Source organism: Condylostylus longicornis, unplaced genomic scaffold (genome assembly GCF_029603195.1).
Source record: "Condylostylus longicornis isolate FDR11 unplaced genomic scaffold, ASM2960319v2 ptg000003l, whole genome shotgun sequence".
NCBI classification, from domain to species: domain Eukaryota; kingdom Metazoa; phylum Arthropoda; class Insecta; order Diptera; family Dolichopodidae; genus Condylostylus; species Condylostylus longicornis.
In genome coordinates this window covers 2275303-2346065 of record NW_026577972.1, presented here as the reverse complement: position 1 = coordinate 2346065, position 70763 = coordinate 2275303, and the positions used below count along the sequence as shown (strand labels likewise).

At 27.6% G+C, this 70763-nt stretch overlaps 2 protein-coding genes across 7 annotated transcripts; both read right to left on the bottom strand.

The window, feature by feature from the left end:
• Nucleotides 1–2390: 2390 nt before the first annotated feature.
• Nucleotides 2391–3250, bottom strand: LOC129606974 (dynein axonemal light chain 4). Its single transcript, XM_055517642.1, has one exon. The coding sequence runs from the start codon at nucleotides 2909–2911 to the stop codon at nucleotides 2591–2593; it is 321 nt and encodes a 106-aa protein (XP_055373617.1). The 5' UTR covers nucleotides 2912–3250; the 3' UTR covers nucleotides 2391–2590.
• An 8116-nt stretch (nucleotides 3251–11366) lies between these two features.
• On the bottom strand, nucleotides 11367–43937 carry LOC129607073 (neprilysin-3). Of its 6 annotated transcripts, none has more exons than XM_055517799.1 (12): nucleotides 43794–43837; nucleotides 27371–27697; nucleotides 27187–27297; nucleotides 26966–27110; nucleotides 25334–25433; nucleotides 24345–24448; nucleotides 23034–23241; nucleotides 22405–22667; nucleotides 21593–21821; nucleotides 19558–20387; nucleotides 14702–14844; nucleotides 11370–14369 (listed from the first exon to the last, which is right to left on the bottom strand). In XM_055517799.1, exons 2-12 carry the CDS (start codon nucleotides 27389–27391, stop codon nucleotides 14193–14195), a joined length of 2331 nt encoding a protein of 776 aa, XP_055373774.1. In that variant the 5' UTR covers nucleotides 27392–27697; nucleotides 43794–43837; the 3' UTR covers nucleotides 11370–14192. The 6 variants fall into 6 exon arrangements, with proteins under 6 accessions (XP_055373809.1, XP_055373774.1, XP_055373782.1 ...); XM_055517807.1 differs by having other exon boundaries at nucleotides 27371–27392; XM_055517790.1 differs by lacking the exon at nucleotides 43794–43837 and adding an exon at nucleotides 28781–29080.
• Nucleotides 43938–70763: the final 26826 nt, after the last annotated feature.

Below are 70763 nucleotides of genomic sequence, written 5' to 3'. Positions count from 1 at the left end.
TCTAGTAATAGAAAAAACGTACGTGTACAGATTTAGAAAGTTTTCCAAATCTACTTTCAGGGTTATTGGTTAATTTTCAAATAATTACAATTTTGTTTTTCTAAACCACAAACAAATTTAGTTAAAAAATAATATCAAAATCCCCTGTCATCCAAAATTCCTGTAATAATTAATACTAACAATAATTATCACTTGTCAGCTAAATTTTTCAGCAATTGGTTAAAAAAAAGTCGGCGATTACCGCAATTATAAGCTGAATTGTGTACTTATGTATAGGTACTACACTAAAAATTGCAGTGAAACGGTATTATTTAATATAAAATTCATCTTATGAAAAACAGAGTAAAAAAATTTTATTAAACACTTGTTAAGAATTGTCTTATTCAATTCATAGGCAGAATTGAATATTAATAATTGGGAATTAAGTAATAAAAATGGTATATTTTTGAGAAATATTAAACAATTTTGTATGATATGCAAGTATTCAAGAGTAAAGTAGAGAAAAAATATTGTTTTTTTATTGCTAGATAGGTAGTAGCCAGAATAGAGTTTTTTTTTTGTTTTTTGTTTAGTTTTTTCCTCAGCTGTTTCCTAACTTGTTTCCCCTTCTTTTCGTACAGTTTTTTTCTTATTTTTATTCTCCTTTTATTTTGACGTTTATTTATTTCGGAAATAAATCAGTGAAAAAAAAACAAAATTATTTGTTCCTTTAGTTTTTTATTTTTTCTGTCCATTATTTATTTTTGTTAATGCTGCGCGCAAAGTGCTTTGGAAGAATAAGTAAACGTTCATTAAAAGTAATTTAGAGTAAAAGAAATTCACAATTAAGCAATTTGCCTTGCAGAAAAGACGAACTCAAAAATATAAATTTCTGAACTCAGCTTCAGTATAAATTTCTGAATTAGATTTACAATTCATATTTCGAGGATATGTAGAAGGGAGCTCAAGAAATACCTGTTTCTAAAAATATTTTCTGAAAAGTTTTTTTCTTTTTAATCAGCTCAGCTTATGATTTGTAATTTCTGAATTGTATATTAGTATCGTATTAGCTACTGCTTTACTGCAATTTATTTGTTAAATAAATTTAAATATACTTACTAATCTGTACAAATATATTAATAATTATTTTTTGCCATAGTAACGCCATAAACTCAATAGAAAATTTGTACACAGTAAAAAGAGCAAAATTAATACGAGTAACAGATTGAATGAAAATAAAGTTTCTTATCAGTGTAACAATTGTAACTTACATTTTTACAATAAAAAACTTTCATTTTTTTTTTATTAATTCGTTTTTGAAAAATAGATTTCAGTGGTTTTTTATAGTATAGTCATAAAACTTATTTACTATTCCATAGTTAATTGGTATATACATATATGTATATATATAAATAGGTAAATATTTTAACTATATCAATATTTTGCCATTAATAATTGTAGATTGCAGATTTATAAATCTGTATAAAGATCTACATCCACCCTCTGGCGCCCCGGGAAACCACAACTCTGTTGCCGTGAGAACAAATGCCGCGCTACTATTAATTAAAATAATTCAATTTTAGAAATCATAGTACATCCCTAATCATTTAAACCTTTTACCTTGGAAATTCTTCAACTTTGCAGGAACGTTTAGTAAAGTTGTAATTCAAGGTGTTCATACCTTATTAAAATCTTAATTTTATAATTTGAAATAAGTTTTTGGCATTCAATTCAGCGTTAGGTTAAGAATAATTTTCTTAATTGCATAATTTCGTAATGGCTCATTATAATGATTCAATAAAATTAAGATTTTGGAATTCAGTTCAAATGCATAGTATCTCTGACTTATAAAATTCAGTAAAACGATATTAATACACAATTTAACAATTCAAACTTACGAGCTGAATTGTGTTTTAATACCGTATTACTGCATTTTGAAAGTCAAGGTATTTTGAATTTTTATAAAGCATAACATGCATACGTATACATTTTGTAACAGAAATTGATGCCAGAGTTTTACTGTTCAAATAATTTAAATTTTAAAATATTATTTAAACAATAAGGAATATCATAAATATTTGTATTATGTGTGTGTATGTGCGTGTATAGTTAATTAGACATAAATAGATGCAAGTGTGTCAAAATATTTGTGCAAGATATTATTAGAATTTAACGGGGAAATGAAAGATCGATGATATGGTACTTACAGGGGGGAGGAAGAAAGAAAATAAAAAAGACTGATAGTAAAAATTTATAAATATGAAAAATATAGGTTTATTTATTTGTGTTTTTTTTACTTCCGAATTTTAATATTACGTAGTTCATTTTTTTAGTATTATTTTGTAATTTTAAAATTAATTTACAAATTCAAATCAAAAATACTGATTGTGTAAATTTTTGATGTTGTAACTTTCACATAAAAAAAATATTATCCTAAATATTGTTGAATTAAATTAAATTATACCGTTACATTGTAATTGATTAGCAGAAATTTTTGATGCAAGTACTTTAAGATATTCTATATACAAATTTTATATACTATGTACCTATATAGCAGAAAAAATGCCGGGAAAAGATCTGGTAATTTACTTTGATTTAATTTTTTTTTTGTTTATGAGCACTTCCATGCAACAATAGCCAAATTTCCACCAAAAAATAAATATAAAATATTTTTGGTTTCATATGATACTTCGAAACCATAACCTTCACCGACAACAACATGCCAATGCGTACCAAAACGTTTGTCCATTGTTTCTTTAATTACTTTAGCGGCTTGTTCGTAGTTATTTGCAAATTTTTCACATGCTGTTATAGTTAATTCAATTGCCTCTGAACGCATTTCTTCATTCATATCGGAATGTTTAACTAATGGATACACATGAAGTATTTTTTTTTCAACTTCACCACCTTCAGCTTTACCATCATCAGCCATAATTATTTTGTCTTTTTTTATCCTTAAAAAGATTTGTTTTTAGAGCAGTTAGTAGCTTTTTTATTCGAATGTAAAATACACATATAGGAAAATTGAAAATTGGAGAAAATAAGAAAAAAATCTTAGATTTTGTAGAGTTAAGGATTATATGTGTTGGACAAATTTATGGAGTTTGGGGCACAGGACAGGATTACAGGAATAGTTATTTTATTATTTTTGAAGTTAATATTTTTATAAAAATATTAATTATTTTAATGGGATTCTTGGTATCGCTCGTTGTTTTCATTTACATCCAAAATATAAAATCACAATTTTGGTTGAACACTTCAAACTTTTTTGTTTTTTCCTTTTCGTTTTTATTTGATGTTATATTTTTGTCTTTAAATTGTATTGTTACAAGAAATTTACGTGAAATAATAAAATAAAAAATTTCATTCCAAATTAATAAAAATCGCTTATTATTTTATTTGTTTGTTGCTATGGAAAATTTTGCGCAAGCGCTATATGAAAATATTGTTCTTCTGGCATCAACATAGCATGAAAGTTTTTTAACAATTGCTCCCCTTAAAACAGCATAACACAATTTTTCTTTTAACCATGATTGTGTGGTTAAAACTGTTGTTAAAGAAAAAATTATCAAGCATATTATAATATGGTTGACTTCCATAATGCGCTTTACTGGTTTTCTTTGCTGAATTGTGCAGTATAGCATTTTGGGAATCACGATACGTCAGACAAAATTTAATTATAATTGCTTGTATGATTTATTTTTTGTAATGGTCGGTCGTGACACAAAAAAACAGTTTCGGATTTTATAATTTAGTAGTACTATGTATTGCTATAGAACAGAGGTTCCCAAACTTTCGCCCTCGCAGACCCTTTGTCGTGTTTTTCAGTTTTTGCTAGTTCCCTGCCACTTTCTTTGATAGATTTAAATTTCTAACAGTAGCAAGGAACAACTATAATATGAAAAAGTTAAATAAAAAACTTATTTAATTAAATTCATATTTTTTTATTAAATTTAATAAATTTAATTAATCTAGTAGTTAACAATTAAAAGTAATTGTTACATGAACGAAGCAAACCAAAAACTAAATTCAATCGTATAGATACCACTTGCTTTTTGTATTTTCATTTAATAAATCCTCAATTTTTTTTTAACCTCCGTTGACCCCTAGCAAGTCTTCATAGACTCCTGAGCACCTATATAGACCACTTTGGGAACCACTGATATAGAAATATTGCTGTTGTCTGGGTTTTTAGCAAGGGCATAGATGAACTTCCAACAGTGCTCGTTTTCACGGGGTACTTTCCAAAAAATATGCCAGCGGAAATTTAGTCGGGTGCGGTTATTGAACCAAAGGCGCCTTGGCTCAGGGGAGATGACTGGCAATAGTCCCATCCGGTTTTCACGAAGGATAGGTTAAGATGGGCTGTTTTCTCTTTCAGGCTTTTCAAACCTACAGGTGATGACGGGATATATGCTGTGTTCTTGCAGCATTGTGTAATCATCGATAGGGCGTTGTTGGAAATTTTTCATGCCAGCTTCTTTTACACCAGAATCTACTTATTGCGGAAAGGTGGTGTAGAAGCGTGTGGTTAAATGTAAATCCCAGCAAAAGCTCATTGGCGTAGAAACAAGGATAAATTACCGAGACTAATTCTGTTTGATGAACGTATTAGCTATTCTAGAGAAGTGAAATACCTTGGGGTAATCCTGGAACTAAATAAACAAAGTCACCTGGAGGGCTACAACAACCTTATGGATGTGTGGAGGTTTAGCAAGACCGTTCTAGAATAGTAAAGGGAACTGGACTTCTTAGCGGTTTTACTTTTTTGATCATTTTGAAGAAAATATTCAGCAGATTTACTTCAAGTTTCATATACAAGCTTCTTTCGACAGTACGCGGAACTTCCTAGCTTTGGGAAGAAATCAACTGAACGTTTATAGCTTTGCGTATTTTAATATCAATATATAGTTTTGCCAAATATATAGTTTTGCGTATATAAAGAAAAATGATCAACCGATTTCATAAAACAATGAATCTAAAATTTTTTGGAAAGATAAAGGCCTGAAAACTAATCTGCGGGCCGATTTTACACTTTTTACTTATTTACATTTAGACTTTTGGAAATTTAATATTTGAGCTCTGCTTGCTAGAGAAGTTACTGACGAACTTATCGTATAATTCGGACAGAACAAAATCAAACTCTACGGAGAGCCAAATTCACATTTTTCTAGGTATGTTAACTAAAAGCTTATTAGTGTTCTTAAAGTTGTAAAGAAGTGTTTGCTAGAGAAGTTACTGACGAACTTATCGTATAATTCGGACAGAACAAAATCAAACTCTACGGAGAGCCAAATTCACATTTTTCTAGGTATGTTAACTAAAAGCTTATTAGTGTCCTTAAAGTTGTAAAGAAGTGTTTAAAACGCATTTTCATAATTCTCTGGAATACTTTCAGTAATCTTGACGATATACAGTGCGGTCGATTATGTGCTGATCACATCAGATTTTTTTTATTCAATTCAAAACTTACAAGAGCTCCATAACGGCTCGCAAAAAGTGTTACCATCTAATTTATAATCAGTATAAGAAATTGATTCTAAGGAAAATATATATACATTCATAAATTTATACATTTATATAATATATATATATATATATATATACATATATATATACATTGAATAATATTTATTTCATATTAATAACATTTTCAATTTATATAACTATTTTAAATTAACTAACTATTTCAAATAATCAATTAAAAATTTTATGGTTGAAGTTGTTAATTAAATTAATTCATACAAAAAGTCTAGATTTGACTGGAAAAATATTCATTTATTTTAGGTTTAAATATATCTATTTTTTTATGTTTTTTATGCTATTCGGAAAATTGTTTTATTATTTTACTCCGATCTTATAAACAGAATCAAAAGTGTTGCGTCTCACTTATGAAGAACACATTCTAATGTTATTTGACGTCCTTGTATTCATATTCTAATGTTATTTGGATTTAAAACAGATATTAGTTTTCTGTAAGTCAAAATATGTAAACTGATATGTATATTATATTGTAATATATTTGAGTTAAGTATGTAAAATAAAATAAAATAAAATATCTGCTTGTTGTAAGTAATTATAGCATGAAACATACTGTAATAAAGTGTTCTTTTTGCGTTATGTGGTATTTTGTTACCTATTAATTTAAAGGTTCCCGTTATTTTTCTTGAAATCATCCATGTCTTGTTGAATCAAGCCTATTAAATTATTTAGCAAAGTATGTTCATATAGAACGACTATATCATCTGCATACATGTAGATGGATCCGCTTAGTTTTAGATCTAATACGCTACTTATGTACATTGTAAATGATGTTGGTCCCAACGAGCTGCCTGTTATTACACCAAAGCTACTTTTTGCGATATCACTCGAGTTCGGTTTTTTAAATAACTCTTAAACCATAAGTATTCCTTTGCTTTGACACTATGTTCTAGCAATATTTATACCAATACGAACGTATATTCGAAGGGTATACTAAATTTGCCTTACCGTTTGTAACGCTAAGAAATAACGGTGTTAGATATAGACTTAAGTGTATGTTTTTGATCAGCGTCAAATTCTGAGTTGATTTAGCTTTGTCTCTCCGTCCGTCCGTCCGTCCGTCCCAACGATAACTCTAAAACTAATTGAGCTAAGTTCACCAAATGTTCACAAATTTATTGTAGTTAATGATTTATTGTAGTAAGTGCCAGAACCCTAATTAAATTTGACATGATCGGAGTACCGGTTCGGGAAGCAGCCATACAACTTCAAAATTTATTGGGCTATATTTCAGAAACTATAAAAGCTGTAGTATTGAAATTTCACACAAGCAAATATATTAGTAGGGCCGATGTGCTTGATAAAATTTGTTAACATTTCTTGGCTCTTTCTGGTAACTGCCATACAACTTCAGTAGTAATTTGAAACACACAGTATTTTGAAAAACACATAGTACTGAAATTTTGCATAAATTAATATGGTAATACGGCAACTTAAAGTCATAGTCTGTCCCATAGTCAGTTATGGCATCTTTATTCGCACATACGAAGATATTGCCCAAAATTTTTAAGGCCTATAATACTGCTAGTATTTTAAGGTACTGGTACGGCTTTACATATTTTCAATATATCGGGTATACTTGTTTGTAATAATGAGCCATTGATTATTTTCATTAAGCCATCAGCTTGTTCCTCCTTACACTTTTTAAGGAATACTGTTGACATGTTATCAACTCTACTTGAACTGGAATTTGACGAATTTTTATTCCTTTAATTTTAGTTACCTTGTTAAACCAATACTAACTATTTTATTATATATATTTTTATTTTAATAGACGCTTGATTTGAAATATGTTTTTAATAACAAAAATTTCTACTAATATATTTTGCGCATTCGAGGTCAACCTCGAAGCTGAATATTTTTTCCACTAAATTTCTTATTTTTAAAGAGGGTAGCACTTTCAATTATTATATTGCATTTAGAAATTAAATCTATTGAAGAAATTAAATCTGAATTTATCATGATTTGATATCTTTTGGGGAGATGTCAGTTTTTTTTTGCTGTCAATTCCTTTTTAGTAATGTCATGGTTAATTTTTTAATAAAACAGCTGCTCATTTACTTGTTTATTTATAAAATGAAGATTAGGAAGCTCAACAAATATACCAAGGTGATCAAATAGATCATGATGCACTACAGAATATGGATTACCAATTAAAACAGGCATGATCCTGACTGAAGAAGGTCTCGTTATTTTTTCATGATAAATAGCGTAACTACTCGATTCTATTATTGTTTTGTAAACAGATGTTTTTCGATTAATTTAACATTTTAAATAGAAATTGAAGTCACCAATAATTAGATAAATTATTAGATCAATTATTAGATTTTAGGCTATCAAAATATAATTCAAACTTTCAAGACTATTTCCTGGTGGCCTATAGCATACGTAAACACCATATTGGCGATGTCTGGAAGTTAGATTGATGCTAAAAATGCTATTGAATGCATCACGAAATTCCACATTCTTTGTATGAGTTAGCTTCTCATACATAAACATTGCCACACTACCAGGGTCTTATTTGTGTCTCAGAAATTATTGGTGTTTCATAATTTTTTATTTTGAAGCAACAACCTTGTCAAATTAATATGTCAGTTATACTTTTAAATTTTTCTAAGATATACTCGTATTTGATATCACAGACTTTAGACTTCTTGCATTAAAGCTTCACAGTTTAAGTGAATTTTGCTTTTTTATTTTAACTTCAAAAATATGATGTAGATTGATTTTACATGGATATTTGAGGGCAAAGTAAATGGTATATTATTAAACATTTAGGTTTTTTTCATCAGTAACTAGTATAACTTTGCTTTTGGAACATTTTTTAATAAACAATCTGCCTCCTTTTATCTACGTTAACTCAATTATTTTGATTTTTTTAAATCACAAGCTTTTTTATAGAGTAGTTTTTAGTGAAGTAGTTAGTATTTCATTACAGAAAATGTAGTTTTCATTTGTATTTTCACCATGTTTTTGGAAATTCTGATTGTTAATGAAAATTTAAAATTTATTTTGGTTGAGTGTTAACACACTCAAAGCATTTGGTCTGAATTTAAGGTTATTAAACTCTACAACAATTTTTGGTGCCTCACCTGTCTTTTAAAACCTGTTTTTAAAACGTATGTATTATTTATTGCTCACTTACATTAATTCCAACACTTTCAAGGATTATTGTTACAAATTTTTTTGGATTCACATTTGCTTCAGAATGTTGACGGAAATTCTGTTGTTTCAGTTTTTCGATTTCATTTTTATTTTTTTAAAGTTCTAATTTCAGTTCTTTGTTTTCTTTTTGCATTAAAACACTATCTTCAATTAGAGTTTCTATATATTGTTTAATTTCATTAACGTCATTTTGGAATTTTTTGATTTTTTGATGAAATTTCAAACTGATTTTTAATATTTGCCCAAGTTTTCAGCTTCTGATTCTTTTTCTTGCCTGAGTATCGTTCATTTAATATCTAATGCAGAGCCATTGCTGCAGATCCGTTTTCTACACGGCTCATCGCAAAAAATTAATTTATTATTTCTTAAGTTATTACACTGATTGCAAATATTATTAACAGACATATTGACGTTGTCATTACATTATATAGTGTTAATATGAAGTCTTAAATTTTAAGTTGCATTCAACTATATTTTATAGGCAAATCTGCTCTTTAGAATTTGAGTACATTTAAACAATTTTTTTTCTATTTTTTTGTCAAAGTTTTACAATTTTACTGTTTTAATGTCAGAGCCACTAATGATTTTGAATTTGAAATAACGTATATAGTGTTTATATAATTCAGTTTGTTATTTTAAAAATTGTAGAATTGTTTAACATTTCATACATCTCTCAATATTCATTTTGAAGCAAATAAATGCAGTCATGGTGAACATAATAAAGGTGATAACTACCTTAAGTAAATCAATCTCTTTATATCCAAATTGTATAGTATAGTAGCATTGTATTACTGTAAAATGTAACTTATTAAATATTCAAATTGCTTAATTATTTGATAATTCAATATTGGTTTAACATCGAAAATATTGATCAATATTGGTATTTTAAAATCGAAAATACGCATATTAATTAAGCCTGGTCCCGCCCATAACAATATGTTTTATATTTATTTGGAAATAATATTTAAAATAATTGAAAATTCAGAATAATATTGTCTTGTAATATAGGCTAAGTTAGATTAGGGTGACTGTCTAAGGATATATTTAGACGAAATAGGCTCGTTGTGATACCGTTGGATCTCCACATTCCCACTTTCACTTAAACCAGCCCGAGTACTGGTTGGCATAAAACGGTTTAGATCTTTGTTATTTATATTCTATTTATAGGTTCGTAACTTACAAAAAGAAATGCGATTCAAGAACACTCCGACTTTCTCATCCCAAAGCGGGATATGAGTGTTGAAGATGACAAATGTCTCCTCCTCCCACCTCCTGCAGAGAACGTTAACATAAGGTATAAACGCTATCATAGCTCCGATATCTTCTCGAGATTTTGTAATAAATTGGAGTGAATTACTAAAATAGCTTTATTTGATCACTGATATTTTGTAATTTCAGCATATATCATTTGCTCAATTTTCCATCAAAAGCGCATTAATTTTGGATTTTCAATTTACCGAACATTATGGAAAAATATTTAAGCTAATTCAGACTTCAACGGAAATATAAATTATATATCTACGTTATTCAGCAGTTGCTGAATTATATTCAGCATATTATTAATTAGAATGAAGTTGGGTCAAACCAACTTTAAGGTTTGTAGCAACAAGAGAAAACACTGCTTTTAAAAACTATGTAGACCTATTACACTATTAAAATTATTTTTATTCATATATGAAACTGTTTCAAGGATTGCACACATTTAGGATGAACGATTTACGTAGTCTTTGAAATAAAGCTAAAAAAAAAATTAAAAAGGGGTTAACGTATTGCTCGATTTTAAGGGTTAATTGCATGAGTTAAGAAAAATAATTATATTTTTAAAGGCATTTATAGAAATTCGAAAAAGTTTGCTGTTTCGGAAATATAAGATACCAAAAATTCGAATTTTAAAAACTTCGAGGGGCTATAACTTAAGAGGTGGAGGTGAAAAAAATTTTCTTCTACGAAATGCAATACTAATATTTATTAGCATCTAAAATCTGTTAAAATTTCAAAATTTGCGATCTGTGTCATCAAACATTTTTGTAAATTTTATGGCCATTTTGATTTTTTAAAGTTCTTTTTGATTCTTTAAAGTAAACTGCTTTTCTGCTTTTGCAAAATTTGAAAAATGCCTATGCTTCCACTGCAATAAGTAGTTTAAAAGTGGCATTTTTAGGTTTTGGTAGATCTAACTTTTAAAGCGGGGGGGGGGGGGGGGGGGGGGAAAGAGAAAAATTGCCTTCTACAGAAATAAATTTCTAGTAAAAATCTATGTACATATGCAATTTCAGCTCTCTTTCTTCATGGTGTGTAGAAGTTTTGTAAACATGTCTACGGACGGGAGGATTATAAAAGTTGATTTTCAAATTAAATATATTATGTTGTATTCTTTTACGTATGCGCACATTTATTATGTACATAATTATGTATAAAACATATATATATATCTATTTATACAAGTATACATACATGTATACATACATATATATAATATATGTATATACATGTATACATACATATACATATATATATATATATACATATATATATATATTTATATATATATACATAAATGTATACTTGTGTACATTAAAATATAAATTAGAATTTTTTTTTTGTTTATTTTTTCAAATAAATTTACAAAAAGAAATAATTTAATAATTACATAATAATTTGTTTTGTATAAAAATTTACAATATAATTTCGAATTTAGTTGGGGAGTTTTCCTTATATATACATATATATATATATATAAAATATTTTTCTTTTGATATATACATATAGGGAAATATAAATATATATTTTGACTTCCTATCTCTTTTTATCTCTGTTTTTTTTTTTTTTTGAGTTTCTGTTTTTCTATACAATAACAATACACAAATACTAAAACATTTAATTATTATTTATAATGCTATATAATTAAAGTACATGTGAGAAAAGTTATAAAAATAAAAGTTATGAAAACATAATTTTATTTTTTGAAAAATTCGTTTCTAAATATTTCAATTTGATTTAATATTTATTTATTCTAGCATTTAAATTGCAATAATACTAAGTTAATCTACAATTCAGCAATTAAAGCTTACAGGCTAAATTTGGTAATTGGCAAAGTATTCATATAACTTTAAAATTCTAGTAATATTGTATTACTATACACAATTCGGCAATCACAGTTTATAAGCTGAAGTGATTGGTAACCGCAAAATGGTATTATGATTTTGAAGCTAGGTTAAAACTGCAATCCAGATCCATTATTTTGGGTTAATTGAAAAGTATTCATATAGAACTTTTTTCAATTTCAATAATATTGTGTTACTAGATAGAATTTAGCAATTACAATTTATAATTTGAATTAGATTAATAACCGCAAAATATTATTGTGATATTAAAGCTATCCTAAAACTGCAAACTAGATATAAAGTTATATTTTGATTTTCTTTAAATAAAAATATTTTAATGATAATTTTTTTTTTCAATTAATTATTAAATTTATCACTATAATTGTTTAAATAAACAGGAAAACTATAGTTGAAAACGGTTCTTTAAAATAATACAAAAATATGGTTTCGTACGAACGATTTTGTTAGATTTTCCCTGACATCTTTCTGATGGTAATGGCGCATCGTACGAAACCGTATTTCTGTAATATTTTTAATATTCAACGTAACATATCCTAAATTGTAGTGGTATAGCATTATTATACAATTCAGCTTACTTACTGTATATCGTATTATTTTATAATTGCAACCCAATAACTACAATATTAAAGTTAGCATATTAATTATATAGTAATTATTTATTAAATTTATGAAGTCATAAATTTAATAAATAATTACTATATAATTTATACCATCGAAATCACTTACAGTTAGTTTTTAATACCCATACTTGTATTATTTATTGTTTCTATGAATTTCAGGCTGTGTATATTTAAATAGAAAGCTGTGAGTATCTTTTAAGTGAAATTTCTGTGATAAAATAGTATTATTGCGATTTCTATTCTAAGGTATGTAATTTGATTTTTGTTTGATAAAATAGAAAATATGTTTCAGAGAGACCTATGATTCGAAGATAATTATCTGAATGTTTAAGGAAAATAAATTCTGATTTATAAATAAACAACTGATTTATTCTCTTGATTTTTCTGCACAAAAAATTCTGCACTACATTGAGCTTCTACTAAAATTTTTCATAACTTTTAAAAAATATTACGAAGTTTGTGTGCAAAACTTTCTACTTCATAGTATCAAAATTGTAGAATTCATCACGTTTCGCAGTGATTATAATAAAAATGTCAGGTATGGCCATATTATCCTATGATTTCTAAGTCAGGTATGACGTAGAAGTTTTTCAATGATGTACGGTATGGCTTTATATTTGGTGAATTTGTTTTTGAAACCCCTACACGAAATTTGTGCAGAAAGTACCAGAGCTCTGCTCAGTGGGTACTTTTGTTTATTTTCAATACCAATCTGCAACCTGTAAAACTCTTGCGTGCATTCCCAAATGAGTATTTCAGCAATATACGAATTTAACCGGACACACAGACGAGCGGACGGTTAGGCATGATCTAGTTAGACTTAGAATTTAATTCTGAACAAAAATACGTTATATATGCTATATGAGGTCGGAAATGTTTCCTTTAAGGAAATATCTTAATCTTGAGTTTATTCAAAAGTACAAAAGGCGTACCTGGGAACACACTAATAAAATAAAATGCCCTGAAGTTTCGTTAATTTTATGAAAGAAATCTCATGTAAATTAGAAATTTTGTTAACGACAATTCTTGTGTATATTTCTTTAATACAAAGATTCTGAATTTCATTGAAATTTTCAATTGAAATTTGAATTTTGGATACGAAAAAAAGACCTCCCTTAATAAATGCAATGCGGTACATAAAATATAAAAAAGGCATTTAAAATCTTTTTCCTTACCCACTTTTTGTAAATTTTTATGGTTTTGATTTGAAATACTCTTTCGCTATTTTATAAGAGATACTCTAATAAACAACCAAATTCAAACAACTTATTATGAAATATTTTATGTTTTGGCGATATTTCAGCTAAAATTTTGTAAGTTTTCATTGTAGGAAAAGTTTTATTGCTAAACTTAATCTATTTTTATTGTTTTTCGGCTTGGAATTTAAAAAATAGCAACGCGTCTACATAAAAATGCTTTCTGAAATCAATTTAACTTATTCAACAATATATAATTTTATCTGCTGAATAAACAAAATTCATGTTAGATCTGCATTTTAGAGTAATAGAAAAATTATTGCTTGTTGAAAAAATAATAATGACAATATTTTCATTTTAAATACTCTACTAAATTATTTTCATATATGTATGGTTGTGAATGTTTAGGTTTTATTTCTAAAATTTTTTCTTTTTTTTTTAATTATATTTCTAAAATTACGTACTTTACATGTATCTACATTAAATAAGTATATTTATATTTATGTTTATATAAACATATATATATATATATATATATGTATATATATTATATATATACATACATATTACCAGACCTCACATTTCTTTTGTGGATTCATATTCGTTCCAAGTTTACAATTGAATTCCCGCGAAAATTCATCAAAATTTGATAAAGTTCCTATAACACGATATTTTGGTGGTGTATGATTATCTTTTTCAACTTGTAATGTTGCAGCTTCACTTGTTAATGTTGTACACCAAACCTATTTTCGATATATAATATAAAAGGAAATAAATTACATATGTTAAAATAATTTTTTTTAATTAAATTCGAATCGATAATAACACAAGACAGCCTGAATAAAAAATTGTAATAATACTGCATACACAATTTACAAATTACAGCTCTGAAGCTGGATTTTGTGTTAAAAACATATTATTGTTATATCATTACAAGTAATTTATTCCTGCTTTAAGTCAGGAATGGACTACTTGTTGTATAGTCCGAACAACTGTGTACCTAACAACCAAAATTAATGCAGTGTCAGTTCAATAAAATCACGTTATTTTAGAAATGCAACGAAATCCAACTTACCTGAGCAAAAGCTATAAAAAATAATTGTTTATGTGTCATATTTAGACCAGGTAATGGTAAAATATCAGCTTCATTATCACTTTTTGAATTTAGAAAAGCATGATATGCCGCTTTCAAACCACCATTATCTGCTATATTTTCACCTGTTCAAAAGAAAGTTTAAGTAAATAAATTATTCAGGGTTATTTTATTATAGTTATATACATAAAAGAATTATAAAATAATTTATATTGGGGTTGTTCTTACTCAAATATTGTATAATTTCTATAATTAACTTCAAAAAAACTATACCATAAATACAACGATATTAAAAACTTATACAAATAACACAATTTCTCGTTATATTAATAGATAGCGCTTATAATTTTTAAGTATGTACCTTTGAAATCAAAGTTGAAAATTCACTCTTCAACAGTTTAAAATGCTGCTTTTAAAAACAATCATTTACATTTTTTAAATTATTTTCATTTTTATTTAGGACCAAACAAAAAAAATGGGAATAGACGATTAATGTCTGTTCGAAAGTTAAAATGGTGAATTCAAGGGTTAATTGCGTTAGTTAAGAAAAATAATTACATTTCCCGTTATCTTTATGCGTTTACAGAAATTTGGAAAGGAAATGAAATCCTCATAGAAACTCCTTGAGAAATTAACTTATATTTTAAGTTAATTATACCCGTACGAACGTATGTTCGAAGGGTATACTAAATTTGCCTTACCGTTTGTAACGCTAAGAAATAACGGTCTTAGATATAGACTCAAGTGTATGTTTTTGATCAGCGTCAAATTCTGAGTTGATTTAGCTTTGTCTGTCCGTCCGTCCGTCCGTCCGTCCGTCCGTCCGTCCGTCCGTCCGTCCGTCCCAACGATAACTCAAAAACTAATTGAGCTAAGTCCACCAAATTTTCACAAATGATTTATTGTAGTAAGTGCCAGAACCCTATTTAAATTGGACATGATCGGGGTACCGGTTCGGGTAGCTGCCATACAACTTCAAAATTTATTTGGCTATATCTCAGAAACTATAAAAGTTATGGTATTGAAATTTCACACAAACGAATATATTAGTAGGGCCAATATGCCCCATAAAAGTCGTTGAAATTACTTGGCTCCTTCTGGTACCTGCCATACAACTTCAAAAGTTATTTGGCTATATCTCAGAAACTATAAAAGCTGTGATATTGAGATTTCACACATGTGAATATATTAGTGGGGCCGATGTGTCTGGTAAAAGTAGTTGAAATTACTTGGCTCCTTCTGGTACCTGCCATACAACTTCAAAAGCTATTTGACTATATTTCAGAAACTATTAAAGCTATGGTATTGAAATTTCACACAAGCGAATATATTAGTAGGGCCAATGTGTCTTATAAAAGTCGTGGAAATTACTTGGCTCCTTCTGGTACCTGCCATACAACTTCAAAAGTTTTTTGACTATATCTCAGAAACTATAAAAGCTGTGATATTGAGATTTCACACAAGTGAGTATATTAGTAGGGCCGATGTGCTTGATAAAATTCGCTAAAATTCTTGGCTCTTTCTGGTAGCTGCCATACAACATCAATAGTAGTTTGGCACAACCAGTATTTTGAATAACACATAGTACTGAAATTTTGCATAAATTAATATGGTAATACGGCAACTTAAAGTCATAGTCTGCCCCATAGTTAGTTATGGCACATTAGTTATTCGCACATAGGATAACAAATTCGTACGGGTATCACAGAGTTGACAAGGTCAACTATATTTTTTTCTCGTTTTAACTTGATATTTTAAGGATTTTAAAATATCAGATTTCTACAACTTGTGATCTAGAAGAAAAACGCTATCAAATTTTAAAAAAGACGAGTTTCAGGCAACGGCAAATTTTAGTTCATTTTGTTTTTCAAAATTCAAATTTGCGTATTCAGCGAGAGAAGAAGCCAACTACTACTTTTCTGTGTTCGTAGAATTCAAAAAATGTGTGTGGTTGGGTTATAATAAACAGTTAAAGAGTGGCATTTTTAGGGTTTTAGGGGCTAAAACATTTAGACGGGGAGAAAGGTAAGAATTTTCTCCTACGGAAATAAATTTCTAGTAAGGATATACTAGATGTATATATGAAATTTCAGCTTTCTATCTTCAAGAGTGTAAAAGTGTTTTTGAAGGGTCCATGGACGTATAGACTAAGAAACTAATAACCATTTTTTTCAGAATTGTTTTGGAAAAGTGCTAAAAACTATTCAATTATTGATCATGAATTGAAATAATTAACAAAACCTTGAATTCAACTTTTATATACTACATAATTGCAAAATTGTTAAATTGCAGAAACTCAGCATTGCTGCAATTCAAGTGTCAAAGAAACTGTCATTTTGAAAAATATATTTTAAATTAACTATAAATACGATAGGTTCAATTACCTTATGGGATAACCGAATTATAGTAAAACTAGTTTCATGACTTCAAAAGGGCAGCAATATTGTATTGACATACAGTTCAGCAAAAGATTTAAGATCAAAAATAAAAAATTCTGATGTGGTCAGCACATAACTGACCGCATTGTGCATTGTCTAGTTAATTGAAAGTGTAACAGAATATTATAAAAACGCCTGTTGAATACTTCTTTCTAATTTTAAAGGCATTAGTAAGCTTATAGTTAACATAACTAGAAAAATATAAATTTGGCTCTTAGTAGAGTTTCGCTTTGTGCTACCCGAATTCCCTGAAATGCTCGTCAGTTAGTTTAAGTAACAACCAGAACTCAAATATCATATTTTAAGAAATTCCATCAATTCGTTCCGTAGATATGATAAAAAATGTTAAATAGGTCTCAGATCAGTTTCCGCGCCCTGGTCTTCCCAAAAATTTATATGTTCATTGCTTTAATACGAAGAACTTAAATATTAAATTTCAATGAAATCGGCTGATTTTTTCTCTCTGTATACGCAAAAATGTATATTTGGCCCGTAGTAGATATCCAGCTGATGACATCTGATTTCTTCTAAAAGTTTACAGGTTTCGCGGACGGTCGAATGAAGCTTATATATGAAATTTAAATCTGTTGAATATTTTTTTCATAGTGATAAAAAATGTAAAACAGGCTCGCTAAAAAAGGCAGTTCCCGAGGCCTGATATATCTCAAAAGTAAGATCAATATATCTGATCAATCTGTGGCATAGCCGAAATAAACTTATATATAAAAATTCATCAAAATCGGTTCACCCGAACTTGAGATACACGCGTGCACACACAGACCGACAGACCGACAAGTTGCTAAAAATAGTTTATTTACACTTCCCTATTATGGAAAAGTGCGTTACCACCAAAAACTCGATGTACAAAATTTGTCGCCAACACATAACCTACCTATTGTATACACAATGCGGTCGGTAAAAAGATAGAAGGAACCGTTTCTGAAAGGGCTAATAAAGGGCATTTTGTATTTTATGCACTTGCGGAATACCAATCACTCGAACTTTATAGAAAAAATCAAATTTTTTCTTTTTTTAGTACTTTTCCAAAAAGTTTTTGAAAAAAAGTGCTTATTAGTTTCACTCTGTCCGTCCGTGGACATGTTTATAAAACTTCTACACCCTTGAACTTAGAAAACTGAAATTTAACTATACAAAGATTTTTACTTGAAACCTATTTCCGTAGAACAAAATTTTTACCTATCTCCCCCCCTTTAGAAGTTATACCCTCTCAAGACCCTAACAATGCCATTTTTTAACTATTTGTTGCAGTCAACAGGCAATGGCTTGCTTCTCCTATCGCAGCATACTATAATTAAACTTTAAAAAAACAAAATGGCCGTTCAATTTCACCGTTATCTATAATCCGTTTTTTCCAATTTTTTTAATGTCGTTTTTCTTCTAGACCCCCGGTTGTAGGGGCCTAAACTTTTAGCAGCTGTTAGGCACTAATAAGCAGTTTATTTCGTTAGAAGAAAATTTTTTTCCATCTCCACCTCCTCTCGCGTTATCGCCTCTTGGAATTTGTAAAATTTGAATTTTTGACGTCTTATATTTTCGAAACGGCAAGCTTTTTTAAATTTCTATAAAGGCTAGAGGCTAACGGTAAATTCCATGACATTAAAAAATATAATTATTTTTCTTAACTCACGCAATTAATTCTTAAAATCGAGCATAATTTATATTAATTTTTGCTTTATTTCAAAGACTGCATCCTAAATATATGCAATCGTAGTAATTGTTTCGTTTTAATGAAAATAATTTTAATAGTGTGATAGGTATACATAGACTGTATTTAAAAGCAGTATTTTCACTTGTTGAAGGGAAAAGTGTTACAATACAAACCAGTGGTTTGACCCAACTTTATTTAATTTATCCCGACAAATTTGTATGACATTTTTAGAAATTTTGAAAAATTTTATATAAATTTTTGTCCAGTTTCTTAAGTTTTAAGTTTCTTAAACGTTAAAAAATCTTTTATAGTAAAGAGGATATAGCACAAAAACAACACTTTTAAGACCTTAATTAAATGTAGAAACTCAAGAAATTGTCAATATTTTTGATTTCTATTGATTTTAAGTTCTGTAATTAATTTTTGATTGCAAAAGCTACTTTAAAACGCAGTTGACATTTTTGAGAACCGTTTTTTTGATAAAAAATCTGAAGTTTAAGATTTTTTTTTATATATAAAAAGTGTTCGAGGAAATTTCTCATTGTTACCTCCGAAATCGTGGAGATTTGGCACCTAGTTTAGAACAAAAATTTTACTCATTTTTTATAACTTAAATGATTAATGGTATGTTAAGGTACTGATCACTGAGGCATCCTGTATATTATATAATTGAAGTCAATTGAATTAATATATAATTAAATAATTGGAATCAAAACTAATTGTATATTTACCTAATGTTCTTTTGCCATTTAATTTTTTTCCATTTATTTGATATTTTTCATATTGTTCTATAAAACATTTTGTTTTATTATTAAAATCATCTATACTTTTATTTTCCCACCATCTTTTTAGATTACCAAATTTATCATATTCTCTACCTTGATCATCTAATGAATGAGTTAATTCATGACCCATAACAACACCCATACCACCAAAATTTAAACTACGCGGATAATTTAAATCATAAAATGGTAATTGTAATATGCCAGCTGGAAATACAATTTGATTTTTTGTTGGTGCATAGTATGCATTTACTGTTGGTGGTGTCATACCCCATGTTGTTTTATTAACTGGTTCATTTAATTTTTCTAAATTTTTTTTTAAATTATATATATTTACTCTAATATTATTATCAAAATATTCTGTTTTATTTATTTTTAAATCAAAATATCTTTCATCCAATTTTGTTTTATTTAATATATAATCTGGAAAACCTATCATATCTGTTATAGCATTTGCTTTCTCTTCAGCTAGTTTTGATGTATTTTTATCCATCCAATCTAATGTTTTCAAATTTTTTATAAAGGCCTCACGTATTTGATTAATCATAAGTTCAGCAGCTGGTTTTGATTCACCGTGAAAAACACCACGTACAAACATTGCACCAATTGCAAAACCTAATACATTATGTGTATCTGAAACACAATAGCGCCATGGTTCTTCAGATCCTTCTGATCCAACTAATGCTTTACGTAAACCTTTATATGCTTCACGAAATGGTTTTGATAAACATGATGTTAATGATCTAACAGCTTGCCATACCAAGTAATTTGCTAATATCCTACAAAAGTTTTTAATTTATTTAAAATAATTTACATTTTCTCTAAAATCTTTATAATTTATGGTTCTTAAATTCCTTTACCTTAAATATTTTTGTTTGTTTTGTGTATACATTTTAGGTATATCCTGATATGTGTATTTACATTTTAAAATATCGTGCTTTTCTTAATCGTCAACAATTTAAAGTTCAAGTATTAATGCTTTTTGTCATTCGATTTTTGACTTTCTCTGCAGTCACAAGGACATAATTGCGTTGTGGCATAAATTTCTGTAAATTTATGCATTTGAAACAAATTTTGAAATCATGATTGATACGTTAAAATTATTATGAAAAGTTATTTTTGATGAACGTCAAATTGTTGACAAATATGAAAAATGCATGTTACTGTTATACAAAATTTAATTCAGCAATAAGTGTTCACAATTCAGCTATTTAACTCTTATTGCTAGATTTTAATATTCAAATATGAAAAATTCCATTTTGTATGCAATGATTTTTAATTGAATTAATAATTAAAACGAAAATAGGTAGAGTTGGCCATGTAAACTTTTTAATCTCTATAGTTTCCATAATGAAGGAATAAATAGCTTTCGAAACTGGCAGCTTCCCCCACGGGTAAGGAAATAACACGAAAAGGCCAAATAACTTTTAAAGTCATATGAAAGCTATCATAAGTATTCTTGACATCTCCACAGCTTTTACCAAAAATAGTGGCCTATATTTGTTTATACAAAATTTCAGTATTGTGCGATAAGTACTTTCTAAGATATGTACAAATAACTATTGAACTTATATGGCAGCTACTAGAAGGAGTCAAGGAATTTCAGCGATTTTTATCATACATATAACATCCTGCGTGAAATTTCGATATTATAGCTTCAATCATTTCAGAGATATAGCCAAATTATTTATTACAAATCATTTGTGAAAATTTGGTGAGCTACCTCTATTAGTTTTTGAGTTATCGTTGGGACGGGCAGACGTGGTTAAATCGACTCAGAATTCGATGCTGATCAAAAACATAGTCTTATGTCCATATCTGAGGCCATTATTTTCTAACGTTACAAATGAAAAGGAAAATTTCTAATACTCTTCGATTTTACGTTCGCGCGGGTATAATAAAATTAAATTTGTTTTCCTACAGAATATTTAAAATAAATTATCAAATGGAACACCAAAAGTTATACAATTGTTTTGTAACTTACGTCCTTTTTTCTGAAGTTTTTTTATACATTATTATTAAAGTTGACAAATTTTGAAAAAATTCTGGTGCATAAACAACAACAGGTTCATCATTTGTTATGGTACGATTGACTATACTGAATGCATCCGAAAAATGATCAACCCAATCAATGAATCCAGCTTTTATTTGTAATTCTCTTAATGTCATAGCATTATAAAGTTTTTCATCATTTCTACGTTCATCTAACGGAGCTTTAAATGAAAAAAAAGAGTATAAGTACAACATATTAATTTTTTTTTTAAATTTAATAGCTTGTTTTAAAATTAAGAGCATATTTTATTTATTTGAAATCAGCAAAAGTAAAGAACAATCCGAATAAATATGATATTAAAACTAAAACGTTATTTTTTCTACAATCAAGCAATGATTATTTTAAAAGAGGGCACAGTTAAAATATTTATTAAATGGTTAAATAAAGAGAAAAATAATAATTTTTACGTTAGGTAATAATTAACAATTCTATACTGTAATTTTGTAGTTCTTATTTATATTAAAGATAATTTTGATATACAAAAAAGAAGTCTTCAATTAACAATGATTTCAAAATTAAAGTATGTAATATCATTTTGATATGCAATTCGGATTATGGATTTAAATTTCTGATTTTTTCAAATATCAGTACTATACAGCTTTGAAATAGAAGTTATTATTTGAAACCTCCTAACTTGTTAAATATTAAATTATTGTAAGATTCCCATATCTAAAGTTGAACACAAACAAAAAGTGTTTGTTCAAGAATTTTATTTTCTTAAATTAAATATTTATTTTATTTACCTGTAATTTGTGCTATTTCTGTTTCAAAATCAATTATTTCTTGCATTTGACGCTTAGCTTCATTTTCATTAGCTCCTAATAATACAGCTACTTTTGTCATATAATCTAAATAGGCTTTTAAAACTTTTTCATGCCCGGTTTTATTAAGATAATGATCACGCGTAGGTAAATTTAAACCACCTTGATCAATACTTATTATATTTCTACTAGAATTTTTATCGTCTTCAGCCACACCCCATGTAAAAAATCCATTCATATTATATCTTGTTGAAATTAAAATAAAATAAAAAAAATTGTATGTTTAATATAAATATGATAGAGTTAAATTAATGAATATACAATATATATATATTATATTGTTATGAAGTTGAATTTAAATTTCTAGTCAGAAATTATTTCTAGTCAGAATTCGGAGTTTGTGATTACACACGCAAGTTTAAGAAATCTTTCAAAATTTTCAATACACCAGGGCCTTAAAAATTAGATAAGGATTTCTGAATAACTCAATTATTTTGTAGCACATCATGATTTTCAAACCAATAGTAATATTTCTAGCAATGTTAAAGCAAGGATTGCTAGAAATTTAATTTCTTTCTTATTGATTCAAAGAAAATTAATATTAATATTACCTATTTTGTATTTTTAAATGCTCTTCTAAAGTCCAACTTGATATATCATAATCACTATCTGTTATATTCCAACCTCCAAAATTTTTAATGAATTTTTTCATTGGTTCAGCACCCAATTTCTCAACAATACCATCTTCATCCATACATGATTCATAATAAAATTTTGCTTTTTTCTCAGCTTCTGATGTAAAATATTGATCTGGTTTCTCTAAAAAAAATATTTTTTTATTATGTTAAATGGAAAATTGCATGCTGTTATATAGAAATTGCAGTAATATTGCATTGCTACACAATTCAACTTATAAGTTCTTTTTGCTGGAGTATATAGTAATACTGTATTAACTACAATTCCAATATTAGGGTAATTTGAATACAAGCAATTCTTAATTTTCATAACAAAACATTATATTATGACTTTTAAGTTAAATTAAAATATTTGTCATTAGACCGAAATCAACAATTCATGAAACAGTACAGTAAAACTTGTCAGAGATGGACAATATCGTTAACCCGACGCTAAATAAGAACGATAACCTTATAAGTTTTTGTAATATGTAGTATATTACAAAAACAAATTTTCAGTGTCGTTGAATTAAATGAAATTTTAATTTAGTCGTTGTAGTTGGAAATTTGACATACGGAACATAGTGGAACTGGAACACATTTGTTTGTCAAGCTGTTTTTCAATTTATAAAAAATCAAAAACAGAGATGAGATGACGTTTTGAATAAATGCTTATTGTAAACAGTTCATTGAGTTTTACCTTTCCCATTGAGCGTTGTTTCATCGACATCAGATGATTACGTTGCAGTTGTCGTTCTCATTAAGCATATGGGTAACCAAAATTAGTTGTTTTTGACATTGTCCATAAAATTTGGTTTGCCAGAAAAATTATAATTCTGCTGTCCCTAACACAATTTTTATATGAAAAACGGAAATACTTGTCAAACGCCATATCTGGAGAAAATATTTGTAAATTTTGGAATTTTTTATAATATATTTTTAAACTGTCAGTTGCTGGAAATGTGAAATTTCTGTCACAAATGTCATTACTGATTGTTTCAATGTTATTTAAAAGGTGGCTACTAGATATTATATTTTGAACAAGTTAAGTAAAATCTTAATCATAGTTATATTTTTGATAGAATAAAGAAAAGGATTAGAAACTTAACTATTAAACAAAAATACATAATTATTTTTCAACTTGTACATCCCAGAAAAGTGTCTGAGCTGAAAAAAAAAATTCGGAAAAATTTTTCGAATTTCAGGAACTTGAATTTATTAAAAAAAAATTAGATTATACCTTCTTACCTAAATAATTTTTAATAACTATTTGATTTTGTTGCTCTAACTTTCCAAATGTACCCCAAATTGATTTTCCATCTGGTAAAGGATTTTTAGCTATCCATTGATTACTGTATATTACATAGGAATTATGTTACATTGATTATAGTATTTTACATTATAACATAGGAGAAAAATATAAAAATATGTAGTATTAATGTCTTTATATCTAACAAGTCCCAATACTCAATTTATTTTACGAAATATTACGAATTTTTGCCTTCGTTTCTGTTTTTTTCTTTAAATGCCACTGATTAATTTCTTTACATCTATATAAAGACATTAATCATACGAGTATGTTAGATATAAAGAAATTAGTAGTATATTTTATAAATGTTGTAAAAAATGAAAGCTTAATAATGAAAAATTAAAATTTATTGATCTCAATTTATTCAGCTCAAGAATTTATATAGTTTTTTAGGAAGAACTTAATTATTTGTATATATGTTTCTAGTTTAAGAATTTATATGTATATCATTCAGCAAAAAAAAATCAATTTGTAATGAAAAGTGAAGATCAGTATATGTAATGTAATTCAGCTAAAAAGAATATGTGATTTAGTATAATAATTCAGTTTTTAATGAAAAATAAATGTTTCAGCTCAAGATTTCAATGAATATATATATAAGTATGTATATGTGTAATTTAGTTCAAATATAATATATAATGGATATGTCATGGAGTAAAATCATAAATTTTCTAACATCCAAATTGCGGTAATACTGCATTACTTATACAATTCAACAATTAGTATTGTTGTAAGTTGAAGTATGTATAGAAATACAGCGTTCTTATGATTTGGATGTCAGTGATTCAGTGTTGTGCTTATATGTTGCATTTTATAACATATCAAATTATGCAAACTGAATTCTGAAACACAATAGCAGCATTATATTTTTTTGATTTCATCATGAAGTTTTTGAAAATTTTGAAAAATTTTTGAAAAATTCATTTACCAGGAAAAACTATAAAAATCATCACATGGATCTATGCTACGGTCTATTGAATTTAAAATAGAACTGGCAGCATGTATACAAGGTTCGGTTAAACATGGATCTTAAAAATATATAAAAAAAAAAAGAAAAAATTTTATTAATGATTTTTGTTTTTTAATTATTATTTAATAAATTCCAAATTGAAATTTTTCGTAAATTATTTAGTTTATGCATTAACTACTGATATAACTTATGATATAGCTTTAATATGGGAATTAAACTATCCTTGATAATTTAATATTAACGCATAAATCAGCAATTATTCATACTTACAGGCTGAATTATTTATTAATACCGTATTAATGCATTTTGGAAGGCAAGGTATATTACTAACTTAAAATAAATTCATCTTTTGAGTTCTTAATTTTAGTTAAAATAAAAAACATTTAACTTAATGCTAAATCACAGAATATTATGTTTCGTTCCATTTTTTTATGTAATTTGTTTGGTCAAATATAAGCCTGTTTTGAATTTGTGAATTTTCCCAGATTTTGAATGCCGAAAGAAGAATTCATTTAGTTCTAGCTAAACTGAAGACTTGGCAGCAAGGAAATTCGACAAGGTATAGTGAAATGAGTTCTAAAGAACTTTTTGCTTAGAACATTTCGAGAATCCCCTTAAGACTTTTTTGGTCGCAGGCGAAGTCTGCCTAAAATATGAAGTACCGTTGTAAAAATTTACTATGATTGCAATAGTTCAAAATTTAATAATACTTTTAGAAAGTTTAGCGTTAAAATAAGTTAACAAAAATCTAGCATTTTTTGGAATAATTTTTTGAAAATCAATCCCACTTGGCCGATTTTTTTTATTTTGGACACCAATCTTGCTAGGCCTCAGGCTTTGAAAAAGGTTTGAGAGAAATCATCGTCATTGCGGTATTGTTGATTTTTTATTTTTACTTTAATATTTGTCGATTCAACTTATTCATGGAATTGTTCAACAAGTATAATATTTTGAAAGTCTTCCAAATGGCTCCAACAATTTTAAAACTGTTTCAATGCTTCTAAAAACCTCAACGTTTTTTCAAATTTGTTTCATTTTAATTAGAAAATGTGTTCATTGTGTAAAATTAAAAATTTAACAAGAGCAACTCTGAATTGTTACATTAAAATGGAATATATTATATAGTTACGCAGTTACACCACTTTCTGTAAAATTCATATTATGAATATAAATTGCTTAATTGTGTTCCCATACTGAGTGAAATCAAAAATTCAATATTGCAATTACCTACATTGCGGAATTCATCATATATATTTGATATGTTGAATATAGAAACAATATTGTAGGGTTTCGTTTTTATACAATATTGAACTTTTGATTTCATTGATTAAGGGGTTAACGAAATTTTAAAGTACTTTTTTTTGACATAATTGTGACATAATTTCAACTTGGAATTAGAAAATGTACTTCAATATTCAAAATTGCAGTGGTCTGGTATTAATACAAAATTCAGCTTACGTGTTTTTTTTTCTGAATTGTGTATCAAAATAGTATTATTGCAATTTTGAAATGATCGTATATATATTAAACTAAAACAAAAAAAAAATTATTATTTTGCTAGCGCTACAAGAAAAGGAAGACCAAATTTACCTCTATTTTGGACGTTTAAAAATGTGCTATCAATATCTTTTGTTCTTGGTACAAAGATTACAAGTAATAGACAAAATGTTAATGTAAAACAAGTTGATAGCAATATTTTTTCCAATTTCGAAAGTGATTTCCATAATGAATTTCCCTATGTATTAAATAAGAGAATTAATTGTAAGATAAAGTAAAGAAGGAAGCAAAAGCATATTAAAATAGTTACTAACTCTTGTTTTATATCTAACTTGTATTCCAGATCCGGATGTTTCATTTAATTGTATGGTCCCAATCGAACTGGTATCTTCATCAACGAAATCAGCTTGCTTATAGCGAGTCATCTGCAAAACAAATTAATAAAAAATAAAAAATGAAATTTTGTCGAAATATCAAGTTTAAACGAAATTAAATTACCTTTACTGACATTATTTGCATTCTAAATTACAAAAAAAGGGAAAACAAAAACAGAAAACAAAATGAGAACAGAAACCAAAATTAAATTGTAAGTTTTGCAATTGCGTTTCTATTGTTAAAACCCCAAAATTTTTAGTTTAAAAATTTTTAATTTCTCTTTATAATAACCTTTCTTTTTTTTTTGAATTTTAATTAATCAGTCTACATTTTTAAGTCCATAGTTTTTTTGTGTTTTGTTTTCAGATATTTTAATTTGTTTATAACACTAATATTTGTTGTTTATTTAATTAAGTTATTTTTATGCTTTATGTATCATTTTGTACCATCCTAAAAGTGCAATTTAAATGGGTATACTACATATTCAACTTGAACGTTTTGAACTGATAAAAATGTAATAATAATACAAGCTTATCGTAACACGGTTTTAATATAAATTTTGTTAACGCTGTACGATTTTGCAGCTGAATTCTGTAATATAGTACAACATTAACGAAATATTATTAATATTATCATTATATTCAGAATAAAACTCCAATGTGAATATGTAAATTTGAAAGTAAGGGATGAAGAAATTTGCAATGAAGAGAGGAGAGGAGTGGAGAGGAGTGGAGAGGAGAGGAGTGGAGTGGAAAGGAGAGGAGAGGAGAGGAGAGGAGAAGAGAGGAGAAGATAGGCGAGGAAAGCAGAGAAAAGAAAAAGAATGTTATCTGAGAAAAACTGCCAAAATTGAAGATTTAGCTTTAACATGAAGGTTTGCTTGTCATATTTTTTGTGCAAACTTCAAAATAAGATTTTTAAAATTTTTACATTTTATACAAATATCCTCAAAATTAAGGTTTTTTAATGCTAGAGAAGTTTTTCAGAATTGGAATTTTTTACGCTGTTTTCCATGTTTTGCTAAGTTTACAAAAAACATTTTGACCAAAAACTCAATTTTAGGCATGATGACGCTTCCACGAAAGAAAATGTTTTATATTCTCCTTTACAATAAATTCTATATCAATCAACTTCGGGCATTACCTAAACGCGCATACGGCTTATGACATCATTGGTTTTTTTTTTGGTTTCTGATTTGGTTCGAATCGAAATCGTTATATTTTTTTTCAATTAAACTGCAATTAAATTTCTCGAAGGTTTCGTTAAGTTTTTTTTTATCAAATCTTCAAAATGAACCCATTTCTAATAAAATTTCAATTCAATTATCCATTTAATAATATATTTTATACTTTGTTCAATCTTTATCTCATATATAGTTAGATTTGTATAAAATTTTTTGTTTATGTTTATTGACAAAATATATTTATCGACATTTTTTGATTCAATTTTTGTTTTAACATTTTTTTTTTAATTTAAAACTCATTTACAGATTTTGTTTTTTATGAAAGAAATAAAAATCAGAGAATCAAATACCTATTTTTTTTGCAGTAAATTAAAAAGTTTAGGTTATCTTTCAAAAGATGGCTTATGCTTAGCTAAGAAACGGTATATACACACACGCACACACACAAAATCTCCTTACACATTATGTATTTCTTTTTTTAATTTTCAATTAAAAATATTTCTTATTAATTCAACTAAAGAACTTAAACGAAAAAAAAATAAAAAAAACAAATAGAAAAGAAACAATTTTTTTATTATTTTTTTCTCATAAAAACATCATGTGTGGGTCCTGCCACACAAATATCACAAAAAAGAAACATTTTTTGTATATTTCGCACTATTTATATTTTTTATTTATTTTTGTATAGATTAAAACAAATATTTGGTTTTTTTTTTTTTAATTTTATACTTTGATAAATTTGATTTTTTTTCCGGTTTATTTAACCAGCAGTATCTAATTTATTCTTTCAAATAGACTCTTTAAAAAAACTAATAAATGTACACAATTTTAAGCTTTTGCATATTTTTGTTATTGTTAAAGGATATGCTTTTTTTTTATCTTTTATTTTTGTTCTTATTTTTTAGGGTATATGAAAACGTGGCAAAATTTAATTTCAATATGTATAAATCATACATATGTATATACGCAGACACACTCATACAACCGATAGAGTTGACCATGGACTATTTTACAAGGGAAAATAAAGATATTATTTTTAAGTGTAGAGAAAATTAGAATGCGCTGCATATATACTAAAAAACTTGAAATGATAAGAAATTACTACCTTGCAAATAATATGAAGGGAAATATTTTTCATTTTGAAAGCATAAGTTGCTTTTATTTTTGACAATTGCCTTCTGTTTTTTGCTAACAGAAATTATTGCAATAAAATATCTTTTTGACATATTCTCACAATAAATATAAATTAGATTCCAGTTCCAACGCATTGAAGAGGATTTCAAAATAAATTGAATAAGATTTCAGTATAAATTGAATAACTTAAAAAAAGATAAAGCTAATTTTTTTCCTATTACGTATATTTCCTTTTCTCAAAAACATAAATGGTTAAGTGAAAGCTTAAGTAACTAAATAAAATTAATAACAAGTTTATAAGTTATTGTCATATGGATAATTGTCGAAATAGTGAGTACAAATCTAAACTCAAATCTATTTTGCTCCATATATTTATTAAACAGATGAACTGTTTTGTCCTAAATTTAAGTTAACGTTAGCCTTACATTTAGGTAAACGCTCAATATTTGAAGGTAAAAAAAATTTTTGTAATATATTAAAATGTATAACATAATCATTATGCATACAAGCTTTTTGTTGATACACATATATGTATATTTATACAAATTTGGTTATTTTAAAACTTTCAACTATAAAACGAAAAAAAATCAAAGTTTGTACTTTTAATTGATCAAAAGTGAATTTAACCGCCCTATTATGTACAATCGAACCCGCCTAAATTCAAACCCCGGTTAAAAGTGTAAAAAATTTTATGTTTTCACACTTTTAAGATTTTTTTAAATAGTTTCAGATGCACAGCTGAAAATCCCATATTGCAAATTATATTTTAGTATAAAATATAAAAAAATCATAAAAATACAACCGGTTAAATTGCAAAAAAAATTTAAAAATTTGTGATTTTCTAAACACGTTTATAACGATATAATTCACATTCAAAACAATTGATAAAAATAGAAGATTTTTATATTATAAAGCACAAAACTACAAATTATTACAGTTCAATTAAATTGCACTGTAATTTAATTGTAATAAGTTAAGAACATAAAATTAAAATCCGCACCTGTTAAATACAATTTTATTGCAAATCTATGATCAGGAGATCTTCTTAATTGAAAAAAAAATTTATCCAGTTACTGCGAAAAACGCTTAGCTGCAAGAATTTTTCTTGGTTTTTAGTTTAGAAATTAACCAGGTCTGACTGTATACATAATATGTAAGTACAATGTATGTACATAGTAAGCAAAGCTTCAATATGTTTCTCAAAATATTATGAAAAAAATCTGATGTGGTCAGCACATAACCGACCGCAATGTCTATTGTCTTGTTAAGTGAAAGTGTCACAGAATATTATAAAAATGCCTGTTGAATACTTCTTTCCAATTTTTAGGGCATTAGTAAGTTTATAGTTAATATACCCAGAAAAATCAAGAATTTTATTTAACTATTGAGTTATACAATATGGAATATCAAACGTTGTTAAATGAATGTCAATATATTAAAAAGAATATTTTAAATATGGAATGTGCCGGCATGCCCACCTGCCTGCTCGCCCGCCAGTCATTGAAATGTATATGCTCTACATACCTGCTTACTAAAGTTTTTATGTTTTGTGATCGTGCTTTTTATTTTTTTTGTTTTTTTTTTAACTTTCAAAATTATTGACATTTGTTTAACTCGGTTGGGTGTTTGATAGAATATTTGTATATTTTTCTTTCTTTTTTTTATCTACTTAAAATATTGTGTATATTTATTTTTCTATATCTACTTAAAATTTTTTGTTTGTATTAAAATCATTAAATCAATATTATTCTCTAAAAAAAATTATTTATTACAAAATCAAAATTTTTCATATATGAAAAGCATAAAAACTATGTGTCGAATTTTTATGGGCTATTTATTCGAAATTTAAAGTAAGCCAACATAAAAATAGTTGGGTAGAAGTGAAATTTATACGAATAATCCGATGAGAAAATAAATATACTGAATTTAATCCAAATCGTAATTCAGATAACCGAATATTTTGTTACCCCTCAAACTCAAGCGGTGAATCATTTCATTTTTATTAAAAATAGATTTATGTTTCTTTCATAATAAACCATAATTTTATGTGAATTTTAACTGAAATGAACTAGGCACTTTTACATAATTGTAAATTCAACGAGTTAACTTAAGTTATTCGGTTTAATTTCAAATGCTAAATAACTTAAGTTTGCAGGTTAATTAGATTTTACTTATATTATCGTTTATTTGTTAATTGCTAAAATAATATAAATAACTATATTATTAATAAATTAGGTACATATTTAAATTACAATAAAACTGCAAAAAAATTAAACTGTGTACAGTCAGATTTGTCTATTGTTTGAATGTCAGGGAAAGTGTTCTTATATCCTGCCGCAAAAATTGCGTTCCCAAATAGAAACGCAGAAAAATATTATGTTTACTAGTTTCTGGAGTATACATATTAAAACATAATCAATTAAAAATCGGCTAGTAATTAAAGTTCGGCTTCATTGTTTTAACAACCAGAGTTGCCCGATATTGAAAAGTAAAAGAGAACTAGTTAATTATTTCTTTATAATGTGTGTAAATTTTGCTCTTAGTAGAGTTTCGACTTGTGCTATGCGAATTCTTTGAAGTTAGTTTCGCCAGTTAGTTTCGGTAACAACCAGAACTCTGATATCAAATTTCAAGAAAATCCATCAATTCGCTTCATAGATATGGTAAAAAATGTAAAATCGGCCCTCAGATCGGTTTCCGAGCTCTGATCTGTCCAAAAAATTTATATGTTTATTGTTTTAATACGAATAATTTGAATTTCAAGGAAATCGATTGATTATAGTTCTTTATATTTCTTTATATACGCAAAAATGTATATTTGGCCCGTAGTAAACATCCAGTTGCTGACATCTGATTCCATCCAAAAGTTAGAAGGCTTCGCGAACGGCCGAATGAAGCTTATATATGAAATTTCAAGTAAATCAGTTGAATCAAAGTGCAGTTCTCGAGGCCTAATATATCCCAAAAGTCGATCAATCCGTGCCGCGCCATACTCGAAATAAACATATAAAATTTCATCAAAATCGGTTCACCCGAACTTGAGATACACGCGTGCACACACAGACCGACAGGTTGCTAAAAATAGTTTATTTACACTTCCCTACCATGGAAAAGTGCGTTTCCACCGAAAACTCGATATGCAAAATTTGTTGCCATCACATAACCTACCTATTGTATACACAATTCAGTCGGTAAAAATGAGAGCGAAAAAAATATAATGTAAATGTCTAGTTCAGACCTTGATTTTTATTACAGTGATAAGATTTTAATTCTAATCTATGTATATTATTTTATACAATTTCTTGTTGTACATATGTATATACGCTTATATACGTATTATATATATATATATATATATATATATATATATATATATATATCTATATATATATATATATATAAATTATATAGCTTTTTATATAATTTAGGTGAATTATATAAAAAGCTATATGATTTTAAGTATGGCACTTTTAGGAAATGTATTTTCATACTTATGTACATATATATATTTTACAAAGATGGGAAGACACATAGAAATGCAAACAAAATATACTAATAGTAGATTATGAGCGCAAAATGGTTCAAAAAGTGTGCAATACTTTCAGGAAAGCTTAAAAAAGGTAAACTGCGTAAACTTAAAAAAGTACTAAAAGAGCGCCAGTTTAAATTTTACGTTGTTTTTGCTAAGTCAGTTCAAATTGTAAAACTATATTGACAACAATGATAAAATTGGCAGATTTTGAGAGTTCACTTAGAACAGATTTAGTTAAAACTTTTACTACACATGAAAGACAAACTGTCAAGTCAATGAATGATAAGGCTTGTGAGTTTCTATACAGAGAAATTTATTAGAAATATATTTTCGATTAATAAATTAAAAAAATATTTAAAAATCAAAAAATAATATTAAAAGCGAAATAACACTTTAAAATTTTAGATCGTCACAAAAAACAGAAAAGCACCAATTTGATAGACAACTAAAGTGGCGCCGCCAGTTTTAGTAATAACGATTACAAAAACTTAAAGGATTTTAAGTTTTCGTTGTATAAGGATTTTATTGCGTATGTACTTATGCATGTACGAGTACTTAAAGTATATATGTATACGTATAAAATATACAAACATTTCAAATTATATTCGAAATTTCTCCGAAAATAATTTCGATTTCTCTCGGACAGACCTAAACATATACAAATGTTCTAGAAAGCGTACAAGTTATATGTGTATATATTGTATATGCATATGCAATAATATATATGTTTATTTATTGTCTATGTATATACATTGTTATAGGAATAAATTTTATAAATTTATCAACTCTATAAAGAATTTTCTTTAACTAGTTATTATCACAGAAATAAAACTTTACAAAAAGAATGAATAAAAAAAATCAGAAGCTTTTATTTGAAAGTACCCATTCGTTTTAATTTTTTTATTATACTTATACAATTTCATACACGAATATATAACTAACTACATATACATATATTATGTGTATTACACACTAATATGCATAAATAATTTGATTTAATTCAAAAGTTTACCATTTGTTACTTTTTCTTGTATAAATATTTACGTACTCAGTAACGTATAGATAAGAATTCCAATATAAATATGATTATGAGAAGAATTTATTTCCTTATACAAATATGCATACATACAGGGTGTCTCGTATCAAAGTGTATTGCTTTATACCATTGTATATTGCAGTACAATTTGCTATATATCATCGTATAGATGAACCATATACCAAATTGTAGAGCATTAGACAAGGTTGCCAGCTGTACTGAACTGGGAGAAAGCCCCATGTTACGTCACCTAGAAAATTAACTTTTTTTTAAAAATGAAGAGTTGAAAATTAAAATTTTTTGAACTTTAAACTCATGTGATTCCGAAATCTGAAATGATTATAACTAACGTAGGTGTTCTTAAGAAAGCTCTTATTCTGACGTTTCCAAATCATATTTAATAATGTGCAGTCGAAATTGATTTTAAGCCACTGTAATTCGGAATATGTTGAGCTGTGACCATGGTCTCTATACAAAAGTATTCTCTACTCATTAGAGCCTATAAAACGGAATATAGCAGTGTACTTTGAAACGAAGCGCTCTGTATAAATATTTATATAAAAGTTATAAATACGTACGTAATAAAGTAATATATAAGGTTAATTCCACGATCATTCTAAAATTATAAGTATCTTATTCATTAATATTAATTCAATTATATCTTAGTATAAAAATAAAAGTAAACTTCGAAATCGTTATTTCTAATATCCAAACTGCAGTGAGGTCATTTTGAACAAAACTGGTCAAACTATAATTTGATTTTCATTTTGTATTTTAAAAATTCTTGCCTCAATAGCACCATGCTCCTATTTTGGCCGTTTATGTGTCTAATTTGTAGCTTTATTTTAATTTACTTTATACAATTAGGCCTTCTTGTTATGAAAATTTCAGGAAGAATTATTGTTTAATTATTTTATTATTATGATTTAGTTTATAAATCTTAATAGATTAGTTATTTATTATTATTACAATTTGGATATTAGTACCCGTTTATTGTATATTATTTCACTATATATAAGTATATCACACCTTATTTGCAGTCTACGATTTCTAAAGTTAGAATTTTTTTCTTTTTTGATTGAATATATCATTTTCCCAATAAGGGCTCCCATTTTTTCAACTGAATTTTCGCACTTTTATCTTAAAATACCAACTAAACTTATTCCTCATTCAAAAATAAAGTGAATGAATGTGGACTAAATTTTATATAATATGTTTTCGAAAAAACGAGATACACAATATATGGAAAAATTTTTCTCATTCGAATTTTATATTATACGAACATATGACACTCACACATTTTCCTTTTACTCGGCGAGGGAAAAAATGAGATACATGATTACGTCCCTCAATATTACCTTGACAAGTATAACATCGTCCATTCTAATATCAAAGTTTAGTAAATCTTTTATAATTTTCGTTGAACATGGTATATGAAACAACGATTTAAACAAGCAATATGAAAAATATATATAGGTACGTAATATGCACAGAACAAACGCAGATTGAAATTTTAAGTGAAGTATTCGATCTGCCATATAAACGAAGTAAATGTCGGAGGTATAGATAGATTTTCTTACAGAGAGTCCGATTCCATCGAATTTTATTATACTTATCATTTTATTATACTTTAATTTTTTTAATATGTTTTAAGTGTATTTAATTACTTAATTCACACGTATTTTATAAGTCTACAAAAATGTGTATATGTATATGTATATGTATATGATTTATATGCTTTATACAGGGTAATTCAGTTATCAGTGACATAACATATACCATCATTTAGGGCATTGAAAATGAGTAAAATTTTATTTCATAACTAGGTATCAAATTGCAACGGTTTCCGAGGTACAGAGGTTTTAAAGAATTTTCACTAAATTTCTACTTGCTCGAGTTTTTTACTTATAACTTCCATTTTTAAAAAAGGTAGTATAATAACTTCCTTTTTAAAAAATATATTGTTTTCAATTCCTGTACTAGCCCTTTCAAAAACTGTTCACTCGAGAATTCTACCTTTTTTAGAAGGGAAGTTATACGTAAAAAACTTGGGTAAGTAGAATTTCGTGAAAACTATTTAAAAAAATCCCTGTATCCCGAAACCGTTGATATTTGACAACTAGTTCTTAACAAAAATTTTATCCATTTTTGATGCCCTATACAATGATATATAATATTGTATTCTTAACTGAACCACTTTGTATACATAAGAATATACAGTTATCGAATTGTTTAATTAACTCATTTGACACAGTATTCTAATAAAGCTTTACATTATATGCATGCAATTTATTAGAAATATTTAAATGTTAATATACGATACCATATTGAATATGTGTGTATATTTATATATAACTAGCGTATACATCATTTATACAAAAATATCTAACGTATATATCTGTGGCGATATGAAATAATTGCTTAAATATGTTTTTATGATTTCACACATTAAGGCATAGCATTAACGCATGTAATATACACTTAGTACAGTTAGTAATATAGTATTACTACTATATTTACCATTAGATTATATTTATCATTATATTACTAACATACTTTTAGTAATATAATGAATTTATAAAATTGTATATTTTTTTTCAAGCCGTTATAACTTCACATTTTCCTGTACTTGCCTGAAAACTTAAATCAATTCATATTTTATTTAACTCATTCATAGTTCATCAATTCATAGTTCATTAAACTTCATGAATATATATGGGACCTGTTATTGGACACATTTGGTAGTTTAATGAATCTAATTTCATTATTTTTTCGATTATTTAAAACTTGTTTTTGGACTTGCATACCAGCTACCCAAACCTGTCAAACCATTCCATCAAACCTGAAATTGGACCCACGAATTGGGCACACGAATGCCAAGTTTATTAATTTTCCAAATATTTAGAATTTGCTTTTGGAGTTTAATGGCAACTACCTCTAAAACATCTTTGAATTGTATGGCAGCTACCCGAGTCCATTGCGGAAATTGGTCCAATTACAATAGCAGCTGTCCTTGGCAGAAAAGAAAAAACATGTGAACGTTTGATGTCGATTGCATTATTCGTTTTTGAGTTATCGTGCGATGGGACGGACATGTCTAAAAAAACGCAGAATTTTACGCTGAGCAAGAATTAATATACATACATGTCCATATTGGAGACGATTCCTTCAAACTCCATACTAAAGAGAATATACTCTTCAAGAAGGTGCGGGGTATAATAAGCAATTAAAGGATTTCTTACATAACCTAAGTTACAATAAAGTTTTTAAATGGAAAAAAAATTTTTTTTTTCCATTTTAGCTCCTAAGCCTTTTGCGAGAGAGGCCAATACTGTATGAAACATCCTGTATAAGCTGTGTCCATATGCAAAGAAAATTTAATATCTTATAAGTCTTGTTAGTGTTATTGACAGAGCGATTTCGTAATAAAAAGATTCTGCACAAAACAAAAAACGAAAATTAATTGCTTTTGACTAACAAATTATTCGACATTGCCGTTAAATGGAATGTTCGCTTGAGATTTCAATGTTTATATACAAAATTGATTACGCAATGAAATGTTATGACAATGCGAAATAATTTTAATTTTTATTTTGGGCATAATATATCGAATTTACTTTGTTCTATTGTTTACAGAAACATATTTAGAAAATATTACAGAGTATATAAAATGTTTAGAAAAAAAAAAGAATTTACAAATTTTAAGTATATTGTTAAGTTCAAATATATATAATAAAAAAATCTGATGTGGTCAGCACATAACCGACCACATTGTGTATTTTCTATCTGAGTGAAAGTGTTACAGAATATTAAAAAAATTTCTGTTAAATACTTCTTTCCAATTTTAAGGACATTTGTAAGCTTATAGTTAACATATCTAGAAAAATGTAAATTTGTCTTTTAGTACAGTTTCGTTTTGTGCTATCCGAATTCCCTGAAATGCCCACCAGTTAGTTTTGGTAATGTCCAGAACTCAAATATCAAATTTCATGAAATCCCATCAATTCGTTTCGTAGATAGGGTGAAAAATGTAAAATCGGCCCGCAAATCAGTCTTCGAGCCCTGATCTTTCCAAAAATTTATATGCTCATTGTTTTGATACGAGGAATTCATATATTAAATTTCAATGAAATCGGTTGGTTATTTCTCTTTATATTCTCAAAAATGTATATTTGGCCCGTAGTAAACGTCCAGTTTCCGATGCCTGATTTCTTCCAAAACATAGGAATTTTCGCAGACGATCGAAGCTTATATATGAAATTTCAAGAAAATCGGTTGAATATTTTCTTCAAAACGTTGAAAAATGTAAAACAGGCCCGCTAAAAAGTGCAGTTCCCGAGGCCTGATATATCCCAAAAGGTGATCAATCCGTGCCATGGTGGAAATAAACTTACATATAAAATTTCATCAAAATCGGTTCAGCAGAACTTGAGATACACGCGTGCACACACAGACCGACAGACCGACAGACCGACGGACCGACAGTTTGCTAAAAATAGTTTACTCACACCTCCCTACTATGGAGAAGTGCATTCCCACCGAAAAATCGATATGCAAAATTTGTTGCCACCACATAACCTACCTATTGTTTATACAATACGGTCGGTAATAAGTGGTAAGTGCAAAAGGATGAACAAAGGAGATTTAATGTGTCAGATCTGATGACAAAAGCAGATTTTAAACAAGTAAAAACGTTTCAGTCGGTAGAAACCGATTGAATTATACTATAGAAACTTTACGGATATGTCTGACCTATAATTGAACATGCGACTGCCAAGTTTCATTAATTTCACTTTATTATTTTTCCAAATATTTAAAATTAGCTTTTGGAATTGTATGGCAGGTACCCGAACATGCCAAGCAATTCCACTAAAATTTCAGAAATATTTCTGACCTAAAATTGGACACACGACTGCCAAGTTTTATGAGTGTGACTTTATTATTTTTCCGAATATAGAAAATTTATCCATCCGAACCGGTGCCGGCATCCTATTAAAATTTTTATAGGATATGCATAATGTAATTAGTTTTTGAAATATTTAAAATAAACTCTTTGGCTTTGCGTTGTATGGCAGCTTCCTGAATCTGTTGTCTGAATTAGTCCAATGGCAATAGAGCTCGTCCTTGGCAGAACAACTTGTGAAAGTTTGATGTCAATTGCATTATTGGTTTTTGAGTTATCGTGCGATCGGACGGACGGACGGAATATACCGCAGATATGTATGTTCATACCGTAGATGATCCTTAAGTAATTACAAACTCCATACCAAAGTTAATACACCCTTCATGAAGTGCAGAGTATAAAAACCCAGGAGAAGAGAAAGGCAAATTTGATAAGAAAATAGAATAAGTACAACGGATAGAAAAACTACGGCAGGCTCGCCAGGTGTCTATAGTTAAGCCAATGAATGACGGATTACAGTATCTATCATATCATGCACCTAGGAGTGAAGTAGAAAAAATAACAAAATCCAATTCGTGGTAGTGCAGAAATTCATGATGAGTAAGGAGTAGATGCCTTCACAACAAATTAACAGTAAGTTAATAGGTACACTTAAAAGGCCAATTTTAAATGTATGTACCACTGTCATACTTACTTCTACTTAGTTATTAACTAAGTATGCATGCATAAGCATTTTTTGTTTATTAAGATCTGTTTTAATTCAATTATAAAATCACTTAAAATTTAAATGTGATCGATTGTGTACATTACTTCATATTAAATTATCTGACCTTTACCTGACAAACTGTAGGTGTTACATAAAAATTATGTCTGAAGAAGTTGTAGAGGATCATTTCAAGTTAATTAACTTTTTAAAAAAACAAAAATAAATTTTCTAACCCAAAATTTCGTGTTTGTGCAATTATTACTAGAAAATTGTGAGTTTCACATCAAACAATGATAAACCGTTATGTAGATTTATTAACCCCGAAAAAATGTTGCGAACAATACAATGATCTAGCTTCAACAGTTTCGAAGCTGTTACGGTTATTTGGAAAATAATACTTATTAGTTTACTACATCCATCCGTCCGCCTATCCGTCCACCCGTTCGGCCGTGCATCCGTCTGTCTGCCCGTTCGTCCGTGGACGAACCCATTTACAAAATTTCTATACCCTTGAAGATAGAAAGCTGAAATTTCATATGTACATAAATCTTTACTAGAAACTTATTACCGTGGAAGAAAATTTTTACACATATCCTTTCCTCTATAAGTTATAGCCCCACAAAATCTTAAAAGTGCCATTTTGCAAATGTAGAAACGTAGTGGCTGGCTTTCTCTATCCTGGCATACCATATTTGAATATTAGAAAAAGAAAATCGCCGTTAAAGTTTACCGTTACCTAAAATCCGTTCTTTCCATATTTTTTTATCGTTTTTCTTCTAGACTTCAGGTTTTAGGAATCTGAAATTTTAACAGCTTTTAGACACTAATAAATGAACTCTTTAGTGTAGTTCTAAAGTGTTAGAACTACACTAAATAGTTCATTTCGCGAAAAGAAAATTTTTTTCCGTCTTCAGTTATAGCATCTCAAAATTTGTAAAATTTGAATATTTGACCCTAACAGCTTTACTACCAGACTAGACCACCTCGTATACATAATAAATAAAATTTTTAAGAGAAGATATATATAAACTTTGATATATATATATAAAACGTTTTTGACTATATTGAAAAATTTAAATCAATTTAAATGATTATTCATTTTCACTACGGATTTTTTAATGTTTTTAACAGAAAATTTTTAAATCATCTTCTTACAGAGATAAAATCATTGCAATTATATATACGAGTAAAATTATTTGAAATTCAAATATACAAATATTAAAACTTGAATATCTATTTACATATATATATATATATATGTACAATGTATAAAATTTACAAAAAAAAAATTAATAAATTTCCTGCATTGTTTTTCTTTAAATGTTTTTATTTGCAAAAAAAATAGGAAATTTTATTATAATAATTTAAAAAAATAAATAAATAAGCAAACTATTCAAAACTAAATTAATTCGGTATGGATTTACGTGTATGCTTATTTACACAACTTGTACATTTACTTATATATATAAATGTTAAGGAACGTATATATGTATATATGTATGTCTAATAAATTTAAATCGATTTTCCAAAAAATCGCAACTTTCGCTAATTGCGTCATTTTAAATAAAGATTCATTTCTGTGAGAAGATAAAGGGTACCTTTAAGGTTGAAGTTCATTGCATTTGATTTCTATATTTATTCCAACCTACAATCTAGCGAAATCTATAATTTAGTTCGGACTTAAAAAAAATTGAGGAAAATGTTGTTACAAAACCACAAAAAATTTAATCAACAATATTTAATTTAATTTTTTAGAAGACCAAAATTATTCTTGCCTAATGAAAAATTTTTATTTTTATTTTTTTACAAAAATTTTTTTCCGAATAGCGAAGATGAAATTGAGCTCTTTTAAGATGCAAAAGAATTAAGATGCAGAATGTGTAATTTGTGTACCAATCGACCAATCTCAAATCACTCATGTTTGAATGTCACAATCGTTTTTATTTCATTCGATTTTGAAAATTATTACGATTATTTCAAAAATTGCAAACAAGGTTAAGAATGAAAATTATCGTCTCAAATTCTACCAACATCATTTTACTCAAACTCATTTTCCTCAATGTTTTTTTTTATGAATACCTCATAAAAATTTGATTTATTCAAAGTTATTCATTTTGATAGTGATAATGTTAAGGAAATTATTGAAAAATGAAACAAAAAAAAATTGCAACAAGTCAGCGGTTGCAACATGGGTCAGCAAATCTCCTTATGCCTTTTTTTTTCTGTCCTTGTACCTTTACTTTCCCATCATTCGCTGCTACGATATTTTATCTTTTTTAACCAGCCATAATCTTTTTCCAACTCAGACTATAACAAGTATGAATCTTTTACATTATAAATTATAATGTCGTCGAAAAGCTAATAAAATATGAAATAAAATCTACATACCTTTTTTGCTGTATTGAACAGTTTAAGAAAAATTATTCATACGGAATTTTTGTGCTGGTTTGTGTGTATGTGTACATGAAAGCTGTCAAAAATCTCAAGCTTTTTTTTAACATAATTATAGGAACCTTGAACTTTTTTTTTTCATTATAAGTGGAATATTTTAAGCGCCAGGAATAATTTTAATAATAAAAAAAAACTTTATCATATGAATGTACATATGTATGTATATACAATGAAAAGTAAGATTCTATTATAATCAATAATATATATATAAGTTTTAATGAAGTTAGAGTTTTGTTTATTGTCCAACGTTCATATGTGCTTATACTTTTCCAGTTTCTTTTACTGGCCTGGTCGTCCATCTCGCTATTCTACTCGGAAAGTGAGAAGAAGGTGAGTAACTATCATATACTTGTATAATGTAATTTTCGAGTGAGAAGAATTATTCCGATTGCATATCTCGTTTTTTCTTAAATTGTATACAAAAGTTTTTCACCTTGTTTTTGAAAGTGAAACATTCAGACGATAATTTGAGAAAAAATGCAAAAATACAATTAAAAAAATGAGTAATCTTATTGGAAAAGTAAAACATCCATTAGAAAAACGGAGAATTTTAAGTTGAAATTGAATAAAAAGTGAGTAAAAAGGTGAGATAAACGATCAGGCTGTAAATATACGGGAAGTGATTTTATTTTTTTATTTTTTCTTATAGATTTCGGAGATTTTCTGATATTGTATTAAATATACTGTTATTATAGTCGTTTTGTTTTGATTTCAGTTTTTAAATCGATTTCTTAGTTTGAGAAGCCCACATAATTTTTGTTTTTATTTTGTTATTTAAATTTTGTATACTATTTAAATAATAATATTATTGTGCTTATTAAATTTCAAAGTAAAATTAAGTTTTTGTCACATTAGTAAAATTGAATTTTTGTCACATTGAAACTGAAAAGAGGAGTAGTCCGAAAGGGCTAAAGTTAAGTGGAATTTAAGAGTGCTAAACGAAAACTTTTTCTTTTTGAAGATGTTATTAATATTTACAATTTAAATTATAAATTAATCATATATGTATGTATGTAGAAAAATATATATGTATGTACATGCGGTAACCTTGATTTTATTTTTTAATGTTTAAATTTTATTGACTGAAAAGAAAATTTTACTTTTACTAAATAAATTTCAGAAATTTTTCTATTCTGCGTTTTTTTTTCTAATTTCTTATATATTTTTGAAAATATGTGCTTATTACTAACGTATTATTAAATCCCACAAGAAATTGAGAACAAAATCTATTCAACTCTGAATGGAAATTTTTAAATAACAGTAAAATTGTTTTTTTCTGTATGCCTTTCAATTCGTTACACAAAAATATTCAATTTTGTATTTCCTAATCTAGACATTAAAAATAATGGATTAATTAAAATCAATTCCTAAAGTTTCAAAATAATTTTAATTTTTAAATTTTTAATTTTTCACTGCTTTCATATTATACAGAAAAACAAAATTATTAAAATGTAAACTGGTGTTTTCAACATTTAAATTTAAAGCAAAAAAGGATCAAATAGTAATTAATTACGACAAATAAACAAAACCAAAATCAAAAAAACAAAAAAAATTTAAATACAAAGTGCACAAATATCCTTAAGAATAAAAAAAATAACCACCCCGTCGCTTCAAAATTGAAATTTACAGCGAAACAGTAGTTAACATATCGCGTTTAGTTTGTCTACACACACAAAACAAAATAAAAAGACTAATAATTTACAACAATTCACAAAAAAAATGGACTAGATATACGATTTTTGACGACGTAATAACGCAAGTCAACAACATAAAAATGAACAAATAAATATAAAAAAGAGAAAAATGTAAATGAGCAAGTAAAAATCAAAGTATATCTGTCTAAGAAGTAGTTCGACTCGTTCCATTCCATTTTTATTAAGATATAAATTGTAATAAGAGTTATGTAGGTAAGAAGAAAACAAAACATTGTTAACAAACGAGTGTATCAAAAACATCGTACTTTAATAAAATTATATTAAGTTAGGTAAAAATTTTGTTATTTTTGATAACAAAATTTATTATTCATTACATATTTTATTTTTCATTTCATACAAGTTAAGTAAAAACATTCGAATGTATGAAAGCAATAGATATAAGTTTAAAATTTCATATTTTGTTATATGGTACATACAGTAATCACCACAATTATTTACACTCTACATATTTTATGTGAAACATAAAAATTAAATTATTATAACTTTTGAAAAAATTAATTTATTGAATCCAAATTTTGTGTACTTGTATTTCAAATATTTCTTCAATATTTTACAAAAAAAGTATGACAAAAAAAACAAAAACGCCAAAAATATTTGCACGGTAGAATTAGGTGTCACAATTGTTTTCACTCTTGTAAGATCAACCTTTGACCTACAACAATCGAACGAATGACGTGGTTATTTCTTTTTAGTAAGAAAATTAAAAAAAATAGAAGTACCTAATACTTTGTGTTCCTTCCTTTTGCATTTATAACAGCTTGAAATTTCCTGGGTACAGAGTCAAAGAAATTCTGTATTATTTCTGGAGATAAATTTCTTCCAATGGGCTTTGTATATCCCTCTAGCTAACAGCTGCCTGCTGATTTTTCAACTTCATGAGGAATCATAAATATTAATTTGCTTTGTGGGGAGCCACTTTAAAACTCCAAGTTTGATACCACCCAAACAAATTTCATTATTGTGCTAGTATGAATAGGTGCACTATAATGTTGCAACACAAAATGGTTGTGTACTAAATCATCACCTGCAGGTAAAGCAAATTCGTTAAATATTTTCACCAATTATTGTGGTGACCTCATTTTCTCAGGACACTTACAGTACCGCTGTGTGATATGCACCCCATAACTTTATGACATAATCTTACTTCCATTTGAATGACGTGTGTGTTGCACGATTTCCCGAATATCTTTTTCTTTAGGGTCAGACCGAAAAAATTTTTTTACCATAATTCCCATATAGTGAAACCGCTGTTTCATCTGTCCACAATGCTGAACTCCAAAACTTAATTGGCTTATTCACATGTTCAAAAGCAAACTGCAATCGAAATCTTCGAATTTTATTTGGTGTTTGTGGTTACATACGAACAACATAAGTTTTAATATTTCTTTCAGCTAATATTCTTCAAATTGTGGTTTTGCTGATTTTAGGATTTTTGACTTTATTTACTTCTTTGTAGATGTTTTGCGTTGTTTCGCCTGGATTTACTTTTACACAACGAATTTATTTTCTATCTCCTTACTGACTTGTTTGATAACTTTTAAATTTTTTTTGTTTTTCAATTTGATAAAAAATAGTACGGTTATGACAATTATATTTTTTGGCCAATTCCAATATTAATATTCGGGAATTATTGCGGCACGTATTTCTACAGATAACTCAATTTTCGCAGGCATTTCCAATTAAAAATTAGCTTTATTCTACTATTTTAGAGATATCACGACCAAAACAAACAACAGTTAGATTCTCGGAAGCATTTTTTGTAGTAGTGCATTTGTGGTACCTAATTCTATAGTGTAAATATTTTTCGTGTTTTTGTTTTATTATTTTTCGTTTATTCTGTTTTCGTAAAATTTTGAGAAAATGTTTGAAATACATGTAAACAAAATTTGGAGTCAATAAATTAATTTTTAAAAAAGTTATAATGTTTTGCGTTTCATATAAATTATATAGAGTGTAAATAATTGCGATGATTACTGTAAGTATGTATAAAATGTAAATAAAATGCAAGGTAGAAACACAATATGAAGTAGTAATATTATGTTGCCGCGCGTTTATATGGGGGCTCAAGCCTATTTTACGTCTATATAAACGCTACCTGACTTAAAGCCGCCTTTACTAAAGTCTCTTGCTTGACTTGAAATGTTGATAATGATTTGAAATTCAATAGCCAAACGTCGTTTTCGGCCTCTTAAACTGACATAGTAAAAACGCAGCTTGAGTTTCAAGCTGATTTTACGTCATGTATTCAAGCCGCAATACTGACGAGATTTAAAAATAAAGCAATTTATAAAGACAAAAATGCGTATTATTTTTATATTCATAAGAAATATTTGCTTTAAATAAATAGACAAAATTATAAAAGTATATAATTTATACTCGTATTTATATCAATAAATGTAATGACACGTACTAATTACAAATTTTAAAAATCTTTTTTTAATATTATTTGTCTTCTAAATTTTTTTTTATATTTTATTTATATGTATATAATAAATTATAATTACATTTTTTTATTTTAATACTCAAATTTTGTTTTTAAATCGCTTCGCTTTTATAATATGGATACACCATTTTTGCCACCTTATACTTGAATGAATTACAGATATAAAACTCCCGCTTTTAAAGTTCTTAATATTTTTTCCTATACTTTATATACGAAAAATAAGAAACTCCCGCTTTTAAAAATAAAAAACAATATAAAAAACCAGGTAGACATCTATTGCGTACGTTTTTCCTTTCCCAAAAATTCCTATGTGTATAAAAATAAAAATAAGAAGGTATACCTTTTTAACACTTTTAGTTAAGGGAATTTTCTGTGTACAAAAATTAGCGAGTGATTGCATTTTTTTGATGTAAACGCAGAGTCGAACTACTTTTTGAATAGATATACTTTGGTAAAAACGTTTCAGTCGGTATAAACCGACTAATTTATACCCTGCATTATGGAAATCAGAGTTTAAAATTTGTTTTTGAAATATTTAGAATTGGCTTTACTTGTTGTATACCAAGTACTCGAACCTGTCAAACCATTCTATAGAAACTGCACGGATATGTTATGATCTATAATTGGACACACAACAACCAAGTTTTATGAATCTTACTTTATTATTTTTCCAAATAATTGCTTTTGAAGTTGTATTACAGCTACCCAAACCTGTCAAGTTATTCCATCAAAACTTCAAGAATATGTGTGATCTACCATTGGACATATGACTGCCAAGTTTCATGAATTTAGTTATATTATTTTTTCCAATATTAAGAATTAGCATTTGGAGTTGTATGGAACCCGTTCTCCGAATTTGTATAAAAACAATAGCAGCCGTTCACGGTAGAAAAAAAAATACGTAATGCAATCAACACCAAACTTATGAAAGTTTGGTGTTGATTGCATTATTCGTTTTTGAGTTATCGTAAGATCAGAGGAACGACCAACGAACATATCTATACCGAAGAGGACTCTTTCCAGTGATTGGGAACTCCAATATCAAAGTAAATATACCCTTCACGAAGGTGCAGGGTATAAAAATAAGAATCCTAGCGAATTTTCGCAGAAACAATATTATCTAACATTCAGAGAGAATATCCAACAGAAAGAGAGAAAGAGTGTGAGAAAGGCGTAGAATGAAAATAATAAGAAAATATTTCTTGGCTATTTAATTTTTTTTGTAAGAATCAGTGTTCATACCTAAAATTAATGGTGTTAGTTCATATAGAATACACATGTTTTTGTGGGACTATACAGAATCAAGCGAAACTACCGCCACGAATGACGGTACTGGCTTTTTTTTTGACATTATCTGTTTTCATGTGTGTTTAACATAACATGCAAAATATTGAATAGTTCATTTTGCCGTTCCGCTTTTGTTTTATTACCGACGAATTGTTCTTCACATTGTTTTATACTGTCATCTATACGATTACTAAGTATACTGAGATGCTTTCTAAGTAATATTTATACTGAGATTGCCTTCTATTTAAAAAACACAATCACAAGAACGTATGTAAATAGGTATTGTGCCTATATACTGAAATACTAATACAACGTATAGTTGTTTACAACTTGATATCTCAATATTATCGTTCATTATGTTAGGTGTCATTTTTTTTTTTCAATTTCTTTGTATACAGAATTCTAGCCAACTTACTTAATAAATTTATTATATTTAGTACTCTTGCAACGTTAATTGGATTTTCTTAAATTTATCTTAACTTGTAAGTACTCGTACTAGTTAATAAATGGAAATTGCATTTATTCCGTGTTACTACAAAATTCAGCAATATTGGCATTTATGAGGTGAATTTTGTAACAATATATAAATTTATGATTCTCGTAACTGAGGCACTCTATATTATGTATTTGTATTTATAGCATACTCTCCTATCTTGAGCGATAAAAAAAGTGCAAACAGAGAGTAAAAAAATTAAGTTAAGACATTTGATGTCTTTTAGAGTCTCATTTCCTAGATGGTTTTGTTTTGGTTTTCCTTCTTAAAATTAATTTCACTAAAAATCAACAAAGAGCTTTTTAAAAGTTATTTCTGTAAATCATAAAAAGAAAATCAATTCATTAATAATTTTAACTTTATTAATTCTTTTAAGAACTTTTTGTTATTTACGCCTACCAAACAAAATTAATTTTGTAAATAAAACAGTTAATATTAGTCTTTGTCGAAATTGGATATCCAAAACTTTAAAATTTTTATGCTCCGTAAACTTATTAGATTATTAAAAAAGGATATAATATGATATTAAAATGATATTGATTGAACTAATTATTTACAACTTTTAAAAATTATTGTCAAGTTTGCATGCAATACTATATTGCCCAATAGTTACATATCCGTGCGTAGAATACATAATAGTGAGACTGAGAAACAGATTTTCAAAAATTTTCAAAGATCATTTATAAATATAATTTATGAGTCTAACAACATGCGGCATGACCATAGTTAATAAATTTTCATAAAACCGATATCCGGATCTTGTGAATCTACTAGTTGCCGTAGGTTAATCTTGCTTATTTTCAATGCCGAACTGTGTTCAATAAAAATATACACGTGTGAAAAATTTAGATGGATCCCTTTTTACGCTCCCAAATGAGCACTTTAATACAGATGACCGGACGAACAGAAAGACAGACCGAAGACTATAGTTAGATTGACTTAAAATTTCATTCTACTCTAGAATGTTTAGATATCAAATGAGGCTTCTTTATGAGGGTACTTCTACTTGAGAATTATATTTAGAATTTCCTTTTTCTTTCTCCCTTCCATATGAATTTCATAGCTCAATTTTTTTTGAAATATAATATAAGAAAACATAATGTGTATATATTTTTTTTTACCGTAAATAATATTGAAAAAAAATCTAGGTCATGGACTCATCTTGACATTCATACATAAAAATCATAACCAATTCTGATTTTTTCCTGAGGAAATTTAATGCAAACAAAAAAAAAGAATCGTTACAATTTTGTGCTTGTCAATTAAGGTAAGTACATTCTTACAATAAATACATTCTTGCTTCAAGAAATGTCGAATAGAATTCTACATACTTAAAATTACAGACAAAATTCTAAATTTAGAACTATAAAACTTTGATGTCTCTAAATTTAATTTCTATATTAAAAGAAATTAAAAAAAAAAACCTTATTTTATTGGTAAAATTTCTTTCATTACTTTTATATTTCTCAATATATTAAGTAAAATTTGTGGCAGGTTTTCTCCGAGATAACAAAAATGTAAATTAAAAACTCATTTTACTTATCTATGTATGAATAATATACTATGCATATAAACAATTGAAGTCATCATTAATTATTACACCCGCACGAACGTACATATGTTGGAAGGGCATAGTAAATTTGCCTTATCGTTTGTTATAACTCTACGAAATAATAGTCTGATATATAGTCTCAAGTATATGCCTTTGATCGACGTCAACATCTAAGTCGATTTAACAATTTCTGTCCGGCTAAACGTCCATTACTAAAATATAATTAAGTTAAGTTCAGAAAATTTTCACAAATGATTTATTCATTTGTTGAAATTTTTCAGCTATTGTGTTTGATAAATGTCGTTGAAATTTCTCAACAGCTTGTGGCAACTTTCCTACAACTTCATAAGTTGTTATCATAATCATAATCAGAAACTATTTAAGCTACAAGTCTGAAATTTTAAAGAAAGAAATTTGGTGAGGTGGCCGTAATTTTTAGGATTGTACCATTTCAGGATCAAACCGTTTTTTGGATTGTTTGGGTGTCATATAACTACAATATATGTATGTATAAAATAAAATTCTAGAGGTTGTATGTAACTAAATATTTGTTAATTATTCATGACATTTTAAACTATTTATTCATACGGGTATCAACTTGTAAATTTTACATGTAACGCATTTAGCGACATCTATTTATCAGTAGATTTAAAAATGTGCATATTTCTCTAAAACATTCTTTATTATATTCAATAAAAATTTTAAATTGACGTAAGATCGGAGCAAGTGAACATTCATAAATAAAATGTTGTTTACAATAGTGTTGATTTTTGCAGAAAAACATATTGTTAGATTTATATAGTATTAAAAATTTCCAATAGATGTCAGTGCATTCAAATAAAAAACATAAGATGTGAAATATTGTGTACCTTGTAATTAGAGACGAGAAGTTCATGCACTTAAAAATCTGAAAATATGCATGTAATTATGCACTTAAAAATGGAAAAATATGCATTTAAACATGCAGTAAAAAATCGTGATATATGCTTTTAGGCGAAATTGGAGTAAAATATGCAATTTTATGCAAAATCGGGGTAAAATATGCACTTTTTAACTTGAGGATAAATTAATAAATTATTTAAAAACATTAATATTTTTGATCCTAGTGGTCAGTGTACTTTATTTATTTATTTATAAAATGTTCATCAAAAAGCCCATATTAAAATGTTCAATAAAAAAAATTTACCTTTTTTTCGTATAAAAATTTTTTGAATCCAATCCCACCAAAATTCAAAATTTTAATAAATAGAAATTAACCTAGCAACGTCTTTGACAACACATCTTGATAATAAAGTTTTAATATACATACGTCAACGTCAAACTTAAACAGTGTTACCGTTTAGGTTATTCTAAGTAAAGTTAAGAAGCAAATCGTTATGAAAACAAACACGATTTTTTAGAGAAAGTATACAAAAATTAAAAAAAAAATCTGTAATTTATTGTAAATTTTATTGAAAATATACATTTCTTTTTTCAAAAATTCATTCCGCCTACCGCGTGTCTGCTTACAAAACTTCTACATCCTTGAAGGCAAAAATTCGAAATTTTATATTTACATAGAAATTTATTTCCATGAAATATTTATTTCCAGATAAAAAATTTTTACCAATCTCCCCACCTTTAAAAGTTATAAACTGAAAGTAATGATTGGGAGCTAAAGGTAATAAAAATTTATTATTCACCTTTATAACCACAATTTTTATTTGGCATATTTTGCATAGTAAATATTCCAATTTTAACTTATAAAAAAATTGATTCTAATAATGGAATTAAAGTTAAATATGTACTTATGTATATAAATTTATAAATGGAGGAACGTATTTTCACATTTCTGCTTGGAATCGTAATATTAAAATATTTTATGAATTTTATAAGGAACAAACTAAAATTTTAATATACTCGTATATTAATATGAAATTGAAATAATTAAAAACAGGCAGTAACATTATCAAAACCAAATTTTTGAAAATTGTATATTTAAATCCAAAACTAAATACAGTGATATTGCATTGTCCTTTTACATTTCGAGATATAAAATAATTTCGATTTTGTGACGTTAGCATTGGGAGCGTTTTTGTTTTCAAAAATGTTTTTTCCAGTTTCTATAGCAGAATAGTGCTGAAAACATAATAAAGTTGGATCAAATCAAATGTTTGTAATGTAGTATTTTTCTCTTCAACAAGTGAAAATACCGCTTTTAAATACATTCCATGTATATGCTACATTATTAGAATTACTAATGTCTTTATATTTAACAAGTCCCAATGCTAAAAGAGAAACTTTAAACCACGACCTTACATTGAATGATAAAAACACTGCAAAATTAATTGAAATGGTAAATAGATTGAACGTATTTTCTAGTACTTTTTATGCCACCGAATTCGACAGTTAAAAATACGAATTTTAGACTGCTAAATTTGCCGTTGAATTTCGTACGTTGATTCTTAATTGTTGTATGGCATTAAAGGTTCGCTAGTTATTTTGACAACTAAGCAGTTAAGGGTTATCAAAGTTTGAGCTGTAAAATTAAAAACTACTAAATAAAAACTACATCTTGTGTAGTTGAGTAGACATCCTCTTGTTAATTGACATTAAATGCCGAACTTAAAATAAATAAAATTAACATGAAGTTTACTGCTGTTTTTATATTGCAGTCCTTTCTCTTAAAATAAACATAATATATGTGTATATGTACATATATTCCCAGGGAATTTTGAAATTATTTTAATTTATGGGCTTAAAATTATTGTAATAATTAAAACATTAATATAGTTCATATTTACGTAACTAAAATAATCCCATTCAATATATATTTTATAAATTCATAAGTACATATACATTGAAATAATTCCGTGTAACCGATAATGGGATTCTGAAAATATAAATTCCTGAAAAAATAATATGAAATAAGAACAATTATTAATTTCTGAATAAACATTAAAAAATTTATTAAAGAAATGAACATAGTAACAGCTAGCTGAAAACTATAGGAACTTTAAATAAATTTTGGAAAAAGTACCAAAAGGTTCTTGCGGGTTTTGCATACTCCAAATAAAATACGTTAATTTCATATTTATATTTTACACTCATGTTTTCACTCATCTTTTGCCACCGTCCGTCCATCCGTTCGTCCGTCTGTCCGTGTGTCGTCCGTCCGTCCGTCTGTCCGTGTTTCTCTTTACAAAACTTCTACACCCTTGAAGATAGAAAACTGAAATTTAATAAGTACATAGATCTTTACTTGAAACCTATTTCCGTGGAAGAAAATTTTTCCCTATCTCCCCCACTTTAAAAGTTATACCCCCTTGAAACACTAAAAAATGCCATTTTTTAATTATTGACTGCAGTGAAACTATAAGCATTTCGCAAACGCAGAAGTATAATGCTACGGCATACCATATTTAAATTTAAAAAAAAACAAAATGGCCGCTAAAATTTACCGTTATTTAAAGTTCTTTTTTTCCAAATTTTTGATACCATTTTTCTTCCACACCATACATTGTGGGAGCCTGAAATTTTAATAGCTTTTACACACTAATAAATAGTTTAATTCGTTAGAAGAAAAACGAAATAGATGAAAAAAAGATTCGTTTTCTCCCATCTCCACCCACTCTGAAGTTATCGCTTCTCGAAATTTGTAAAATTTGCATTTTTGAAGCTTTATATTTCCGAAACCGCAAGTTTTTTCAAATTTCTATGAACGGAAAAAGCTAACGGTAAATTTCATGACATTAAAAAATATAATTATTTTTCTTAACTCACGCAATTAACCCTTAAAACTGAGCATTGTTAACCCCTCTTAAAATTAATTTTTGCTTTATTTCAAAGACTGCATAAATCGTTCATCCTAAATGTATGCAATCCTTAATGAAGTAGTTTCGTATATGAATGAAAATAATTTTAATAGTGAGGTAGGTATACATAGACTGTACTTAAAAGCAGTATTTGCACTTGTTGAAGGGAAAAGTGCTACAATACAAACCATTGGTTTGACCTAGAGTTTCTGATTTCTCGGTGTTTTTTATTTCTCGAGATTCAAGAATTCTCAATTTCCTAAAAATTTTCATTCTCGAAATTCGAGAATTCTCGAGAAATTAATAAAGAGAATTCTCGAGAAATAATTGGGAGAATTTATTCAAAATAAGCTTAGAAAAAAAAAGAAAGAGAATGAAAAACAAAAGATAAAAAAACAGAGGATTTTATTCAAAATAAACAAAAAAATTAACAAAATTCAACAATATTATAAAAAAATCAAGGAAACATACAAAAACTTAACAAAAAATCAACACATAATTCATTAATGATTAATCCAATGGCAATAAAAATAATTTCATAAGTATACAAACGCAAATAATAGTTTGTTGAATAATTATTTAAATTTATGTCTTTTCTTTTAAAAAATAAGCCTTTAAAAAGCAAAGACAATCCAAGGTTTTATCTGACATGCGTCCTCGAATCTTTGAGGCAAAATTATTAGAAATTGAAAAATTCCTTTCGTTCTGTGTAGAAGTTGGCTTTATTGTTTTTAAAACATTTTTTAGCCTTTGTAGATTTATTGTTATAGTTCCTGTTGATTCATATATGTTCACTTCTTTTAGTAATGATCGGTAGTCTTCGTTGTTGTAAGAAATTTTTTTACGTTGAAGTGTTTTTGTAATACTAGCCTCTAACTGTTTGTTCAAAAGATTACATTCTTCAATCAAATTTTCGTTATCACCATAACCAGTTATTAAAATATCATTCTTTTCCACTTCAGAATTTTCATTATCAGCTTCAAGATTTTTAAATAATCTCTTTAAAATAGTCTTAGCTCTCTTTAATATTTTATTTTTTGAGCACAACTTAAAAAAATTATTTTTTTCATTTCCGTCATTATCGTTAGAGTTGGAAGCAGAAAAGCAAAGCGGATCTTGTAAGAAATATAATAAAGAACATAGGGTAGCATCTCTTCTTTTTGAAATTTGATATTGAAGCTCCTTCAGCATTAAAACACTAAGAACTGACTTATTATTTTCTAGAGCTTTAAATAAGAATTTTAAAATTCCTTCTGCAGTTAAAAGATTTGTATCTTTGCGGCTGAGAGCTTCTACGGCAAGTTTAATTGGATTTAAAATTTGTAACATATCCACTGCATCTGGTTCATCAACTTCAGGAATCCATAAATGTTCTAGATTTAAATCTTCTAATGCCTTGTATACTGGAATTTTGACTTTTAAAAAACGTTCTACCATAGCTTCAATGGTATTCCAGCGAGTCTTGCAATCTAAAAGCAGTTGATATTCTTTGTTCATTAAAACTTTTATATGGTTTTGTAACACACTATTACGTACTGGTGAATTTTTAAAAACTTTTACAATTTTACGAATTTTCTATATTACAAATTACGAATTTACTTTTATTGTTACACTGGGTTCTTGATCATTATCATAGTCATGGTCACCGTGAGTACTTCCTTCAAAATTATCTTCAAGTTCCTGCTGCATTTCATCTTCAGAATAAGAATCAAAATCTTCGATATCGTGTTTATGATCATGATGACGATTTTCATAATGGCAAGATATAATTGATAGATGAATTGCGTGATTATAGCATAGCTAATGGTGGGCTGGAGAAAGTTGTCCAAATTTAACCATCACACTGGCCCCATCACTGGTAGTGGAAACGATGTCAGATTCAAAATCCAAATCGAATGATTTTAATTTTAGATTAACTAAATCTATAGCCTTTTCAGCAGGACAAGTTCCATCAATTCGTATGAGACCTAAATTATCAGACTCTCCATTGTAATAATATACTTGAACATTCATATATCGCCTATTTCTAAAAGTTGTCCATTCATCAATTGATTGGGAAAACTTTTCACCTTTTGTTTTCATATGATTTATTTTAGCTTTTATTTCATTTATTTTAATCGATTGAAAATTATAAATTAAATTTAGTTATGTCAGATGGATTCTTTGGTAATGAAAATCCTTGCATTACAATACTGTTTCTTATAAATTCACTTTTAGATATGGCATTTATTGAAATTCCGTCCTTAGCCGCAAGCTTAGACACAATGTATTCGACATTTTGCTTCTCAGTAAAAAATTTACTGAGATTACCTTTTCCGTTCGTTTTAAATATTTTAGATGCACTTGGTGATGGTGCTAACGATAATCGTTTTTAAATTTTCTCTTCATTTTGTGCAGTCCAGTGAGATGTCGGTGTAAACCAGTTGTTGATGATGGCGAGTAGTGCTTCACAAAGCGGCAAAATCAAAAATTTTCAAAGTTTAGCTGCAATTTCATCTGCAAGCTACATGGTAATAGAACTGTTTGAGAATTTTCTCGACAAATTCTCGAAAAAAATTCTCGAGAAATGAGAATTCCCGAAACTTTAAAATAAGTTCTCGAGAAAAAATCACAATTTTTTAAGTTTTTTTCTCGATATTTCTCGAGACAGAAACTCTAGTTTGGCCCAACTTTATTTTCTGTAATTTTTTAACAATATTACTATTGTTCTATAGACTACACGGTTTCCGGCCGAATAGAAGCACACACACATTATTACAAACTCTTGAATTTGATTTCATCAAAATAGTTTCATGCGATATAGGGAGGGCCTTTGATAGAATTTCGGGCCACGAAATTCTTAAACAATTAGTCAAGTAGAAAATACTCGTAGGACATAAGATTGTAAAAACTTAAGGTGATTTTCTTACATTTAGAAAAATAACAGTTAGTATTGGTTCCACGAGATCTGAAATAAAGGATTTGCCTGTTGGTATCCCGCAGGGTTCCCCGCTTTCGGTACATCTGTTTAATGTATTTCTATCTGGGTTGCCAGATTACCAGAAAAAAGAGGCTGAATTTTTTGATATACGCTGACAGCGTGTTAATTTAAGCAGTAAACGAAGCAAATGAAATCAATTCAATTCTTCAAGAAGGACTCAACGGATTACGCGAATGGCCGGAAACTAGTGGTTTTACATTTCCCTTAAGCAAGATGGAGAATATACATATCTGCCGCAGGAGAAATTGCGTACCGGAACAACTGGTATACAATGGTCAATCTATTGTTTCAGTTAAGGAAATTTCAATTCTTGGATTAAAATTTAAGTGTAGATTTAACTTCGATTCACATGTTAGGGATTTGGTTTCTAAATTAAGAAAACAAATAATTTATTTAAACTTATATGTGGGTCAAATTCGACAAAATTGATTGCCTTATTTCTATTTATAATTACGGTACCAAAGCACAAATTCGCCAGGTACAGACACAGTTAAACAACGCCTCCAGGATCGCATTGGGTGCTCTCAAAACAACAAATGTCGATAGTCTTCAAGTGGAGTCTGGATTCCTGTCTTTTGTAGATCGACATAATTTATTTGCCGCCAAATTTATACACAGGCAGTTTAGTAATGTTGCTCAGTCCTTACACAGACTTGTCACTGCAATTGTCTATCCCTGGAGATATACTCCAGAGCGCTACATAGACATTTCATTGTCTCAACATGGCAAATCAAACACAACGAGTGTAATATATCGCAAATTGTACCAGGAAATAGTCTCACGAAACTCACAGACGTATTGTATTTTTATGGATGAAAAGCATGTCATCTAAATATGAAATATATAATTCTGAAATAGTTGCTTTGTATGAGGCTCTGAATGTTTGCTCTCTTTTAGACCATGATTACATAATAATATTTTCTGATAGTTTAAGTGCGCTTAGGGCTATAATCAACAGAAACAATAGGTAGCCTCTAGTAAGGCCAATTAGAAATATGCTGGTGTGCTCAGATAGGACTACCAAGTTGGTTTGGATGATAACTAGAAAGCTCAGATAACTAGAAATTTCGTGAAAATTCGTTAAAATTCCTGTATCTCGAAAACCGTTGAGCTTTCACGCCTACTCCGGAACTAAAGTTTTTCCTATCTTCGACCCTCTAACCAATGGTATATGTTGTTGTATACCTTTTTGAATCACCTTGTATAAAGATAAAAAGCTATATATGGTTATATGTCTTATGGTTATTCAAAATTTATAATGTGTATGATGTTATTTTTCTAACCCCAGAATGGCCCTAGTAGCCGAAGGTGTAACTAATACATCCTTATTAATAAGTTATATTAGATGTAAATAAATAAATAAATAATAATATTAATGGTGTGATGGGTATACACAGATTGTTTTTAAAAGGAGTATTTGTAATTGTTGAACAGAAAAGTGCTACAATACAAACCCAATTTTATTAAGTTCTGTTTCAAAAATTTTGAATATTGAAGTTTCAAACTTTAATGAAAACTTTTCATGAAAATCCATATCTGGTAAACAAAACTTGAAAAAGGTTTACTAAATATTATTTTCTGAATTCGAAGGTTTCTTTCCATAAGTCCAGATCCTCATTATGCTTTAACGATTGCATTTCAATTTTTCCACCTTTTTACCGACCGTATTGGGTATACAATAGGTAGGTTATGTAATGGCAACAAATTTTGCATATCGAGTTTTCGGTGGGAATGCACTTCTCCATAGTAGGGAAGTGTAAGTAAACTATTTTTAGCAACCTGTCGGTCCGTCGTAAATATATATTGATTGATATATAAATATATATCAATCAATATATATATTTAACGAGCCAACTCGACGGTTGGACTGTTAAAATTTTCAACTATCGACCTTAGAAAAATATCGATTGTTTCGATTTTTAGTTAAAAAAAAGAATTGAAATTTCAATTATTTCAGCGAAAAGTTAAGAAGAAATAACAAAATAAGTGCATATTTACTATAAAGCAGGTAAAATTCCGAAAATATATATAAAAAAAAGCAATTAAATTAGGGATTCATGTCATAAATATAGAAGAAAGTATGCTGGTAATCCACATGTTGAAAAATTATATATGGAAAGTAGAAAGGAGGTGCAAAAATAGATATTGCGGGCGAACGTTAATTATTATTCTAATGAGATTTGTAAGGTTAAGGGCTGTGGTTGTAATGTATGGAACCTTTACAAGAGGGTTATGTTTAACGGTGTTAATTTTGTGTCCGCTAAAGGCCCTATAAAATCGATAGAATATAATGGTAAAACGTAAGAATTTAACATCGCGCGATATATGAATGACCATTTCATTAGTGTAACGTCAGAACTTAATTGCCCGTCTGATCCCATTGATTTTGTATATTTAAATGGTTTCAATAGAAATATATTTCATGACTTTGAACTGTACCCAACGAATTCTGAGGAAATGGTATTGGCTATTAATTCTCTGATATTATCGAAATTTATTAAAAACTTTTTTGACAGACTATAGCCCATATTGGTGAAGTTTATAACTAAATCTTTTTAAACTTTTTCTTTCCCTGAATCCCTTAAAACAGCTGTCATAACTCCGACTTTTAAGGGTGGCCATAAATATGTCCAATTATAGGCCAATATCGGTGCCAAGCGCTTTTTCAAAAATATTTGAGGTTATTGTTGAAAAACGATTAGGCGTGTTTTTGACGATGAATGACATCTTGTCTAGGGAGCAGTATGGGTTTGAAAAAAATTCCAACACAGCTGCTGCTTGTTTAAATCTTACAGATTTTATTTCACTGAAAATGATTCAAAATACGTGGCTTGTGTTTTTCTGGACTTTCAAAAGGCATTTGCTTGCGTAAATCATGAAATCTTTCTTTATAAGTTCGGGAAAATTAACTTTTCTCCAAACCATGTTAAGATTACAAAGAGTGAAGGTTGGTGGGTCGACTAGTGATTCGAAAATAATTGGGAAGGTGGTACCACAGGGATCAATATTGGGGCCGGATCTTTTCAAAATTTACATCAATGACATTTCGCTTTTAGATTTGAATGGGCAAATTCAACCTTATGCTGATGCAGTTTTGAAATATTCGTTTAGAAGTGAAAAGGAATTGATTGATCATATTAACATGGATTTAGAAATGATTAGAAACTGGTTGATAAGACATCATCTCTTAATAAATATAAAAAAAAGGAGATCCTATTATTTGAAAATAAAAAGTTTACACATGAGGACTTTTATTTTAATGGCCAGGTTCTCGAAACGGCAAAGGAATTTAATTACTTAGGATATATAATTGACAGTAAACTGAAATGGACTGGGCATGTTATACATATAATTAAAAAAATTGCACCGTATCGCTTTATACTAAGGCGAACGAGAAAATATTTTAACAGTAGTAGTTTATATGTACTTTATAATTTTTTTATACTATCGAACATAAATTACCTTAACCGAATTTGGAGCAGGACTTCTCGGGTAAATGTGAATAGAATAGATGTTATACAAAAAAAATCCATTAAACTTATACATTATTTTTCATCCAGGCATGCGACTTCTATGTTGTATGGTGGAGTTTCGAATATATGTACTTATGAATTGTATTTAAAGGCTTTTAAAATTATTAAAGGCTATATCAAACGAAATTTTATCCAAAAGAGAATTATAGATATTCATCTATTGCAATACTAGGAACAAGTCGAATTTTTACTTAAGTCTTTTTAAAACAAACCATCACAAAAATAATTGTTTATATAATAGTGTAAGAATCTATAATCAATTAAAGGATATAAAGGATAAAGGCCAAAAGAAGTAAAGGATATAGTAAACATAGGGATTTTTAAAATTAAAAAAAAATTAAAGAATATATTTTATATAGAAGCTAATATGTTGAAAGTTTGTTTATTAATTTTGTACAATAATTGCTTTATAATTTAAAATGGTTTATAATGGTTTAAAATTTAAAGCTGGATCTTTTTGTATTTAATAGTATATAAGAATTTATAATAACTTAAAAATTTATTATTAGCAACTCGGGCTTTTAAAAATGCAATTTTTTTTTATATTACAATAAATAGATTTTTTGAAATAATTTTTGAATACACTATTAAAATATCAGTTTGCAGTTAAAATAGCACTTCACAAAACCTAACTAATTACTATTAAAAACTATTCAAATCAACAAAACACATTCATTATGTATAAATGTAACTGAATTACAATAATTGTAAATTGCATCAATAAGAAAAAAAATATAATAATATTTTCATTTACAATTATTTTAAAATTCATTACATACATGCAAAAAAGCGGAAAAACTAAAGTCACAACCTTCGCCTTCAACATTTTTTATGGTACTGAAAAGATTTCGGATAGCTGCCATACAACTCAAAGAGATTTTTTTAAATATTTCAAAAACTAATATAGATATTAACATCAAATTTTGCAAATCTGTGTCCAAATACACGTTGCATATGTTGTAAAAAATTTAATGGAATGGATGCACTGATTCGGTACAACTCCAAAAGCTAATTTTATATATTTTAAAAAATAATAACGTCAGATTCATGAAACTTGGCAATCGCCTGTCCAATTATATGTCACATATATCCCTGAAGTTTTGGTGGAATGGCTTGACAGGTTCGCGTGGCTGTCATACAACTCCAAAACGTAATTTTAAATATTCGGAAAAATAATAAAGCTGGATTGGTCAAATATAATTGATTAATCTAGCTTTATTAGCTTAATGTAGCTTTATTTATTTATCATTGATCATGAAACTAGGCAGGCATGTGTCCAATTGTAGGTCAAATATAATATACCTGGAAATAATCTTAAAATGACTTGACAGATTCGGGTAGCTGCCATACAACTCCAAAAGCAAATTTAAATTGCTTGGAATGTTAATAAGGTTAGATTCATAAAATTTGGCAGTCGTGTGTCCAATTTCAATCAGATAAAATCCCTGAAGTTTTGTTGTATTGGCTTCACAGGTTTCGGTAGCTGCCACACAAATCCAAAAGCAAATTTAAAATATTCGAAAAATAATAAAGTTAGGTTTATGAAACTTCGCAGTTCTGTGTCCAATTATGATCAGACATATCAGTGCAGTTTGAATGGAGTACTTGGTGTACAATAATGAAAACTTATTGTAGATATTTCGAAAACAAATTTTAAACTCAGATTGCGAAGGTGCAAGGTACAATTCGGTTGGTTTATACCGACTGAAACGTTTTTACTTGTTTCGTTTTTTGCTTTTTACTAAGAATTTAAAAAAACAAATTTGATGTGGTCAGAACATAACCGACCGCAATGTGTATTGTCTAGTTAAGTGAAAATGCTACAGAAAATACTTCTTTTTAATTTTTAAAACATTAGTAAGCTTTTAGTAAACATACCTAGAAAAATGTAAATTTGGCTCTTAGTAGAATTTTGCTTTGTGCTACTCGAACTCCCTGAAATGCTCGCTAGTTAGTTTCGGTAATAACCAGCACTCAAATATCAAATTTCAAGAAATTCCATCAATTCGTTCCGTAGATATGGTGAAAAATGAAAAATCGCCCCGCAAATCAGTTTTCGAGCCCTGATCTTTCCAAAAAATTTATATGATCATTGATTTAATACAAAGAATTCAAATATTAAATTTCAATGAAATCGGTTGATTATTTCCCTTTATATACGCAAAAATGCATATTTGGCCCGTGGTAAACGTTCAGTTGCTGACAACTGATTTTTTCAAAATGTTAGCAGGTTTCGCGGACAGTCGAGCTGAGCTGATATATAAAATTTTAAGTAAATTGGTTGAATATTTTCTTCAAAATGATCAAAAATGTAAAACAGGCCCGCTAAAAAGTGCGGTTCCCCAGGCCTGATATATCCCAAAAGTTGATCAATCCGTGCCATGGTCGAAATAAACTTAAATCAGTTCAGCCGAACTTGAGATACACGCGTGCGCACACAGGCCGACAGACCGACAGGTTGCTAAAAATGGTTTACTTACACTTCCCTACTATGGAGAAGTGCATTCCCACCGAAAACTCGATATGCAAAATCTGTTGCCATCACATAACCTACCTATTGTATACACAATTCGGTCGGTAAAAATTGTAGAACAAAAAAAAAATTACCAATAACAAATTTTCATTAAGTATAATGTGTATATCTTATTATATTATATGTATATATATTATATATATATATATGTAAATCTGATATGTGTGCATAAATATACATAATGCATGTAGTTTTTTGCTTTTAAAAATGTACATGTAAATCGTGTACCTCTAACTGTAGGTATATATTCGTATATTACCTATACATAACATGTATCCATGCTATTGCATCACTGAAATAAACAAAAAAAAATCAAAGTTTTGGAAATTTTACGACTTTTAATCTTTTTTTTCAAGAATTACTTCAGGGATTTTATTGGCCTATACGCTTTTAACAGACAATTATATAAATATAATTATATATAATATTTAGAATTAATTTATAATAATTATGTATAAATTTATAAATATTTGTCTTATAAATATTTATAAAAATAACTCAAATAGAAAAAAAACACAAACTGATTTTTTGACAATAACAAATTTTTTAATTTTTCAAAATAAAAATATTTTATTTCACATAAAAGGGTGTTTTCTTTTCATACACCTAAAAAAAATTCCGTATATATTTTGTATTTAATCGTTTTTTATTTTTCAAATATCCCAAATCATCATGAACATTTCTAATTCATTCGAAAATATCTAGTATAAGAATATATTTCTTATACTAGATTTCGTATTGTGATCAATTTTTATTACGCCGCATGTATGGATTAGTAAATTGTGTATTACCTCCATAAATTCCTAGAATGTGCAAGCATGTTAATATTTTTGTGTTTATGTGTATAGGATAAGGTTCTACAAATAAAAGGACTATATCATTTCTTTAGTCCACATATAAATTTCGTACGGAAAGGGTATATTGTTGAGTGGTAAAATAATTTATTTGTTGCTTAAAATTTAATTTAAATTTAGCGAAGAATTATAATAATTATTTGTGTTATTAAATAAAATGAATATTTATAATTTACCCTCATTAAACTTTTTGTTTTGTCACAATATTTGGTGTAAAACAAAGGTGGATTTTGAAAAAAATAATACCAAAATTTATTATGGATTAACACAGACATCTTTATATTATAGGAGGTTAAGGAATCTTATATAAAGATGCTTGTATCTTCTACATGTGCTAAATAAGTGAATTATTTAATTCACACACGCATACCAAAATAATATATACAAACATACCAAAATAAAAAAAAAACAAGTAAAAACGTTTCAGTCGGTATAAACCGACCGAATTATACCCGCACGTAAGCAATCTGAGTTTGAAATTTGTTTTTGAATTATCTAGAATTAGCTCTCATTGTTATGTACCAAGTATTCAAAGCAAACAAACCACTCTATAGAAACTGCATGGATATGGCTGAACTATAATTGGACACACAAGTGCCAAGTTTCATAAATCTAACACAATTATTTTCCCAAATCATTAAAATTTGCTTATGGAGTTGTATGGCAGCTACCCGAATCTGTCAGGTCATTCCAACAAAACTTCAGGAATATATCTGATCTATAATTTTACACATGACTGCAATGTTTCATGAATCTAGCTTTATTATTTTCCGAATATTTAAAATTAGCTTTTGGAATGTCAGCTATCCGAATCTGTCAAGTTATATGACCAAAACTACAGGGATATATGACCTATAATTGCACACACAACTACCAAATTTCATGAATCAGAGTTTATGATTTTTTCAAATATTTAAAATTAGCTCAGAATTTTACGCTGAGTAAGAATATATACAGAGTGTCCGCAAATGGTATTCCCGTCTTATTTTCACTATTTTATTTATAACTCTAGAAATGTGACAGTTAAATCTAACTTTGTAGACTCATTCTAGCGGTATACTAGCGCTTGCAAAATTTTTTTTAGTTTCAGAGATATTCAAGTGCAAAGTCAAAATTTGTTAAAAATTTTTGTTCTAAATTTTCGTTTAACCGTCATTTACTCATAATTCCACGTTATCAACCTATCATTACAGAAAGAAGAGCCCGATATTCAGACCTTCATTTTGTGGAAGAACATAATGTGGGAATAATTTTAGAAATACCATGTCTATCAGGCAAAAAATAAGGTCAAAACTTTAGAAAACAAACTAAAACAAAGTATTTTTCAAAACAAAAACAACTTCTTTTAATCTTTATTACGCAGTATTATGCATTAGAAGGAGAATTTAATTATCTTTAAAATGAGTGTACAAAGTTGGATTTACCTGTCACATTTCCCGAGTTATAAATAAAAATGCTAAAATTGGACGGTTTTTGCATGTTCCAACTTTGAGGCCCCATAACTCGAGAACAAAGGCCCAAAACGAAAAATGTCACTAGATGTGTTTTTGTTCGTCTGCATGTATTCTTTTATCCTGCTTCGGGAATACCATTGAGTCTCGCACACCCTTTATATGTCCATAGCGGAAATGATTCCCTCAAGTGTAGGGTATAAAAAGCTCAACAAACAGAAGCAAAAAAAAGTTGTTAAAAATTTGGGAAAAAAAGAGAGTGGGAATAAAAAAATAAGCACATAAGACTAGAAATATACTTATGTTCAGCCAATGTGTGGTATCCCAGTTTCAAGATTGATTTCTTAAGCAGAAATTTATCTTATTGGTACATCTTTGTTTTTGAAATTTGCTTCAACATAATGCTCGAATTTAAGAGTTATTTGCGGGAATTAAGAAAACTAACTATATTTTTTAATGGTATAACATTTAAACTTACCGTTAGTTTTCTGCATTTGTTTCGAAATTTATTTTCTGCAGAAATTTCGAAAAGCTTGCATATAAGGTGTCGAAAATTCAAATTTTACAAATTTTTAGAGGCGATAACTGAAGGCGGGGAAAAAATTTTTCTTCTGAAATTAACTATTTATTAGTGTTTAAAAGTTGCTTAAAATTTCAGACTCCTAAACCCAGAGGTCTACCTGACCATTGGTGCAGTGGTTATGGCACCGGCCCTTTAACCGAAGGGTCTCGGGTTCAAAACCCGGTCAGGTCACTATAAAATTTATATTCAATATTATAGAACTTAATATACAATACGAATATAATATATTATACAAGTAATTTTCAAATATACATAATATTCGATATTAAAAAAAAAAACTAAGAAAAAATAAACAGTAAATATTAATTAACTTAAATATTTGATACTCGTATAAATAAAACTACGGCAGGCTAGTCACCTACCTATAAACTCTATGATATCATGCACACTAGCCCTATACTCCTCCTAGGAGTGAAGAAGGCAAAAAAAACACCCTAAGGTCTAAAGAAGCACATTAAAATTTGCAAAAAACGGTTGAAATCGAAATATCTATGCCGCGATAGTTGCATTTGTTTTGTGTTTTACGATGAAGAGTGAAAAAATAGCATTTTTAAGGTTTTGAGAATTATAACTTTTTTAGGAGAGAACTATAACTTTTTTGAAAACACATTTTATACAATTTATAAAGTGTAATATTGTTAATTTTTTTAAGGTACAATTTGGAACGATACTTCGTCAAAGTTTGCAGTTTTTTTACAATACGATATACTGGAACAATTAGTTAATTTTGAACAGAGCTTTAGTCATATAAATGCCTTTGTATGTATGTATTTCGAAGATTTATATATTAACTACATATGTATCTTCATAATGCAGCTATATATGTATATGTACATACATAATAACAATTAGTTTTTATAAAACAAAACAACAAGAAAAAAAATAACAAAGCAAATTGGCACGCCTTAAATTTTAGTAGTCGTATTTTTGTAAGTTTTTCTGCTTAGCATTTATTTAGTATATGTTTTAAAGAAAAAGAAAAAAAAAGAAAAAAAAGAAAAACCACTTCATCGCATAATAATATTACAACTAAATAGGTGTTAACTTTTATCAAATTTTTTGTACATATGTGTGTGTTTAAGTATTTACATATTATTATGTCTATTCATAAATTATAGAAGTTGCATTCTGAACCGATAATTTTTCATGAATGTTATTTTGTTTTTTATTCTCTGAGAGTATAGATCTCTTTAAAATTTAGAGAGATAGTTACCTGTTATTTAGTTAATAATACTTACGAAGGGAGTACTGCCGTTTAACACATATAACGTCTGTAGAAAACCTGTATCTTACAATGCTCCTGATGTTTACATTCATATACTATTATTATATTATTATATAGTACAAATTCATTATATAGTACAAATAAACTATTTTAAAAAAGATATCTGTCTGTAGGCCTGTCGGGTAGTCAATCTGTATTGATGAAATTTTGACGGCTGAATTTGGGATATGTCAGACTTCCGACCTTTTTGCGTCCGATTTTACTTTTTTGCGCATATAAATCAACCAATAATAATAATAATCAACAAATTTCGTTGATATTTAATATTTAAATTCAGAATTTTGAAACAATTGGCCTAAAAAATTTTTGGAAAGATCAGGACTCGGAAATCGAACTTGGGTTCGATTTAACATTTTTTACCATATCTTCGGAAGTAATTGATGGAATTTCTTGAAATTTAATATCGGGGCAGTTACCGAAGCTGATAGGCGAACTTTTTAGGAAATTGAAACAAATGATTGGAGGATAAAATTAAATGAAAGTAAATCAGTACAATGTATATTTCACAAAAAAAAAATAAGTGGACCCATTACAATTGAGTTTTAATGGTGTTATAGTATCAAAACACAGAAAAATACCAAGGATGTCAAGTTTCCCCTATTGAAAGAGTTTGAGTTCGCCCATCTTAGTCTGTCAATGATTTTTAATACTTGTATGAAAAAAAAATTTTATGTATTCGATTCTACTATTTTCATAAACTATTTTAAGCCTTTAAATGTTAATACATATTCATACATTTTTTAATACTAACATCGAATATAAAATAAGAGTGACAGTAATTTTACAAATAAACATAGATGATTAATGATTATATAAGCACAATAAATAATATTTATGGTGTCATTCTTCTGAAATTTTAAAAATAAAAAAATTTCTTATTCAGATACAGATGTTAGCAGTACGTTCTCATAGAAAATTCTGTAAAATTACAGTGTGTAAAATATAGTTTCGATTGTAAAACAACTACTGCAAAATACTCTAACTCGGAAACACTGATTGACAATAAAGCGTTCATGTAATGTCTTTATATCTAACAAGTCCCAATGCTCAGAGAGAAACTTGAAAGCACGACCTTATTTTATATGGGTTTTTTTAAATCGAAGTGGCTATTTTTTGGGAAGAATTAATATTAAAATAAATTCACACTTACTATAAAGAAGGTAAAATTTAGAAAATATATTTGAAAAATCAAAAAAAAAAATATTAATATTTTCATTGATAATTATTTTAAAATTATAAAAAAAGCGGAAAAACAACAAGCACATCCTTCGCCTTCAACGTTTTATATGTTACTGAAAGCATTTCATTATTTTTAAGTGAACAGCTTTTTTTTCTCATAGAGTAAGTTAACTCAAGATATGGGGAGTAACTGTGGTGTCAAGTTGAAAATACAATTAATGAAAGATAATTCTTAAATATTGATATAAATACGTAGTAAAGAAAAAATTTGAAGAGGGAATTAGAAAATAATATCTAAATATAATCAAATGTTATTTGTTAAATACAAATTTTATATAAACTTCAAAATTTTACCTCTATTTTTATTTGAAAAAATATTAAAAACTTACTATCATTTATATCAATTACCTAAGAAAAAAAAATATTTAAAATGTTTGGAAAAAACAATCATATATTTATATGACCGGATTTGAATATTTTTTTATTTTTGAAATAAATGGTATTTTACCAAATGACTCAAAAATTCCGACTGTAAAATAACAGGTATTTTAAAATTTTTGTTCTTTATGTAATATTCTTTCCGTTTAGAATTAAAATAGGTCATACATACACATGCAGGGACATTTTATAAATAGATTGCTCTTGTTTACCTGCTAATAAAATATGAAAAAAGAGAACAGCAAAAATTTTGAAGCACTCAATATAACATGTTTGAAATAGTTTTAAAATAATTATTCAAAAAAAAATTTATTGGAAATGGGTACATACATATTTATTTTTAATAACTTAAAAACTAACTGAAATTATTTGTAACAATTTTATAAGTAACGTATAAATAACCGAAATGAGATAATTCAAATTGTTGAAATGTGTCAACCTATATTACTTTTAATAACATTTTTGTTAGCCGACACTACTCAACTTACCTTATTGGGAAATACAAAATGTGCATAAAAAATCATACATCCTTCCTTATTAACATTTGAAACCATACTGAAATATGAATTTGAAATTTTTTTTCATTTTTTCTTTCCTCCTACCTTTCTTTCTTTTTCGTGCAATAGAATTTAAACGGGAAGCTTTTTAAAAAATGTGTATAATATCCTGAGATTTTTTAAAATATTAAACTCTTTTTTACTTAAAAAAAAAGAAAAAAATAATAAAAAATATGACACGATCAGTGGCATTTAAAGAAAAAACCAGCAACGAAGCCAAAAATTCGTAATATTTCGTAAAAAAAATTGAGTATTGGGACTTGTTAGATATAAAGACATTAATCTAACAATTGATTGATTAATTTAATGGACATTTGTTTTACTTTTTGTCTAGAAAATATAACAAATATTATTTTTTCGTTTAAGAAAATTTTGTCTTAAATATTATTTTTCAAAATTTCACTTTAATTACAGAATCATTCAAAATTTATTTACATATTGTTAAGTTCGATATAAATCGAATAATTTTAAAAGCATTGTAAAAGTAATATTTTAATCCTGTGAATATTTTTTTAACAGTTTAAATTCTTCCAACTATTTCTTAAATTTTTTTTCCAAGTTGTTTTTTAGGAATAATAAATATTCAACCATTTTCTATATTTTAAAAATTATAAGTGATGAAATGGTTCTGAAAAATATTGCGGATTAACTAGTAAATGCAGACCGATTCTGCATTCAATCCTTGATCATTTGCAGTAAAAATTTAAACTTAAGAATAATAGGTAAGATGCTCATTACATATACACACATATTAAAAGGGAAATTCGAGGAAATAAAACTTAATCAGACTACTTTTATTTAATAATGTATTTTACAATGGTTTTGTTATTTTTGAATCTTTTTACTTAATTACTACGAGTATATTGATGAGAGTAGCAGCATTTAATTATATGCTTTTTGATTTATTAAAATTATGTTAAACAACTGTTATTGCATTATAACGTAAATTAGAAATGTCAAAAATCGTACCATAAATTCAGAGTTACTGAATTAAATAACTTTCCAATTTTCACACAGGATCGACAGGCTCTCAACGCTTTTCAAACATACTGTTGAAATTTCAAACATACTGATTTTGAATACTGTTGGTTGATATTGATTTTGTTTAGCAGTGGTATGCTGAAAAAACTACAAAGGCTTCAAAAATAAGAATAAGGCTGAGTAAATATACATCAATAAACTTCATGTTAGATTGTTATGCATTCACGTTTAAAATGAAAAAAAGAAACAAAATGAGTAATTCAGTAAATCGTAATACTCGTATAATAAAAAGAAATATCATAACAAATATTATTAAAAGTAATATTCGTGTATTGTTAGATACATAATTTCCAACAAACTAATGATGTAGTAAATTTAATTTTTAATAAAGTTGTAATTGTTAGCTGATAAATAAATATTACGTGTTTTAACTTTGTCCATTATAGCTCGCAGAAAGAAAATTGTACCAAAATATAAAAAATGATGGTATATCGGATGTAATGATGGGTAATGACAGTAAAGGTAAGACATTTAAGAGTTGCTTATTTCGGTTCAAATAAAGTAGTCTGTTTTGAGCGTTCCTAAATATTTTGCATTAAAAAAAAAATCAATTATATTGTTTTGAAATTTCAATTTTTTTTAATGTTTTTTTAATGATTTTTAAAGAGTTTAATATTTAAAAATATAATATTTCATTTAACAAAAAAAAAAAAAAAACAATAAAAAAACAAACAATGCTGTCTGCGTGCAGCATTTGAATTTTTAAACCAACGTGACTAAATTCAGAATATTAGTATGGAGTTGCGTAGCCTTTTCTGAAACTTCTCGTAGCGTTTTTGGCATGAAATGAACCAGTTTTAAAGTTTCTTCAATTGTGATTTTTGACCACTCTTTTATTATGACATCTTTAAAT

Coding starts and splice junctions, on each gene's coding strand:
- LOC129606974 (XM_055517642.1), bottom strand. CDS start 2,911: ATGGCTGATGATGGTAAAGCTGAAGGTGGTGAAGTTGAAAAAAAAATA.
- LOC129607073 (XM_055517799.1), bottom strand. CDS start 27,391: ATGCAAATAATGTCAGTAAAG. Junction 21,822..22,404: donor AGAAATAGCACAAATTACAG/GTAAATAAAATA, acceptor TTTCATTTAAAG/CTCCGTTAGATGAACGTAGA. Junction 14,370..14,701: donor TTTTTATAGCTTTTGCTCAG/GTAAGTTGGATT, acceptor TATCGAAAATAG/GTTTGGTGTACAACATTAAC.